The 72,089-nt window shown below is 40.0% G+C and overlaps 2 protein-coding genes across 3 annotated transcripts in view; both read left to right on the top strand.

Moving 5' to 3' along the window:
- The first annotated feature begins 16,972 nt into the window (after positions 1–16,972).
- Positions 16,973–45,587, top strand: sema3ab (sema domain, immunoglobulin domain (Ig), short basic domain, secreted, (semaphorin) 3Ab). Its single transcript, XM_069711215.1, is given in 18 exon segments — positions 16,973–17,765; positions 28,654–28,814; positions 29,240–29,302; positions 32,315–32,434; positions 34,117–34,207; positions 34,985–35,104; positions 35,875–36,017; positions 37,733–37,847; positions 37,954–38,023; positions 38,111–38,255; positions 38,380–38,599; positions 38,713–38,804; positions 38,886–38,927; positions 39,630–39,787; positions 41,328–41,395; positions 42,484–42,629; positions 42,886–43,293; positions 43,295–45,587. Coding segments are annotated over 18 exon segments (2,406 nt in total). The 5' UTR covers positions 16,973–17,647; the 3' UTR covers positions 43,421–45,587.
- A 13,140-nt stretch (positions 45,588–58,727) lies between these two features.
- Positions 58,728–72,089, top strand: part of sema3e (sema domain, immunoglobulin domain (Ig), short basic domain, secreted, (semaphorin) 3E) — a 20,117-nt gene continuing 6,755 nt past the window's right edge. The window contains exons 1-6 of one of the 2 annotated variants that reach the window (XM_069711217.1): positions 58,728–59,616; positions 67,996–68,156; positions 68,465–68,524; positions 68,924–69,043; positions 71,060–71,153; positions 71,422–71,538. In XM_069711217.1, coding sequence (XP_069567318.1) covers positions 59,496–59,616; positions 67,996–68,156; positions 68,465–68,524; positions 68,924–69,043; positions 71,060–71,153; positions 71,422–71,538 — 673 coding nt within the window. In that variant the 5' untranslated portion in view covers positions 58,728–59,495. The remainder of the gene's footprint in view (positions 59,617–67,995; positions 68,157–68,464; positions 68,525–68,923; positions 69,044–71,059; positions 71,154–71,421; positions 71,539–72,089) is intronic. The other variant, XM_069711216.1, reaches the window with a different exon arrangement.

Here is a 72,089-nt window from a genome sequence, read left to right as displayed (position 1 = left end):
TAGCACAAGTTGTCTGCTGGTGTTCAACCAGATCCCATAAAATTTGAATGGTTTCTAGAAAAAAGGAGCTGAATGTATTAGTATGATTTGTGTAAAAACACAACTGTGGCCAGGGTTACAACTTATTTGGGATCGACCGATTATCTGCGCCGCTATTTAGCATTTTTACGATTATCGGTATCAGTATTTGTTTTATTCAATCGCCGATAAAATTAATGAATTAAAAATGCGCTGCTTTGGCTCCGATGCAGCGTTTTTAACAGTCTGTAGTCACCACTCTGTGGTGTTGAGCAATGTCGAGCCCACAACTTTACTCGATTGTTTACACCTCATGAGTAATAGCTAATCAACGCTGAGAACTTCTCTGCAATAGAAGAAACTTGCTCCGGTTCAGTAGCAGAGAAGTCATCAGCAGCTTAGGAGCTGGGTTTCAAAGGTAAGATAGGAGACACGGCAGAAGTTAAAAACACCACAATCATGTCATATTTACTGTAAGGACACGCGCCGTGTTTCTTAAAAGTTCGTCTCACACCGTAGCGACTCATCTGTGTTTCTTCTACCAATTGTCTGGGGACAGCAGCCCTGAAACGGGACCTCCTGCCCTGCCATAACCAAACAAGATATAATGTTATTTACCGAGTCCCTGTGCTGCCGCTTCATTTCAGCTCATTGTGAGTCGCTGATGCATGTTTCTGTCACTGAAAGTCGCGTTAATTTCTGTGCTGCTGCTCTTCTGTTCGCTCTCTGTGTATCATGAAGGGCGGTGTGTCACTCGGAGAGACAGAGCAGCAGAGCAGGCGGTGGACGAAGGTGAACGTTACTCCAGTTTATAACAACATCATTTGTTACGTGACAGTAATAAAAGCACAATAAAAGCCCAAAGTAAAGCTATCAATGAACAAACCCCAAACACATTTTAACATCATGTATCAAACATTCTGCTGGTGCTTCAATAAAGGATTTCTTTGTTTTCACAAGAAATGCCCCACATTGAAATACACCTTCATAATAAGATAACGACATAACGGCAGCATTTGCATATTTAAAGTTATTTGAAATAAGTTTTGTGTTAGAATTTGTTATTGAAAATTGTGAGACAATGATTTTTATTTTTACTGCTAATGTATATCTGTTCCAAATATCAGTTTATCGGTCTCCTTGATTACCAATAATCGGTATCGGCCCTGAAAAAGCAATATTGGTCGATCCCTACAACTTATCATGTGCTTTGCGAGTTATATCAATACAAAGACTGACTGCAGCAGCACCTTAGTTGACATCACACAGCTTGGCAGAAAGCATGGAGTCATTTATGCTATTTCCTCTCATTACACCCTTTTCAGACACAGTGTTAGGGTCAGCGAGCACAGGGCTAATTGAGCCTTAAGATAGCGCAAATGAAATGTGCTACTAGTTTACCCCCACCACAGCCTGACTGGCAGGAATACCAAATCCTAAGTGGCTGTTATGGTTTCATTATGAAACAGAGATTCCGGTTGAATGTTTGTTGGCAGCTAAACAATTCTTGCAACAGAGACTCTTTTGTCCCCCTCCACTAGAAAAAATTGTTTTGGTCTTTGTTACTTCTTTTGAATGTTAGACCTTCAATATACAGAATAATGGAATAGTTGTTTTGAACTCACCTAAAGTCTGGATTTCAGGTGTTCACCTGCGAGCAGGATTTGGCAAATTACAGTGTGATGGGGTAACTTGAAGCTGGTATTGCGCACACATTAAGGATGGGATTTTGCCGATTTAGAAGACATCTCGCTCCATTTGTTTAACTTTACAAATAAAAAATGTCCATATATTCCCAGATTCTCTGTTTTTCCAACGATGGAGGATTTTAAATCTATTTTTATCAGGTAGTTTAACTTTATTATGGAAGCAAAAACAGAGTATCTCTACATACTGTATCATTAAACATGCATGCAGGGGCTCTTTGAGGATCTAAATATAATCGGTCCTCTGTGAATAGTCTGCTGGATAATTTCTAAAAGATGTAAACTGGAATTCCCAAACAATGCTTTGGGGTGTTCATATACTGTACATACGCTACGTTTAGATCAGAACCTTTAATGTTTTTTTGTTTTGTTTCTTAACATGAATAGCTTTTCCTTTATTAATTACCAAAGATTGGAAAACTTCCCAAATGTAAATACATTCTACCAGGGCAATAAAACGTTTCTGTATTGTGGATTAATTATAGCCTGTCAAGTAATAATATCGAGAAGAGGATGAACAAAGAAATATAAGAATATGGCAATGCACATTTAAAGGGGGGCATATTCTGAGGAATTCTTCACTGATGGAAATTTGTAAGTCATTTAGACACCTTCATCAACAATGGGGAAAAAAATAAAAATAAGACAGATCTGGATAATGGTGCGATCTGGGAATTTCCAAAAGCGTAATTTTTGAGTAAAATGTCCAATGTTGACTTTCGAGTAACAAGCCCTTTGTTAGGCATAATAACCATAACACAATGCAAAGGAAGAGGAAAGGTGGTGTTGTTACAGGGTGACAAAGGAGTAAGTTGGGGTGGAATAATGGGTCCCCCATTTCAAACAAGACTGCCATTATAGCTATTCTTTAAATCCAGTGTTTAATATGGTGACAGTGATGAAGTTCCCCTAACCTTAAAAAATAATTATAAATTCAAAGCTATAACGTTTCCATAACTTTATCAAAATACCTATTCCTCAAAAACTAGGATCTTTCTCCAAATCTTTCCAACAATTTAACAAGGATTTACATTTGGAACAGTTTTGGGTGCCGCAGACAACTGATATCATCCTGCCGATAAAGACATCAGATCAGAACATGTTTCTATAAGTCGTTCTAGGTGACTGATAATTGTTCTTGAAACATTATCCTCCTTTTAGCTAATATAATTGTGAAAATGTATCTTAACTGTTTTTAGGTCTGTGACCCCCTGTCAGTTAATATCTCCAAGGTTATCCTAAAAAAACTCCTCAAACCCACACCAGCTCAGATTTCCTTTAAGACCCTCCTCAACTAATGGATCTCCCTCAAACTGAGGGCAACATAGTAATTCTCTTTTATAGCAGCCTTTCATCTTGAAAACAACAGAGGGTTGATTTAGTAAAAACACATGCTTTTGCTATCTAGTAATGTCTTCTTGCATTTTTTTTTTAAAACCGGTTTGCAGTTCCTGTTGTGTTTTTCTTTTATGTTTCTCCTCTATGTCTCCCATCTATCAATTTCATCTCTCCCTTGTACCATTATTTGCTCCAGGTTTTTAGCTGAACACTTTTACATTTCTTCATCCTCTCTAAATGTTAGGTTCCAACACTCCCCTCTTTTCATGTTAAGCACAAACCATTACCCAACCCTAAATCCACCTGGTGCTGACACAGATGGGTGATCTGCTAGTTCGCGCTTGCTGACCCATTAGATGAACTCCTCTGGCCCACCGGACGCTTCTGTTTGCAAACTGTGACAAAGCATCAGCTTCACCCTTTTTATGTGGGTGCAGGCAGCATGGAGTAACATGGAATCTAGGCATGTTGATGTGCATATTACCTGTCACCCCTCACCCCACAGTGCACATGTTTACTGAGACATGTAGACAAGTCTGTGCATGTTCTCTCACACACACACACACACACACACACACACACACACACACACACACACACACACACACACACACACACACACACACACACACACACACACACACACACACACACACACACACAAAGCATTCAAGGAAAATCCAGTGAGTGAAATCCTTTGTGTTTGGACTGCTATTCTGAATAAAAGTCAGCCTGTGACATTGAAGGACAAAGCCTTAATACATTGACGTAAGTGATTACTTAGGATTTGCTTAAGTTGCTCCAAGGCACAGAATTATAAAATGCAGCCTGTTTCAGTCACAGATATCCTAATTAGCTCAACAAGTCATTAATTTAAGTGGAGTGTTATTAAGATAAAGTTAATGAAGGTAAGACTAATTAAGACATGATGAATTGACATGTCAGTTACACCCATTAACACACTATCTACTGCTTCTGTCTTATCTGCTTTCACACATAATGCTGCCTGGAAATTTGACATTAAAAAGTGACATCCAGCTACTTTATCTTTGAGATTGACATTAGCAGGAAGTTTGAAAGAAGTTAATTTTCTTTGGCTGAGCTCAGTACTTTTGCAAATCATCATCATTATTTTCTGAAACAGTGTAACAATGTTGTACAGGCCTGCAGAAATAGTAGTGTGTGGCTTGTTGCTTGTCACCAGCTACAATAACGCAGCTAAAAAAAGACATGAAGTGTCGCTCGGAACTGCTGAAAGGTCCAATCCTCTTGGAATTCCCACTCAACGCAGTTATTCGTGAACAATGAGGTGATCAATACACTGGCTTAATCATGTTTGCCAATTTAGAGCAACTAATCTCACTGTAATTGACCGACAGAAATATAAATTGTTATAGACATTTAGATAGAAAGATTGACTGCTTTATGGGTACGTTTAGGTTGTTAAAGATAGTTGGGTTAAGTTAAGAGTTTGATGCAGCCAAATGGCAACCCACCAGTGGTTTGGGAACTGTCGCTTTGAAGTCTCAAGTCTCTGACATTTTGGCCGTTGCCACCTTGGCTTTTTGGAGGCCAAAGTGACCATATTTGAATGAGCTACGGAAGAGTACCTGACCTTGCACAAGTTGATTGTTTGTTAAAAGAATCTGCTGTTTTGTTTACCCTTAATTTTGCTTTTATTTACCTTTCACAAGATCAGAGAGCAATCAGATTATTTTTAGCTTTACCCGCGCATACTCTTTCTCTAACAAGAGACAAGACAGATTTATCAAATCATGGGTTATCTTTAACACAAACTACACATTTTCTCAAAAGTACATGCTTATCAATTAGGGCCAAGAAGATAGTATTCAAATAATTCCACACCGAGTCAACATTCGCCATTTCACAAAAAAGGTTCGACTCATTAATAGGCAAGATATATTTGGGTTTAGTGTTTGGTAGTTTGCAGGTTCTAACAGGCAATTCTACAAGAATCACTGACATCATTAATGGATATTCCAACTGCTTCGTATTTATGTGGAAAATTTGTAAGAGTACTGTCAAGTAACAGACTTGTCAGGTAGTAGAGTTTAATTAACTGCCAGTTTTACAATACACAAAGTGCCAAATTAATGCAGAATAACACTGCAAGGGTCAACTGACTCAATCTCTGCCAAATGTCTCACAAACTAACACTATGCATGCTATGCTAATATACCAACTTAGAAACCACCAATAACAAAGTCTTGGCAACACAGTGAGAGTGTGCAGTATCTCACTGGGGTTATCAAGTGGGCAGCTCCCTTCGTCTGTGTTTTGTCAAGTTAGGCCCACGACACCTCGGGAAGGCTCAACAACAGTCCTGGCATCCCAGGACTACTCCCCTCAATACTCACCTCCCCTCAATACTCACACCCACCACCCCTACTCTACCTGTTTAACATTTAGAATGACTTGTGCCTCCAGACTTTGGCAGCATTATCTTTGCTCAAAGCCGCAAGATCAGACTTGTGCCTACATGATTTACCTACATACAGATTAAGATCGTCAGAGATAGTCTTAAAGGTTGTCGTTAACCAGTCCCACTTCAGGTCTCCCAAAAAAACATACTCATTGTCTGATAACTTGTGCGAGAGATCTGAAAGGAGTCTTACAGCTTCATATGACACCGATGTTGACTGATAACATCCTACTACTGTACGATCAGCACCATTGGAAGGATATAACTTAATTACAAACAATTTAAATCATTTTGGTCTACTGACCGATTTGACACAAGAGCAGTTCAATGTTGCTTTAGCATTTGATCACAACTCCCTCTCCCAAACCTTTAGCCAACACTATTCATCAACATGCACCATCTTGATTGTAATGTAATGTAACAGTTTCAATCAATATAAAGTCAAAGTCAACTTTGCCCAAAGACAAATTGTGGCAGTTCTGTTTATAAAACCATGCACATTTATCAGCAACAGGGGATGACAACACAAGGCTTCCCAACAAGATAGAGCAGTCCGGATGACGCCATTGTCAGTTCAAGTTGTTTTTTTGTTGTCGTTACTTTTGTTGTCAGATAATCAACTGCCATTTGACAAAAGTAGTCATCTGATCATGATAAAGACAATTGCCGAAACAAAGCTATAAAACACACCAAAATAACAAGGACAACAATGACAAGTGGACAAGGCTGTAACACCTAAACCACCATCTAGATGTCACATTAATATAGTAGTATTAGAAACAGCAGTGAAATCAACGGATGGCAACTAGCGAGTAAATACGGCACAGTCAAATTAACTTGAGTGACAGTTTAAGGGTGCCTTAAGTTAACATTGTAGATAACAGAGCCTGAGGGGTTTCTTGTTTAGGAAAGGAAATTGCCAGACTTTGAAGAGCAGAGTGTTATAATGACCCTAATGTCCTGAGGTGAGATTCACTTTGTTTTGAGAACACTCAAAAAGTGTGCCATTAATTTTCTCTCCTCCCCCTTATATTGTTCACCTTTTTTCCGCCCATGGAGGGCAGGGTGAAGAGATGGGGGGATATTACAGTAAGCGTGTCTGTGCAGGTGTGAGTGACAGCAGTCAAAAGTCCACTTTTGCCTCAGGGAGCTTAAATAATACCCCAGCTTCCAGGGAAATTAAAGAGTAGGGTACAGTTGGTTAGCAAAATAAAAAAACAGCAACATGAATAGAACCCTCACGTGATCATAAAGACATATTACAAACCAGAACTATAAATCCTAAGTCATATATACTGTGTTTGTTCATAACATTATTATTGCTCTGTTGAGTAATATGGTCATGTGCATCCCACGAGCTGTACTTTTGAGATTCTCATTTACTTCTAACTCCAACACAACACAATATGTTATGCAGCGGCATGGCACACCACATACCAGAGAGAAGATGAGCCAAGGATGATAACACACTGCTGTGTGTTTGGTTATTTACTCAATTTAAAAATGCAGCTGACGTTGTGTTCTCAATTATGCTTTGTTGCATATTCAGAGGGATGACGCTTTGTGTGTCCTTTTTCCACTCAATTTGGTTGTTTCAAACAAACAAGGCAACATATTTAGTGGTGGTAGGAAGAGGTTTGGCACTGGGCTGGTTTTTAATGCACCTCCAGAAGAAAACATATCAGTCACGCTGGAGAGACTGGTGACAAGGAGTGGTTATCCACACACAAATGGTTGTATAGCTTCTAGCTAGTTGAAACTTGAAACAACAAATGACGTTCAGAACTCCAATAGAAAACCAAGCCCTCATTAACAATCATTTCAACCCATGTTAGCAACACTCCAGGTCGTCTGATTTAATCAATCCACTCTAATGATAAAAACAACATGATGCATTTATTCAATATTTCCCAATTGAATGGACACATGAAAGATGCAGAACAAAGTGGTATGATTGGAGATGGCAGGTTGTCTAACCCTGTGTGATCATGAGCAGTGAGGCAGAGCCACTGGACATAGAGGCCAAAGGGGCAGAGGCAAAATTAGAATAACTGTGCATGTTGGGATGGTTTGCTGAGTTTCTTTGTGTTTGTATGCAATCAGCAGCATGACCAGAAAGTGTCCGCTCACTATAACAGTGGTTTCCTTCAACTTTATTCATCTATGGGTCACTTAAGACTATACATCTGTGGGACCCATGATGAGGCAACCAAGCAGAACAACATGAGGCTTGAGAGAGGATGAGATAAAGAGATTAGGGGAATAAAGGGTGGATAAATGAGATTTTAGTCTTGGAGAGTTGTCGCTATGTTGTGTTTGATGCCTTGGCAGAGACGGGTGCCTGACTAATGCGGCGTGATACACTGGGTACTGAGAGCAGGGCCAAGGGTTCCTTCCTGGGCATGAGTTTCTGGGTTGGAGCTTAATTGGACAGCTGGACCCTTTTTCTTGCATATTTTCACAAAAGAGGATGCTGTAAGGCTCTTTTTTTTTCTGCTCCTCTCTTCTCCTCCCTAATGACTACTGAATGCCTTTTTACTCTTCTCCCAGTATTGACTTTTCTTCAGTGTAGAGAGAGTGCTTGCTATCAGCACTGTAATCAGAGATTGAGAGATGGATATGTGTTGTTCTTCTGTTCCCTCCAGGTAACAGCCTTTCTCACTCAACTGGGACAAGCTCAGCAGTTACTGATACTTTACCAAAGGGGGTCATACAATAATACCCCCTTCATTTTGTGCATGTTGTAGGGGTTCTCCCTACCTAATCTGGAGAATAAACTCTTGGTAGTCAGTGAGTGCACTATATTAACTTACAGGAATGCAGGCTTCCTACATAGAAGTGAAACTAAACACACTACCCTTTCATGATGACTTATTTGTGTCTTCAGGGCACTCATTTTGATAAATGCTTTTCATTTGACGTGAAATCTGATCTGTTAAAAACATGTTTGTATCATGTTTATATCATAGAAATACAAAGTTAACTGCAAGTCTCTTATAGGTGAAGCATTATACATATGAAACGTTCATTCTAAATGCTACTTGCCAAATCATTTATGAGCATTATTTATGAGCAGGAAGTTAAAACTAGTTCAAATGATATAGGGGCACCTGGTTGACTGCAGCAGAAGTCAAAATACGTGTGTCTAACAGCATACCTGTGCATGAAGGTAAATACAGGAGGACCGAGATAGTGTAAGACTTGCATGGAAAAAGTGCAGAATGTGTTTTGCGAAAGTAACATTTGTATTTAATCATAAAGCATACATAACGATGATGGGATTGTACCATTACAAATTTCGAGTCAACACCTGGACTGACCGGGCAGGATGAAAGTCACCCAGCAATAAGCCAAAATGAGGTGTAATTTCCTCTTGACTAATTAGTGTGGAATTAGTGCTGTTTCATCATTTTCCCTGAGGCCTCAGTGATGTGAGTTTCTGGTTGGAGTTAAAGAATGCTGGAAGTTGTCTCGATGAGACAGACATTGAGAAGACACAGGCAGAGAAATTTGAACAAGAAAAGGGAGGAGTGACAGAAGACATCAGCCAGAGGATATGTCGGCTGGTTTTGTGCAGGATAATGTGACCCGAGGGAAGAACTCCTTCTTTCCTCTCATTGCTGTCAAAGCAGTGACTCATAATGACCTGAGAAAGATACTTCTTGCTTCAGGTAATTCTACAAGCCAATGGTGAATCCTTGAAGCCATGCAGCAAGCCTGTGATGAGATATGTTTTGTACAGTGAACTCAATACCGATTCATGTTCACTTAACACAGATTATTCTCCTTCTTCAGAAACTTCCAAGTTTGCACTGTCCTCTAACTTCAACTAAACTGTGTGGTCTTGGATCAACTTTTTTTCTCTCGTTTAAAATGTTTTGATTATTCTTTCTCTTCAGTTTAGTTACTGTCCATGTTTTGTCTTTTTCAACATGACTCTCTCTTCCTTCACCTTTTGTCACCCTCAGTGATTTAAGGTAGGTAGATTATACTCAGTAAGGGCAGAACAGTCCAAAGCTGAATGAGGATTATTGGGTTTACGTCAGAGCCAAGGTACTGATGGAAGGTATAAATCTGGGATGAAGGATAGAGGTTTATGGATCCATTCTGTTTGACCTCAGCTCAACACTAGAAGCCCCATTATAAGAGATGCCTCAGATGGATCTATCAAGGCCCTTCTTCCCCCAGACTTCCCTTGCTACTGACAAGGTCAGTTAACCCACCGTTAAATGTCAGAACCCACGATGTTTATGGGCTCAATTGACACAGCTGATGTGCACATTCAGGGTTCAACTGTGGCAAACAAAGTGACTTTATCAAACTGCGCGAGGAATCGTCACATAGACATTCAATATATCCACGAAACAAGGTAAACATTAAAAGCATAAAATGTCTACATAATGATTGAGTTTGCACTAATGTTGTTTTCATCAAAGCTTTTTTGGTATTAAACAAATCACACTTTGACATGCGAGGCCACAGTTATGGTTGCCTAAACTTAAGCAAAGAAATGGCTGACATGAGGTCATTTTTCAACACGTGAACATTGGTAGGAATTATTGGACAGGTCTAGCATAATCATATTAGTGAGTAGAGTCTTTTTTAGAAACGGTCTTAAATTTTGGACTTCCGTAATGAGAGATGGGTGTTTTAGACTACTTGAGCTACAGACTGAGAAGCTGGGCTTAACCCAGAGTGACACAGGCTCTTAGTTGACCCCCTTCTTTTCTGATCAAAGACTCAGCAGGGGTCGAATCCTACGTCTTCAGTATTGTTTTTTAATGAAGTCTAACCTTTGACCCCCCCCGTAGGCCTCGGCATACCATCACAACAGTAACTGAGTGGCGACCGAGTTTGACCGTCATGTTTGCTCTTGTGTAAAAGTACATTCTGAGACAAAGTAACTCAAACAGTCCCATTTTTGTTCCTTGTCGGGCAAAATCATTAGAAAATATTGAATGTTGATTATTGTTTCTAGGCTGTGTAAGTTGGCAGAGTTGACTATGCGGGGAAAGATGCCCCTATCCTAAGAATAGTGTATCAGCAGGTTGGAACTTTTTGAAACTGGAGAAACAGTGGCTTCTGTGTGTTTCGCGAACCACACTGCCATTCGCACAACCAGCAACGAGAGGGGAAAAGTGGTTTGAGGCGGTCACATGTTTGCCTAGAAGAAGTTATTGTTATGTCTACTTCCAGAAGGTATACCATTACATGCTGGGCTATGGTTTGGTGCTACATGGTTCTTTCTCTCCTTCCCAACCTTTTCCTTTTCACACCTCAAGAGACATAGGGCTCGGTTTGTTAAATACCAGGAGTGTGACAGAGATCAAAAGTGAAGTGTATGTTCATGTCCGTTCAGTTTGTTATAGCATGAAGGATTTGAGCTGTGTGATGTCTCGACTGCTGTCACTCGGAGCAGAGTCAATAAGCAGTGTCAGTGATGAGTATCAGCTTGTCTGTCTCCACCATACCATACAAACATGCACATAAACACACATTGTAATTCACTCTCCTGCCCCCTCTCTTTCTCCCTTTCCTACTCGCTGAAGGAAAATGGAAAGCGAGAATCGATTTTGACATATAAACTTTGCAAAGGTAGGTGTTATATTCTCAAGTGATTTATTACTTCTGTACAGTAAATCTGCAAAACTGCAGAACTTTTTCAAACCTCATAAAATATACAATTTATATGACAGATGTTAGATTTAATGGACTAAAATAGCCTAAACAATATGAGTTACTGAAATATCAGTTCCAGAAAATGCAGACTATGTTTCATGTTTACTAATATGGGTCTCAGTGTTTAAGTGTTTCAAGCTATTACCCTGCCCTTCCACAAATTGAAACGGAATACTGGGCTTGATTTGGCCTGGTAACATTGAGTTTGTGAATATTTTAAGAAAGAACCACAAAGCCATTTATGTCTGAAATGTATCTGTATGCATTTTTCTTAAAATGGCAGCATTTTTGTGTCAAGATCAGTGCTGATAATCATCAGTGAGCTACTCAGTAAGAAGAACGGTTTACAGTTTCCAAGCAAAGTTTATGAAAGGATATTTGTAAAAGCAATATTGGATCAAAAGAGTAAAACGTTTTTCCCCAAGGAAGCAGTGCCACTTATGTTATTCTCCTGTTAATGCATTAATACACAGAGAAGGTAGAAATATCTTTTGATACTAATGTACCTGAGAATAGTTGGAAACTGTGCAATAAATTTGCTTTGAGATGATATCCTGCAATGAGTGTACTGCAGCTGACCCATCACTCTACCCTCCTAAAAGGTGGGTAAAAAAAAGAAGTATCACATGACATTAACACTGTTGCTTTGAGGCTTTTCAAGAAGTCATCAAAACTTGAGCTCAGAAGTGTCACAAAGATCACTATTATTCAGACATCTCCCAATCCACTGTTTATATTGTGCACCACGCGCCATTTAACAGTGTGGTGAAAAGATCATGGGATGAAAAGATGTCTAATTATATAAAACATGGTGACTTTATTGACAAGAAATTATCAGCTGATTATTTTTAATAATGTATGACTATATTTCTAAGGGTGTTTGACCCAATAACTGCATCGGTTTTAAGGGTACAAGCACTGTCACAGCCCCTGTCCCCTGTCCCCTGTCCCCTGTACCCTGCCCTTGTTTGTGTAATGGTTGGGTAGTTACATGTGAGTCAGAGAGAGGCTGTGTTTTTGGGTTTCCCTATGGACTTGAGATGCAGGTAGCCTGCAGGCTGAAATATTGATGGATGATGATAAATTCATGTTGCTGGTGAACTAGTGAAGCACGACCAAATAGACACTGTATATTCTGATCCTGGTGTTAATGCCCATCTGGCAAACTGGTCATGTCCACTGGAGAATATATTTAGTGAATGAATTGGAGTTTGTATTCTTATTAATATGTAGTGGAATTTGAAAATATAAAACTATGATTTTGTACTTTTAAAAATCGGTTTATTCACTGCATTGTATGAATTGCCACACTTGTAGTTCTGCCATTGGGCCCTCTGGTTGCCACAATAAGGGTGTGGTTGCTTCAGTGTTGAAGACGATACACTGTTCCCAGTAATTTATTCATAGCTCTGAGGCTTTTTGCTCTATTTTTCATCTATTTTTCATTAAGAAAGAGTAAATCACCAACAGCATGTGGCTTATTCAGTCATGAATAGTGTATTGCATACTCTGTCTATTTATGCCATACTCTCATGAGTCTGCTTACATGAAAGAATCCGAGTGGAAAAGAGTTTTTCCACACTTTGTGTGATGACAAGTGCTCAAGTATGAATGTACTCTGTCTCAACTAGTGTTCTAAAGGGTACTACTAGTGTTCATCAGTGGTCAGATTGGATGTGCTTTTCTTGTATATTATCTACTGGAAGCCCCTTGGGTAAATAGGTGATCCCAGTAGCTTCCACGGAACTGGGATCAGCCTTTTCCTTGATACCAAGCCCTATTGCCTCACACAGCTGGCTTCCATCACTGTATGTTTGAGTGTGTGTTTTATACCTATAATAACAACCACAATGCCAATACATCAGGCATGTCATAGGCAGCAACCCAATATCCATGGCAGTAGGGCAAACTCTGTCTCTGCATCATCTCATCTGGGGCGTGGGAACATATGTAAAATATCATACAGTGCATTTTAATTATCTTATGGTTAATTTATTTTACTCAGAGGAACTGGAGGCAGATGGAATATGAATGTCTTGACAAATAATTTGCGAGAGTCATAGTTAATCTTGTAAAATTACCTTTGACAGTTTTATTGCTTTATACCGGATGCAATTCTTGTTTTTGTTTTGTTCTTTTTTTCCCCATGCTGCTGACTCCTATCAGCCTGTTGTGATGCTATTCTTAAATACAACTGGGTGGGTGGATCCAGGGGTGAACTATGCAGACCAGTATTGTAAAGGGTAGGTGGGTGGCAAATGTGGTTAATTTGCTTATTTTGGACTTGTGGTTCATTCTGCTGAGCCAAATCCTCTCAGTTAAGGGTTTGCATTCTCAGGTTTGCAGAGAGTAGGTGGAGGTCAGAAAGAATTAAACAGAAAAGAAGGACTGGAGCAAGGACTGATGAAAGTGATGGAGAGAGGGGTTTTTTTGGTGGGTGTGGTGGTGCAGAGGGATGGGAGGCATGGAAGCAGATGGGGGTTAATGTATGTAGTGGTGTAGAGTGGGGGAGGTCCTGCTCAGAGAGAGGTAGAAGAGGAGAGAAGTTTGTATGTGGAGAGGTCTAAGGGTTGGGGGAGCACTTTGTAGGCAGGAGGTGTGGTGAGGTGGGGAGAGTATTATTTGAGGAGGGTTAAGTGAACTCTGATGGGGGGCGGGGGGGGACTCAAGCATTCAAAGGGGTATCAACTCGACAGATTCTCTACTGCTGTCCCTACTTCACAGGCCTCATCAGCTCCACTTCCAAACATACCATGCCTCTCCACAAGTTAAAGCAGTCCCCCACCCATTCTGTACTTACACATATGAGTTGATGAACTCTGAGATGGTCAGAGTACTCTGGGCCCTCTTCCTTACTGAATAGAAGAGTTTAGACCATACTGAATTGATGCTTGAGAAAGGGACATTCTCCTCGAAACACACCTCTCCTCTGGGCTCTATAGAAAAACCCATGCATAGTCAAGGACGTGTCCTTCTTTTTATGGTCCTAGCATTATTTAGTATTTTTCTGAACTATAGCTAGATGGCGGGGTTTAAAAGAAAAGGAGGATACGACTCAACAATTTTACAAGACTGAAGCTGAAGACGAATTTCATCTGTGAGGTTACACACATGCAATATTTGTTGTCAGGCTATTCAGAAATTACTACAATTGTGAGGGTTAATAAGAACATGGTTAAATGAAGAAAATCAAGTAAAAATGTTAGGGAGACTCCATAGAATGGATGAGTTCAGAGAAGATTCGAATTGAGTAGAAAGTTTTCTTTTTGAGGCACAAGACTTTAACAGTATGCATTTGCTTTTGCTAATAAGAAATAAGCAGAATACTGTTACTTAGAGTACTTCAACTAAGAGCTTAAATGACATTGCTGATGTAACAAAGTATAAGAAAGTTATAGTTACTGGGCCTCTTTAGGATTTGTTGTGATTGTTGCGATCAAAAATGCCACATTTTGTAGCGGCCTTTCTCAAAAATTGGGATACAATTCAGACTTTTATGTATGACATTTTGTTCCGGTAAAATTGGCAAAACTTTCAAGTCGACAAGAACAAACAAAAGTGGTATCTAATATTCAAAGAGTCATATTTAATCAGTTGTTGTGATAATAAACAGTCATTATCACAGAAATAGCTGGAAATATTTTAGTTCTCTTTTTTCCATTTTATGAACTTAAAGAACCATGGGCATGAAATTACAAACAAATTCCTGACTCCTTTTATTGTAGAAAAATCACATTCATTTTGCAACATTTGAAGCTCCTGGGACTAGTTGCTGTTGTCCATTTAACACTTGAACATCAAATGCAACAAAAGCACCTCACAGTTATCAACATGCAAGAAGTATGGCCAGTAGAGGTGTAGAGTAACATTCTTAAGAGGGGCCAGTCACGACTACTTCACTTTATGGCAGACTGGGTTACATGATCCTTGGAATAATGAACTAGTACGTCAACACTGCCAATCCCACACAGCAAAGAAAGGGATCTGCCTGTTCCAGCCCCTAATCCCGTCTGTTTGAGAAGCACAGACTTTGGCGTGACACTTGTTCACCATAGACTCTTGTATTCTCACTGGAACCTCAGAGCGCCAGCTACATTAGCATATCGGTGAGGCCCATCCCTTCACTACAGGATTAGTTCAGCTCTCCTCCCACTGTCTGATGGCTCTTTACCCAGATGGATACAGCCTGTTAGAGGTCTTAACCACACCATTGCCACTAAAGTCATTATCATTCACCACGAATAGGAATCAGCTCACTGAGGACCTGCTGTTAAGAGAGAGACTGACATCTCATTTGGGATGGTTAAAAAGAAATGAAACTCCCCTTTAGACGATGATGGAGTAACCAATTAATGCCCAATCAATCCATCTGTGTGCTGAATGACTGTCTTATTTTGTTAATCTGCACTTGTGAAATTTTTTGAAACACTATTTATACATGTATTGACTTTTGCGGGACACATACCCATTTTAAGTTGTTGGTAGAGGGATTTATTTGTTGTTAACAAATATATATAATGGTGTTTGTTTTTTTACACTTGCTACATACTTGGTGCACCTACTGTATCTTAGCCTGGAATTGATGTTCATTGCTTATCACTGTACAACTTTGTTTTTCCACAGAATGAAATTTGTCACACTTTAAACCATAAAACAGTCAGTTCAGCTTGAAATTAAATTACGATAACTTCATTCTAGGAACTTCTATGTCACCCATGAGACTGTTGAAACTTGAGTGGCGCCATCACCAGACAGATAGTCCTGACAAGATGTATCTGTCTGTTTGACCAGATCGTTCCATATAAACCAAGAGATACAACACTGTAATGTCATGTTCAACACTACTACATCAGGTAAGCTAAACTGCTTATGCTTTACATTATAAAGGAGCCAGTTAAATAACATGCAATTGGTGCAGTCTTTCTGCAGTCTGACTTAACCTAGAAAATACATACCTAATTTTGTAATGGATTCACTAATATTCTTTCCTGACTCATTTAAAAAAAAAAAAAACAGTTAATTTAAAGTAGTTAATTTATTATACAATTGGTCCTCTGTGAAAAGCTAAATATCAACAAATTTGAAACAGAGCATTGCAAAATAAAACCAAGACCGGGATTCATTTGATTTAAAAAAAAAAAAAAAAATCTATCACACATGCATAATGATTAAAGATATAATAAAATATGTGACACTGTATACAAAATAGTAATGGAAAAAATGGTGGCAAGGACTATCTTTAAGCAAAGTCTGGGTATGGATAATGAAATATTCAGTCAAGAATGCAGTAGCTAAATTTGATAAATTCTGTGCTCACCTGTAATAAAAGGATTTTCTGTGTTAATGTACCTGTTTAAATTAGATTTGTGTGTCATATTTTGCTGTTAGTTGTTTGTGAAAGTGATATATAATTAAAAAAACATTTGTCTTAAGTCTCATCAGTAAAAAACAACAACAACAAAACAGGCAACAACAACAACAACAAAAATCTAAAATGACTCGCTAAGAATGAGTTTCCTCAAAATGCTCGACTTTCACATATTTGGCTGTTTTCCTGTTTTCACACTCGTCCTAACCTTTGCCTTGCCCTCACCTTTTCTCTCCTATACAACTCAGTTTTCTTTTCTCTCATGCTTTCTACACTCTCTTGCACTCTTCCTCCCGCCTACACTGCACTCCCCCTATTTCTCAATCTCAATCTCTCTCTCTCTCTCTCTCTCTCTCTCCCTCTCTCAGCTTCTCTCTCTCACTCTGACTGTGCTGTCTGCCTCAGCTGTTCTCACTTGCACTGTGTGCCTTGTGCTGTGGGGACAGGGCAGAGCTGCGCTGAGTGGGGCTGAACTAGTTCAGAGGAGTGTTAAGTAGGGACAGATAGAAACAGAGTGAAAGAGGGGGACAGAGAGCTAGTGAAGATTCTGACTACCAAGCACATGGGATTATCAGCTGAAACAAACTGGATCTGTTTTCCTTTCTGTAAACTCAAGGTAGCTACTGAGTGATGACATAGATGGCTGTTTACACAGAGCTACATGCTTACCAGGACAGAAATCTATGGCAGTCATACCCAGACCTATTTACTCTACCTAGCATTTAGAGTATGGTGAGGAACTCTCATTTGTGCCTCGTTTAGTAAAGGTTACCACTGACTTACTGGTGTGGGAGGCTCACTTGCAGTGACATTGACCCATCACCCCCCAACTCTGCTTTACAGGTTCCGTCTTCCTTGAGTTGGACTCTTATTTTGGCTTTTGACCCCTGGAACAGGACAGAGCTTTTGATCTGGCATGGGACGAGACCTGCTGTGAACCAGCCTGGACTGACCCACTAGCATTTTTTTCATAGTCTCTGGACAACAGGAACATTTCTTCTAAAAGCCCTTTTCCTACTGAACCAGATCTGAGACTTTCCGCACTGGAGTCGTATATTTAAAAAGGACCTCTCTGGCCTCTATTGCCCCAGGACCATGGGCTTTCTCTGGGGCAGCATTATGCTGCTGTGTGGGGTGGCTATGCTCTGGACGGAGGGCAGCGGAGACCAACAGACCAAGAAAAACGTCCCCCGGCTAAAACTCTCCTATAAAGGTGCGTTTCTGAGTTTGTATTGCCCTTCAAATGATAAGACTACAAGTGATTCAGTTCTTCACTATTTTATCTGAGGTAGAGCTTATGCCCTAGAGTGTTACTTCTTGCTAATGTAGTTTTATATCCCTAAATCACATATGGTATGCTGATCAAGTGACTGCTGGTAACGCACTGTCTCTAGAAGTTATAGTGACTGCGAGATCCTAGACGTCTCTGTGAGGCAGAGAGGCTTTAGCTGTGATTAACTGTAAAAATACAGATAATGTAAACTGAGTTGCAACAAGTAAATCAATTCTTTACAAGGTTGTTCAACTTTATGGTTTATCAGGCTCATGCTCTATTTGTGTGACAGTGATGAATCTCTGTACTACACGATTCAGGTCAGGTTGATTTGCATTTCTGAACATGAAATATCTTTTATACAATATTATTCTTACAGACCACTGTTATTGACACTACTTAAAATAGTATTTATGAGCAATTACATTCAATGTACCAGTGAAAAAACAAAACTGTGGACATATCAGGATAAACTTGTGGCAGTGTTGAAAATATTTCTTCTAAGTGTTCAGTAACCAGCTGGAACTAACAAATAGTAATTAATGGGAATAATTAATTAAGCATACTATTATCCCAAAAAGAGAATAGTTTAGTGTAAATTAATTAAGTGCGTAACTTGCTAGATAAAAAAAAAGGAGCTGTCTGATGTATCTTTATGGTACAACTGAACTGTTTGTTACAGAAGTCTGTCTCTGGTGCCTTTCCTCGTCCTGTCTTTCTGTCCCAGTTTTGATCAACTGCTGTTGTCAGTTTTGCAATGAAAAGTGGTGGCAGATATGGACTCCCTGGCAGTTGAGCGTCATTTATCCCTCTCTTTTTTTTTCTTTTTTCCTGGATGTCATTTTTCCGCTCCGTTCTCTCCTGCATGGTAATTATACTCAGGATGAATGGTGCAGGTCTGTTTCAGCAGATGGCTCACCCAAAGAGAAATGTTTCTCGCTCAGCACTGGGGGATCCATAATTATACACACACACACACACACACACACACACACACACACACACACACACACACACACACACACACACACACACACACACACACACACACACACACAAATACACACAAATACATGGCCATCTGTAGATAGCAAATGATACCTGTGAGGGTATCAGTCATTTAAAACCACATGCTGTCAGTTTGGTGAAACACGCCCATACGGTGATATCTCTATTAGAAGTTAAGCTTTCAGGTAGCAATCTGGACAGCTTGGTTATTTGGCGGCCATCTCCAGCCTCAATATTTCCATTAGTCCTCATTTGGATTTTGGCTGGTGGGCACAATATTTGGCACAATCCCTGACTGAGGAGTTACATCCAGAGGATACTGAGCAGGTATAATTATCATGCCTGCAAATGTAGTGGAAATATTATTCATACAATACTGTGGAATTTCAAACATTATCCACTCTAGGTCCCATTAGGCAAGTGACATGGGATTATTGCATTATGAATCATTTATATCATCATATAAATTATGTATTACCCTTGTGATAGGTGAAGTAGATTTACTCATGGAGAAAATCAGATGATTCACTGTGGTGAATTACAGAACAGTATCTGCCTAAACAGCCTTAAGAAGTTGTCCAGTCCTCAGGAAGCAGTGTCTGATCAGTGACACATGGGATTGTGAGGTGAGGGAACTCTGACCCCTACAGGTCACCGGGGGAAATCTGTTGTGTCCAAATGAATGTGTCTGCATGGGCAGGCCTCCTCACACTTGCACATGTTTTTGACTTTACTGGTATGAACACAGCAGGGAAGTGTTTATCTCAAAAACGTGAACCTGTGCAGCAGCTTGCTCCCCGACAATATGAGTCCCCCTCAGTAGACTCAGTTTCACACTCTGAGGCATACATACCAACTTCCTTGGCCAAAGACCTCCACCACACACACACACACACACACACACACACACACACACACACACACACACACACACACACACACACACACACACACACACACACACACACACACACACACACACACACACACACACACACACACACAAACCTCCCTGCTGAACCTTTGGAGTTTCCAACATATCTTTGAAAGTGAGAGTCGAGGGGCAGGAGGGCAATGGAGTAGGGGAAAGATAACAATGGTACCCCATGGCTACATAAACACGAGCTCAGATCCAACTGTATCAACAGCTAAGTGACTGGCTGATGATTAGGAAGTAGGAGGCCGTGGACTTAACAGTGTACAGCAGCACTATAAAGCACGATAAATGTTTCACATATGTTAGACTTAAGCAAAAATGTATACAACATTGATTCACACCCTCTGGGTAAATGGGTCTTCCGGGGAGTAAACAAGGATCCATATGGTTTTCCAGTTTATGGGTCACAAGAGGCAGAGCATATGATGTGTACTGTCCAGGGGAGGAAAGAGAAAGTACTCGAGTTTTATAGGATGTGGGTGTACTGCCAAAAGTAGTCTTTCTCTGACTTGTCCACCCCTTTTCTTAGCAGAGCCAAGCGCTTCGCACAAAAGCACATACACATATCCACCGACACACATAGGGGCTGATACATTCATTCAAAGAAGCACAACTGAAGTCCTTCTGTTGAATACCAAGAGGCAAAAAGAGCAAGGGCATGACGAATAAAACAAAATTATAAACCATTTAGTCTCACTGGCCCTAGGATTTCTGTTTAGCAGTCATAAGCCTAGCTGTTTTTTGTTGGTGTTATTCTCGTTTTCACTGTGCTGTGAAATGACTTTTAATCAGAGTTGGAAAATGGAAACCTTTAATCCATAAGCACGATAAGAATCTTCGGAGCGGAGTTGGGTTTCAGGGTATGTGTACAGTACAAACTCAGAATGGCCCTGAATGGTCATGGGAAAGTAACCTACACACTCGGAGCGCTGGATGTTTTAAGGCTTTCTCGGGTTATGAACAGCCTGATCTAACTGGAGGCATGTTTAGGATTTGTTACCTAGTGTTCAGCTTTTAGTCTGCGTGTTTGTTCAGGAGCCTTCAAAAGAATCTTTGTATCAGTTAACATTATCCTGCAAAGTGAGAAGATAAGTTCACTTTAAGTACTTCTGCTTATATAATCTCCGACGCCCATAGCAATGGGCTCACAAAATGACATAGTGGGATACAGAGCTGGGAAATAAGGTTGAAATCAATATCATGGTCTTGATAAGAACATTGTCGATGTCGATAAAAACTACAATGCAAATGTTTGAAAAAAATTAATTTTGAATTATCAAACTAAAATGACGTTACCTTTGTTCCACTATGATATATCATGTCATACGAACACATACTTTTGAAGGAGTCTGACCACAAAGAGCATGGGTTCATTTCTTTTAACTACAAGCTTATGTAAAATGTTAACAGACTAGGACCATGTCATCATCATATGACATTATAAAATTGAATTACTGTCCCGCCTTGGATATGCAACTCAAAAATCACTTTATCGCCAGAAACATCTTGAGTGTAACCTTTCATTTGTAACAACAGCAATCACATCAGGCCGATTTGCAATCTGTAAGAAAAATTGAGGAGGTGTTTGCCTGCATTTCTGCTTGACACTGAACAAATTACTTGACTGAGGCTTTGTGGTGTTTTCCCTCAGGCACGAGTGAATCAATGACTGTACACACTCCAAGTGATGCAGTGATATGCTGTGTTTTGTCAGAGTGCAATCTCAGCCATGTGAACGATGAACGTCAGTGAATCTACTGAGCCAGGGCCAAACAGCAGCATCCACAAATACAGTACTGGCAGGCGTGGGTTATTATTAAGAAGTGTATCTGCTTTTTTCTTAGGAAGCACTTAGATAACACTCCCTGTGCCCTCCAGTTGAGAAGGAGAAAGACTTAGAAAATGTAGGGTAAAAGAGTTTATTTTTATCAATCTCACATGGGACTGTTGATTCTTTGCATCCATTCCATCACCCTCCCCCCCTCCCCTGCCTCCTTCTCTCTCTGTCTCTCTCTGTCTCTCTCTGTCCGCCTGGCTCTTTGTCTCTTGCTTTCACTTTCTCCCTCTCACTCATGTGCTCTCCCGGCCTCTAACTCAGCAGAGAATAGTTGGTAAATCTGTTTTATTTTTTATACTGAAACCACGCAAAGGTATGCAAAGGATGTGAGGAGAGACTGAAAGGGATTGTGGGCAAAAACTGCTGCTGAAACAAGACATTTGCCAGGATTTCACAGGTCTAACTACGATACGGCAGGGCAGCAGCTGACACCTGTTACAAGCCACATATTTCCCCATCCACCTGTCTGTCTGCTGTTAGTTTGTCAAGATGAAACTGTCGAACTGTTGAACAACAAATTCAGCCAAACATGTTTCGTGCAGCACGACACGTTAAACTTGATTATTACTGCAAAAAACTACCAGGGAGCTCAGTCTGTCAAAACCCTTTTGCAGCAAAACTTTGGGTTTTTGGTTTAAAGTTGCAGGTTAAATATGAGCAATATAAGTGTTATTCTATATTTTAATACACACCTGTTCGGTTTTTACCAGAGGGGACACCAGTTCAGACATGTGTAGGCTACAACCTCTGGAAGGGTTTGGAAACATCCTGTTTCTTTCCAATAACACACAACGCAGCACGCGCCATAAACACACACACACACACACACACACACACACACACACACACACACACACACACACACACACACACACACACACACACACACACACACACACACACACACACACACACACACACAATACCCATGGAGTATCTGTCTCTCGATGATTAGCTTTTAATAACTTAGCTGTAGTCTCTGTTGAATGGTCTGTTGCCATGGACACTACTCCCATAGACTATTTTCACAAACCAGAGATGTGTGCATGTGTGTGGTGGGTGGATATGCTGATGCTATTCAACTTTCTGTAAAACAGGGATGTGGTTTAAGGAGAAATGAAGTGCAGTCATCGTGTCTGTGCAGTTTCCCTACCTCTTCTTAGCACATCGTTTGTAAAGAAAGGGTATAATTATGTGGGGAATTATTAGTTTCCTTTAGATAAACAAATTATATAAAAATTACACAGGCACACTTTTTGTGTTTGCAGAATATTTTGAGGATGAGAAGAAATCTTTTCTTTTAGCTTTTTTAAGGTTACTCATCACTGCGTATCAGTAAGTATATGAGTAGTATTGCCTTGCTGGATATGATATCGTACAAAAGAATTAACCATGATATCCTTTCCTTTTTATATGGAGTAAAACTAAAATGATTAGTGGTGAACCCTGGTTTCACTCGCTCTTCATTGTCGTCTCCCACACACCAATGCAGACTTGATACAGGTGAAAAAGGTCGCAAGAGGATGTTATTGTGCTGTCAGTGTAGGACGTACACTTGACCCACTAATTACCAATCACCATGGCTACAGCGCAAGCTAAGCTATACTTTTACGGCAACTTTTTAGGACTTTGAGCTTTTTGCCCTGCGTAGGATAGTGGATGTGTTATTTGAAGAAATGTAATTACTGATTTTGCAAGTAAATTCACAATAAAAAAAATAAATTAAGAGTAATGCGGAATAGCTTTACCCAAATGAAGTCCAACTTTGTACAGGATTTACAGACACTTGATACAAACTGAAACTGTAAATATCTGGAATCACTTATTTAATCATGATTTAAACTGTGTAAAGGTATTCATGGATAAAAATCCCTTTGTCTTGCATTACTACTGTACGTCTAAACCAGCTGTTTGGTAAGGAACCAGTACCATTATGTATCTGTACTTAATTTAAAGGGGATTTCCGTAAAGTAATGATTGACAATTACTACTGGATGTGTTTTGTAGAGATAAGTGTGATCCTGTTTTAGGTTATTACCATATATTACGGTTTTATATATATACATATATTGTAAGAGTATGTCTCCTGGAGCTGTATAGGTCTCGATCTCGGTCTCGTTTATTTTTAGACTCATATTTAACTCCTTGTTTGTCAAACAACCAGATACAGTATGAAAGTATGACGTCAGAGCCTGGTGGTAATAAAGATACATCTCAATGTTAGCACAGTGTCTGGTGTGACAGACAACCTCACCTGGCACAAACAATCTTACCTTATCTGGCGTGGTGAGATAAGGACGAGGAGCTTTGAGGTCCTGAGCTGCTGGACAGTGTTGGTTAGCTGCAGTTCAACGGTGGTAGGAGCTGTATGTCGGCATTGACACCATCAGCAGCAGACAACTCTAAAAAAAAAAATAACAGAACAGTGCTTTAAAATTAAAAAATAAAATAAAATAAAATAAAATGTCCCCACTATACTTAAAAACAATGTTAGCCTTTTGTGCAAATAAATGTTCCTTAACTTTAGTAGGTGAGTCAATGGTAATAGAAAAAGTAGCATGCTAACACTGTCTATAATCATCATATGCCAGCTGGCTAACTATCTGTTCGGTCAGCTAACATTACCCAAATATACATAGCTACAAGGCCTAATGAAACAATGATGTGAGAAATTAGTGGCTCTCTACACAGCTTAGAAATGCATAAGCGGCTGACAAGGAGGCAAAATAATTGAAAAATAAAACTCGGTAACATTAGCGGACAACAGCGGATCGTTCCCCATCATCTCAGGCTGTTGACAGGTTCAAGGCCTGAGTTGGTTTGATGCCGAGTGCCGAGTCCGGTACATTGAAATGAGAACTTCTCTGTGGCTGAACAACGCTGCGTCGCCCGCAGTCCTTCTCTTAGTCCTTGCAGTCCTTTTTCAATTTATTTTGTTTGCCGTTTATTCATTTGACATTTCTATGGAAACCAACAGTGCCCATTTTGCGCTGGATCTGTTCAAATACCGATTTGGTTCTTGAAGCTCCCTTGAGTATATTTTAATTTCTGTCAAGGAGATGTGCGTACAGCAGAGCGTTTGTCTCCTCTACAGACCACTGTTGTCTTTACTAGATTTAACATCCATGGTAAAATTCTGTGTTGTTAAAACTGGCGCTCACAAAGTTTTAGTTGGTGTTGGTTGGTCAAAATAATCCCACCCCCGACCCCTGACATAAGCGTTTTTTGGTTGCAGACTAGCCAAGTCTTGGTGGCGCTCTGGAACCAGCTCACTTGGCCAAAAGCCGGTTGTTTTACTGTCAAATACAAAGACCTGGTATGAGATTAGGCACAGGCTCCAAAGCCCTTCAACTGCCTTGCTGAAAAAAGGCAAATGAGTGGCCACAGACTAGATCTGTTCTTTACGATTTAAAGAATACTTTCAGATCCTTAAGGGCTTATTACATCAATTTTAAATGTTAAGTTCTCAGAAGACTTTGGAGCAGGGAGTCAGGGAGCCGCAGGGCTGGCTCGCACAGCAATGCGCATTTATATTTAGGAGGCTGTCTAAATCTTTCCCAATCAGCAGTAAGGCACAGGAAACCAGCTAAATGACCAGGACAATACTAATAACGACTGGGTGTCCTATTGTATATTACCACCCTGCCTGTACAGTCATGTGCATTTGTGTCCATGCAAATCAGGCACATGTATGTCCACAAAAACGGTCGGTTTTGGACTGGATACCCAAACTCCACGAGGATGAGGAAGTTTGTAACTTGGTCACATTTTTTCCCCCTCTCTCTTCTCAAACTGTGTTTCCTCACCTTTTAACATCCAACTTAGGTTTTTCATTTATATTGCCACCCTTTATTTTGCCCCTCAAATAAAAAACAACTGACCTATGTTGTAACACAAAACATTGACTTGATTTACATGGAGGCAAAAACTTTGTTTTAAGAGTTGAATGCAATAATCATGCAAACAACACTGGTGAATTTGGTTTAATTTTCCTATAAATAGTAAAACAAAGCAACTTAAATCACATTAACATGGATATTAAAATAAAAAGTTTGGCCATTTAAACCACAGAAAATTGCCCTTAATCTCTTTAATAGGCCTTCAAAGAACTGTGGTTTGAGCATCTGTTTTGGTGTCGGGTTTTTCCCACTGTTTTTAAGTAACTTCCAAATCAAGGTCTGATGACCGTAATAGAGAACTGATGAAAGTCAGCTTTGTTTGAGTTCAGATCAGACAGAGTTCTCAGATGTCAGTGTACACTCTCTAAGTGTATGTGTTTGAGCTGGTACCTGTCCAAGAGACTGGCATGATCCCGCCAAGAAGCAGAGAGTTCATCCGGTTATATCTGTGGCAATGTGAGTTCTGGGTTCCTGGAGAACAAGTTGGGAGGCTCCCCATCTAGGGGAATCATTGGATGTTCATCGCTGGATTGTTTCACTTGGATGAAACAGGTTATAGTCACTGTTCTGCTTTATATTATATTTGATCTCATTTCTCTTATTTTTCTTTTATGTTGTAAAACACAATACAAAATCACGACAATAAAATATTCATTTACTCACTTCCAACTCTTAAAAAAGTATTTGATAGTTTAAACTTCAACTTCTAAATTGCCAATTGATTAGGATCATTTTATTCTAATAAAATATGCTAAGTGACAAAATACAAATATCAGAGATATCAGAAATATAATTAAAAACCAGCTGAAACCAGCTTACCATATTAGAGTAAGCAATTAAACACATATATCGTGCACATTAAAAGGTAAACATACAAACCTTTCCCCTTGAAATGAGAATTTAATTTTCTGTAGAAACACAGCACCTGTTTCACCAACTAACACAATAGTGAATTTGAATACTTTTTGAAGGAACAGGAAAATAAATTAGATTTTCAACCGCGAGAGCTGCTCACTTCCTACAAGCATCTACGTCACCAACAGGTAACGCACGGAGTCACCTTTCTTAAAGGGGAAGGCTCAGCGGGTAACACATGAAGTGCACTAATTAGGATAAAACCAGCGCATCTGGCGATGTCCTATCTTCTACAGAGAAATTGTTTCACTGTTACCTGACAACTGCTCGACTTCAGTAACAGTTTTGACTTAGTTTTCAAAAGTTCATCAACTGTGCACCTCAACGCTGCGACTAGGCTACGTCACTCAGTATGAGGAGACACCGTGTATCAAGGTTTTTTTTTCTGCTCGTGAACTGCTCTGTAAAACTTTAATTGTAACCTTCACTGTAAAACCTCCTGTTAATTTTAGAACGTGTTAGAAGTGGGTGAAACCAAAAAAACTTGACAAGGGTATTACCAGTGTTGGGAATAACTAATGCATTACTCTGTCCACTATTTTTGGTGTGACAAATCACTAAAATTATATTGCACAATCGCATTTATCCTACTAAAATTCCGATGGGCTTGTTACTAATTAGGTAACTTTTATTTTCTGTAAGGCCATTTAAAAGTAATGCAAATGTAAAAGAAACAAATACACTTTTGTATGCAATAATTCGTAAAGTAATTAAATTGTACTCGTAAGAAGTAGTAATGGTAACTAACAACACGTGTTGACACAACTGTACAAATAGAGACATACAAAATTTAAAAAAATGAACCTGAAATTGAGGTTAGTATTTAAACATTTCTATTTTGACCCTTTTTGACTTGCTTAATTTTTGCTTTAGTAGATACAGCCATGATGTTTTATGATGATGCTTTTATAGCAGGTGAATGGTAGTTAATAGTAAAAATGATCCACCACCCTTATCTTTCTTAGATACTACAACCCGAATTGTTCTTTTTTTCTACCAACTGCAACTCTTGTGGAACTTTTATACGGACAAAATATGAATGAAATGTAATGTAACAAAAGCTTTTCAATTTTTTCATGAAACACATTGAAATGTTTACACTTTATCAGTTAACAGCTACCAAAGTTTTATTGCACAACATTCATTACTTCGTTTTAACCTGGAAATTGTTATTGAAATGAAGGAGTCTATGAATGAGTAAAAGCAGTTTGATGCCTTGTCTTCTCCTTCATTGTCTTCTCTTAAACCAATTTTCCTTTAGCTTATGTCTTCTCACTCTCTCGGGTTCTGACACACTTCAGAGAGGGGGCATTTCTTCCTGCTAAAACATTCATGAGCGTTTTTGTTTTTTTTCTTCCCTGAGAAGGATAAAGAGAGAGAGAGAGAGAGAGAGAGAGCACCAAAGGAACCATTTCTCCTCTGTTCCATAACTCTCCACCCTTTTGTGTGGGTGGTCAATGGGAGGGGGTCATGGTGTGGTTAGACTTTGTTGGTGAGAACAAAATGTGAGAAGGAGAGAGAATGTGTATGCATGTTTTTGTGCGTGTCTACACACGTTACACAAAAGGTGTTATAATATCATAGCCATAGTGCCACCTTTAGAGGTCGTCACGGTAATTAGATCCTCAATGTCTGTGTCAAGTCTGGCTTTCTGCTGGGAAAGCAAATGTCACTACATTGCTAGACTTGGCAGACCATTGCACTAAGTTTCCCAACGTGAGCTGTAGCCCTTAGTAATGTGTCGTAATAGTTGATGTGGTTTCGAGTAATCCTGCTGTTTGGGCTATGAAATATTAGCAGAGTAATTTGACATTATAGCCTATATTCCTCACTGTTTTCCACTGTGAGTATACCAAGTTCTGCTTGGCCGCTCTGGTGAAGGTCACTTCCCCTTGCAGACAGTCTGATTATTGGCTCCCAATGCTGGCTTTACCTGCCGAGTCCAATTTGGCTTGGCAGTGGAACTCTCTGTCAGCTTGGCCAAAAAGAGCAGTCTCTAGTTGTGGGGATAATTTGTAACTGAAAAGGAAGCAAAGGCATTTATGTAAAAATATAGCAAAATTGAGAAGAAGAGGGATGGAAAGGTGAATTTGTGGTCACACAAACAGCCCCTGAATAATTTAATAGAATAACTGCCATAAAAATGATTTGACTTTCATGCAACCCACAAATCCTGCTATTTTGATTTTATATTATGCTGATGACCACTTTTCTTTCCATGTTTCTCTGCAGACATGTTGGAGTCTAACAACCTTGTGACATTTGAAGGCCTGGCCAACAGTTCGGCTTACCACACCTTCCTGTTGGATGAGGAGAAAGGAAGACTGGTGGTGGGAGCCAAGGACCACATCTTCTCTTTCAACCTCCTCAATATCAGCAAAGACTATGCACAGGTAAAACCCCTGACTTGCAATCCAATGGTTTCATCCAACCATGGCCATAAGTCTGTCTACAATTCTGCCTGATTATTACCTGCCTTCTGTCTGTACATCTTCATCCAGAGAGCCAGGCAGGGGCACAGGTATCTCGGGACTTTCTTTTCTGTTTCTACAGAAAAGTGCCTCATGAATATTTCAGACCAGGGCTGTCGCACATGATCACACGCTGTGCCAGGCATGTTAGCTGCTCTCTGCACACCTGGATGAATAATGGAGTAAACTGAAACAAAGTGGATAACAAATCGCATTGTGACCCCTTCAACTCTCATATATACACATCCATGCACACAAGCTGTAGCTCCATCGACCGACTCTGTAAAATTGATTCGAGTGGGGGTGATTCTTTTCTAACATGCACAGGAACTCTGTTTGTGTTGCAGATCCCTTGGCCAGCTTCTTCCACCAGAAGAGATGAATGCAAGTGGGCAGGAAAAGATCTCTCGGTAAGAGCCAAAACCAGCCATCTTTCAAGTGGGAGTCAGCATTTTGCCCCTCTACTCCCACAGATGTTTTAAAATGTCTTTGTTCTTTTATACTATATACAACGTGTAACTCTGCGGGTTTCAGAGAAAATCTCTCTGTTGCATCAGGATTACATTTTCTCATCTGTGTATGGTATTTTCATCGACAATATAAGATTATTTGCCTTTTCTGTTTGTTTATAGCAGTGTGTTGAATCTGTCATGTGGACCACACACTGCCCAGCTCGCCATAGGTCTGATCATAATCTCGGAGCCACGACTGAGACCATCATTTAACCTTAATCACTTATCAAGCCTCTGGGTACTCTATTTAATAGATTTAAGCCTGGAAAATCATCGTGTTTTCTGACAGACTTACTAATATAACACTACTCTATGAATAATAACCCCTGCCACATATTCAGGGATCACAGGCATTAGTGTTCCCATGTTATGACAGTAATTTGTTCATGTTGTAAGATTTGGAATTTCTTTGTGGTCATCCTTGTTTAAGGTATTTTCAGACTGACCTCGGGACACATCAAAAGTGGACTTACAAGACTTGATTGGCTCATTATAAAAGTGATCCTTTCTGGCAGACTTTGAAGTGGAAAAACAAATTCACCTCATTTAAATTAGACAAACTGGTGTCACCCAATCCTAGTGCAATATTGTGGCTGGCATTACTATCAGGACTGTACTTTTCAAACACGTTCATGTTCACTAATTAAGTTAAACATGTACCTAAACATCATTAGAAACTACACAATGAAGAGCATTATTCAAATCTTGATTTCCAACAGTAATATATTTGAGAATTAAATACAAACACATCATCATATGGGATTTCTAAATCTAAATATTTTAATGGATCAATGGGCTTAAGTAAAAGCTGGACCTGAGGCAACTAATAAGTTATTGTAGCATTAAGATTTGGAGCTTTTTCAGACTCCTTACCTCACTCAACCCTTGCATGACAAGCCAAGCATCACATCTCTCTGTATCTAGCCAAGTGCAGTTTTAGAGCAGCTTGTGTGGTGTGTTGAAACTCTGTGTAAACATGCTGAGAGGTTGTCTCTGCTGCCTGAAAGCTGTGTTATGAATTCTATCTTCAATAAGGCCTGCGGCCCTGTAAAATCATTGCAATACTGTTTGTGGCTCTGTTCACTGGGCAGAACAGGGCAAGCTCCGGTGGCCTTTAACCCTTCTGTGTAGTGGATTTGAAGTGCCGTGAAGTTTTTTGTGTGTTTTCTGTAAACATTATGGCATGGATGAATAAGGTACCCTGAGGGGTGGTCTCTCTGTTACCACTCCGAGTCAGAGGAGAGTGAGAATTAAAGGGGAAAAGAGGAAGAGAGTGATTCCACTGATACATTCAAAGCAAACACTTCAGGGATGAAGCAGAGAGGAAAGAATGAGGTTGATGGGTGTGAGAGGTGACAGTGCACCACCAACATAAACAGGAAAGATGTAGTGATTGTGTAGTCTAACAAATGTCCATTAAGTAAGTATCAAACATAACAAATTTAATGATTGTTTCGGTGTTTTTAATTTGTGCTTCCTGCGGCACATTTTGATCAATATGACTAAGGCTCTCTCTGCTTTCTTTTCATATGAAAAAAAATAAAAATGTTATGTCTGAATGACATTTGTGGATTCATGATTGTGAATATTATTTTAAAGTATGTGTCTCCATACTAATGATGATGCTGTAAAAAATATATTGTTTCTTAAACCCCACTAAAATCAGGAATGACGCGCTGCAAACCACTGTATCATTTGGGTCTTCTAGTCAGCGTCATAATACTAATTATGAAGATATATGACAGGTATTACAGTGCAAAGAGATCAGGCTGTCGTGTGTTATTGCTTGTAACAATGATGTTCCTCACTCAGATAAACTAACCCACATATGAATCCAAGAAGGAACAGCTGCTTAAATGACAACACAAGCTTGCATAAACAGGGGCTGCTGTCTGATGCTGACCTAGTAAAGCCAGATGAACTTAGTCATGCATAATTTGTGGTACTATTCTTTTTTCTCTGTTGTGAATATGTGATGACACATTCAGTTTTATTTGAGGTCAGGCCTGCTCAGCCACGTGCTGCCAGAACACGGGGAAATGTGCCATATGGCATCGGAGCAATACAGATTACACATAGAGATGACTGTTGTGACAAACACACACACACACACACACACACACACACACACACACACACACACACACACACACACACACACACACACACACACACACACACACACACACACACACACACACACACACACACACACACACACACAGAGTAATAAGTAAATACGTGCCGTTAATGTCCTGAAAGATAAATACAAGTGTGGATTCTTCCTAACAGAATTATAACACCAGGACATGAGAGGCCAATAGAAGACAGAATCAACACCACTGTGTTTTTTTGCACTGGCAGACTGATTATAAACCCATGTAGGCCCGCATTATTTGAGTATTATGATTGAGTTTTTGCTGTTATTCTACGGTCTAATTCCCCACTGTATGGATTTCACAACCATTCCCTGGAAAATTGCACTGCTCATGTCCATAAAATTGTCTGAAGTCAGGAGTGAAAGATGGTACAAAGTTTAGAGAGAAAGACTGAAGCGTGCATGTGTGTTAGGGTGGAGATGGAGAGGGAGGAGGGTTACTCTATAAGCTCAAAATAAAAACATTATTTTCAGAATTATTACTCAGCACACTGCTTGGGCTTGAGGGCCGTTCTCCGGGGAATAACAGTAGATTACATGAAGCTTTGCTCTGTTATCATCACAGGTCTCTTTATTTAAGTGTTGGATTTTTCTCTGTGACCTCAGCTCTTATAGAAGGCTGACATTTTTACTTTCCCAGCAATTTCACCATTTTCTTTTTTACTCATCCGACTGTCCTGGGTGCAGTTGCAACAAGCTTTGATATTTATTATTCATCCTGCTTTATGTGTTCTTTGTCTTTGCTGCTTCAGAGAGAGTGCTCAAATTTCATAAAGGTGTTGCAGCCTTTCAACCAGACCCATATCTATGTGTGTGGGACAGGAGCCTTCCACCCTGTGTGTTCCTACCTGGAGGTGGGCAAGAAGCCAGAGGTACAGACATGCTTCATTTTGATTACTGTCTCCACTTGCTGTCATACAGAGTAATGCATGTAAGCCATAGGCTATAACAGCTGAACTGAGTTTTATGTCAAGTATTTAAAGTTCTGCACGAGAGTGTATATATAGACAAATGTGAATGAATAAATTGTTTGATAAGTACATAAAATGGTTTCACTCCGCAAAATGAGGTGCAGAATTCAACACAAGGTTTCAAAGTCTGTGGGTTTTCCAATTCATCACTCTAATGTGAAACTGCTGTGTGCATGCATGAGTGTGTTTGGTTGTGTGTGTGTGTGTGTGTGTGTGTGTGTGTGTGTGTGTGTGTGTGTGTGTGTGTGTGTGTGTGTGTGTGTGTGTGTGTGTGTGTGTGTGTGTGTAGTGTGTTTGGTGTTAATTTGAGTGCAAGAGAAGAAAATTGTTAAGAATGTTACTGAGTCAGAATCATAAATGTGAGTTTCCTATTCATTGGGCAGCTATTTACAGTCAATTAGAGGCAGGAAGTATCTCCTAGAAAATCCATCTACTGTGTATCAATCATAACATAGAGATGTAATTAGTTTGATGAGTTTTCTATGAGTTGTAAAGTCACAGAGTCACAGAGTGATGAGATTTATTGTTCACTTTTTTTTATCTACCATTACAGTATATACTGGTGGAAACGTGATTTAACCTTCACCCACCTTATACACTCACTAACATTTCAGTTTGTATAAATGGTTTCAGAAACATATTTTCTGCAGTGAGTAGCAATGCATTTCTTATTTGTTTATTCAAAGAAGTAATTGTCAAAAACTCACTTTTTCGTCTTCAGACCGTCCTCCCCCTAAAACGGCTGAAGGTTGTGTGTGCAGGCGGCTTTAATACAACCCATATTTACATTTATTGTGACCTCTAGTGGCTGTTGTTGTTATGAGCTAAGGAGGAAGTGAAGGTGAAGGAGTACAAAGAGTGACAAGGTCCATTTTGGGGGAGGTTGGGCTGATTGGTTCAAACACAGGACTTTCACCCTGGAGACCGCCGTGTGCTGTGTAAAAACAAAAGTCAACGTTGATTATATTAATTCACACATGTAAATTGTATTTAACTCATATGTGTAGCATAACTTACATCATGTGATGTAACTTACGTAACTAATGTACTTATTTTCACCCTAATCATTGTCTTTTCCAAAACTTACCAGGTAGTTTTGGTGCCTAAACGTAACCAAACTGCAACCGTGTCACAGTGTTTATTAATGTTACCATGATAACGGAACTCTGGTATGCCTCTCAGTGGTTCTCTCTAATGATATAATATACTGTATATTGTTTTGAAACATGACTGTTTTGCTGAAAATAGTCTTATATGTCATTTTGGGAGTCACTGCAAATAGAACTATTCAGTGGTTCAGGGGACATGTTGTTTGTACGACGTGTCTCTGGGATTCATTGTGAAAAATTTGGCAACATCACAATTTGGGATGAAATTTTAAAATACCATTCTGAGGGCCGTAACATGCTCATTTTCATAAAATACTGCAGTCCTGTCATAAAGTGTTGACAGCAAAATGGGTTCCCATGAGAAAACTCCAATCTGAAGCAATTTTTTTTCCTGTGTAATTCTCTATGCCAGAAAATAATGTAAACTTCAATATTTGATAGTAAACTAGAGCTTCTGTCTCTCTCCATGTACAGGACAGTGTGTTCAGACTGGAGCCCCATGTAGAAAATGGCCGAGGGAAGAGTCCCTATGATCCCAAGTTGCTCACTGCATCCATGCTAATTGGTGAGTTTAAGACTGGATACACTCTGCTGTTCTTCTGTGTGTATGAGCAAGGTCATATAAATCCATGTGAGTCCAGAAACACCCTCTGCCTTGCTCTGTCATTGCCGCAGATATATAGGGTGTAAAGTCAAAGTGAATAACAGGACAGGGGCATTCCTGACAGTCATTACAAATGGACCTGCTTTGTATTTACATGCCTAGAACCCCTCATTGGAAGGACTGTAAACTCTATTTCAATCTGACTTTACTTCATTTAAGTGGTGGGTGTGAAAGGTCGATGACACTTTATTGAGTTTCCCAATTTTTCCCAAATAAAGTAGGGCGATGTGAGAATGCCTTTTCTCTCTACCCCCAATTATTGCCAGTCACATCGTGTTATATTCCAGCGTTTAACCCAGCAGATGGCCATTTTCCAGCCCATCACCCCTCATCTCTTCTCCCTTTTCTCTCTCCTTTCTCACCAGCATTATTATGTACTCCCCCTGTCTCACACCTCTGTCCTGTCCCTCCTCATCTGACCCACCATCCGTTCATCCTTCCCTCGCCTCCCTTCTCGGCCCTGCCTACTGCGTTAATGTCAATTTCACACTCCTGATGTTAATCTCGTCTGTCACTGTTTGTGTTCTCTCAGGACTCCAAGTCTACCTGTACTGCAAAGCCCCTGAACAATTCCTCAGACTTTTACACCTGCATCACTGGAGGAAAAAAAAATCTCTGAAGACTGATTTCTCATTTGGCGTCACTATGCTAATGCAATTTTATTCCTCCTCCTCTCAGATGGGGAACTGTATGCTGGAACATCAGCTGACTTCATGGGGCGGGACTTTGCCATTTTTCGCACTCTCGGCAAGCATCACCCAATCAGAACAGAGCAACACGACTCCCGCTGGCTAAATGGTAAGAGAAAAGAGGAAAATCACTTTGTCTTTAATTTTGTATGCTGTAAAGACACTGATCTGAGCAACAACTCTGAAGGTCTGATTGGGTTTTATGATAGATGGTGGTTCAACATGGAAAATAACAATACAATGATTTGTGTGTTATTCGTTAAAGCAGATTGTGTTCATAATTTGTAACTTAAATCGTAATTTAGGTGACTCTCTGACCATAATTATAGACAAATGTATACATCAATGCAGATGATCCCCAAGGGTTAATTAACTTTTTGTTGCCAATGCATATTACAAAAAATAATTATATCCCTCATTCAGCCAAGGAACTGTAGCTTGTCTGTACATGGCTCAAAATATTGCAGTCCAAACAAAGTGCAATATGCACATTATTAATTTGTTGGAGTCTCTCTCTCTCTCTCTTGCTCTCTCTTGGAAGTTTAGAATTCAATATAAAACTTTTGCTCTCCACAGTGAAGCTCCTGAGTATGTCTGAAATGTTGTCATTACTCTGTGTAGTATCTTAAAGTCTTTAAGTCTGCCTAACCAGTATCTACAGGAAGTTTCCAGTACTTGGCTTTGAATACAGGGATACAGAACATTTGCTATCTTTGTTTTACCATCCTATCTGTTGAATATTTGGTACTGGATGAAGTTTTTGTCAAACAATTTAAAAACAATTTTTTTTTTAAGTAGTAAATAGACAAATATTTACATGGCTAACTTGATTTCATTGATGTCAAATGTGTGTGTCTCTAACATGTGTGTGTCTTGCAGATCCCAGGTTTTTGGGTGTTCATTTGATTCCAGAGAGCGACAACACAGAAGATGACAAAATCTACCTGTTCTTCAGAGAGAATGCCATGGATGGAGAACATGCTGGAAAGGCCACACATGCTCGCATCGGACAGCTCTGCAAAGTACGCACACACGGACACGCAGGCTGGCCCTCACAAAGGCAAATTCAGACATACACAATGGGAGAGAGACAAAGACACACACGCTCTCACACTGACATTATGTGAAATAGCTTCTGTATCTGGAAAAACACTTGACGGGTGTCTGAGTGCCTTCCATAATGGCGGCTTTCAGGAGCTGTTATCTGTGATTATTTTTAGCCTGGAGAAGAGTGGGCTTTGTTGTGTGTGGTACAATTGCCCCCGAAGACAGAAACCTGAGAGAAATGTTAAATGTCTCCAGAACCTGAGAGGCAAATACACCATCAATGGCAGCTCTGTTATCCTAATGCCAGGCTTTGGCACACATTGGGTCCGCTTCACCCTTCAGCTCTGGGGGAAGGTTATGTTAAATCACTGGCTTTGTATCAGATTTCAAGTTCCAAATCCTATTCTTATACAGTGAGCAGGAATTCAGTAAGCTGACTACAGATCAGTGTGTGATGTCCAGCCTCAGCCTCCCGTTTAGCTGCATATTGTGCCTAGTTTGTAACAGCCTGATTACCCAGAATGTCAGGAATCTGCTATCATCAACACAAGACAAGCCATCCATTATGCAAGATGCGGTATTAATTTGAGGCCATGCATATTTTTGCACATTCTAATTTTACTGTCGTAAATCAACGCTGAGCAGAATACATTTTTATGAGCCAGCACTTTTTGCATCTGTGTTTGTGTGCTGCCTTGTGGAAAACACAAATAATTAGCATGTGACTGGAACACACAGTCCAGCATGATGATCTTCTTTCTGCATAACATCTAAAAATCCATTATTGAAGCGATTTTGGACTAAGAGAGACAAATGTGGATGTGTGGCTAATTTAAAGACCTGTCTGATAAATATACAAACATTAAATTATACGGCAATGACATTTCCATATCATCACTAATGAATGTGTTTTAAATGCATTTCTGGAGTGTATTTTACACAGGGAGCATTCAGTGTCCCAAGTTAATGTGCAACTGCTTAGTGTAAAGAAAAAACATTAAAGACAGTTCAGTTTCTAATTTAAATCCAATGTCACAAAGCCAACGATTACAAAAATCATTTACGATAGTATGTATATGCATTATCGTGGAGATATTATTTTATGATCTGATAGCTACATCTACTGTAGATTTGTAAAGAGCGTGTGTGCTTTCATAACGTTTACTCTGGAGGTATGTTAAAGTTCCTCTACAAGCCTTGTCTGTACATACAAGTTCTGAGATGTATGTATTACCAGTTCTCCTCCATCACCACACTTTGAAGGGCTTTGTAATACGAATGACACAAGTGTATCTGTAGTGTGCTTTAAAGGGTGTAAGAGGGGGGAAATGACAGTATCCGTTAAGGTAGGCAGTGTTCATGCTCACCTCACTCAACTTGAAGGTAATGAGCCTTGTTCTGTATTCTCAGCTCAGTAGTAGAGTACAGAATTCAGCATTGCAAGTCCTGCATTAACATGGAGCTAATAATTTTTTTCACACGAGATAAAAGTACAATACAAATACAAAAAAATACCAACGTTTTTTTTTTTGTATGTTTCTTTTTTTTTTAATTCCATGATATTTTGGTGTATTCTAAAAAAGGAAAGTAACTGTGGAAAACAAAGCAGTAGTTATCTCAGTATATATGTTAATTTTCAAAGAAATCAACATCCTTGATACTGAACTTCTACATGTGATCTGTCCAACAGAATGACCTTGGAGGTCACAGGAGTCTGGTAAATAAGTGGACAACCTTCTTGAAAGCACGACTTGTTTGTTCTGTCCCTGGCAGTAATGGAATAGATACACACTTTGATGAACTACGTAAGTGACTGCTCCTGCACCTTCATGCATTATTTCCTGAAAATGAAATGTTACATTTTCATTGGAGAATATCTGTCCTACATGCTGTCTTCTCTTTGGCTTTCAGAGGATGTTTTTCTCATGAGCACAAAGGATCCCAAGAGCCCAATCATCTATGCAGTGTTTACCACTTCCAGGTACTGTGGCTGATATTGGAATAGCCATGTCCATAGCTGATGATTGCATTATTTGTGTCTTATTGTCTCATTCTTTCCTCCCATTAGCAACATCTTCAAAGGTTCAGCTGTGTGTATGTACAGCATGACAGACATCAGGAGAGTGTTTCTGGGTCCATATGCTCACAGAGATGGACCCAACTATCAGTGGGTGCCCTTCCAGGGTCGTGTTCCCTACCCACGGCCTGGCACCGTGAGTACAGTAGTCTTTACAGAAGCATGAGCTGAGAGCTTAATGCGTGTGTTGTGAACTGAGCTCGGAGGTTTTTGCTCTTTTATGTCTTAAAATGACAATAACCATTTTTTTTTCTCCTCAGTGCCCAAGCAAGACATTTGGTGGATTTGATACAACCAAGGACCTCCCTGATGAAGTCGTAACCTTTGCCAGAAGCCATCCAGCCATGTTCAACCCTGTTCACCCCATTAACAACCGACCAATCATAGTCAAAACAGATGTGGACTACCAGTTTACGCAAATAGTGGTGGATAAAGTAGAAGCAGAAGATGGCCAGTATGATGTCATGTTCATAGGCACAGGTGCACACTTTTATAAATCTAAACACAGGGATTGACAGCTTTAAAGAGATAGTGAGTGATTTGACACTATAGATTAGTATTAACTCTAAATGTGTGCTTTCATTGTATCGTAGACATGGGAACGATTCTGAAAGTGGTCACCATCCCAAGAGGCTCCTGGCATGACTTAGAGGAGGTCCTACTAGAAGAAATGACTGTCTTCAGAGTAAGTTATTCCCCCATCACCTGTACCACCTGTGAGATCCGCAAGAATCTTTTGTCTAACTATGATTATCTTTTTTTCCAGGAGCCAACAGCCATCACAGCCATGGAACTATCAACAAAACAAGTAAATATTAAAGCACTCGTTATGATAGTAGAGCAAAATACTGCAGTCAAAGTAATGACACCAAACATATTGGAAAAAAAAGATTACTTTATGAGTGCCATGAAGGTTGAAGATAAGCTTACTGGATTTTAGTGCAGAGAAATGTGGAGACATTTTTATTTAATGCAAAATGTTGCAAGTGGATTATGTTTGAGCGTGTGTGTGTGTGTGTGTGTGTGTGTGTGTGTGTGTGTGTGTGTGTGTGTGTGTGTGTGTGTGTGTGTGTGTGTGTGTGTGTGTGTCTGAAAAACCTGCTTGAGAAAGGTTTTTGTCATACAGTGGGTGACATACCTTGCTTAAGGGCAGAAAGAGAGAACAAAGGCACATTTGTCTGCCTATTTAATCACTTTGAGATGAACCAACATGTTATAACACAATGATCTCAATTGTTGGCTTTTCAGCGACAGTTAGCTTGTCAACTTAAATACTAGGGAGAAACAAATTGAGCGAGCTAATTGACAGGTAGGAGGGCTCTGAGCACCTGTTGTAAAATAGTCTGTGAATATTTTTGACTTGTATCTTTGCTCCACTGACAAACAAAATATGAGTCAAACATGGTGGTGTTGCTTAAAGCACACCACCCACCCAGACTTAAAACCACAATTGTACCTCCTAATATATTAAATATCTGATATTTGATACCATGTATTTTTCTTTTCACAGCAACAACTTTACCTGGGGTCAGACATTGGTGTATCTCAGATGCCTCTGCACCGCTGTGAGGTTTATGGGAAGGCTTGTGCTGAATGCTGCCTGGCGAGGGACCCTTACTGTGCATGGGATGGCGCAGAATGCTCCAGATACTTTCCCATGGCTAAGAGGTAACGAATGCATATTCCACATTCATACTTGTCATGTTGCCATCCTGTCATTGTGCTTTACGAGCTGCTTAACACGTTGTACAACCAGCTAATCACAGCTTTAAAACGCGGCCTCCAACGCACACAGAATGATAACTCCAACAGCTAATGTTTTAGCACATCAGACCAGGTCTTGAGGTGAAACACACTGCAAGTACAACACTTAGGATGTGTGATACACACACACACACACACACACACACACACACACACACACACACACACACACACACACACACACACACACACACACACACACACACACACACACACACACACACACACACACACCAAGCTGCCTGCTTTGGATTTAAACAGACCAAGTGTAGAAAGCATGACTGGATTATGCTTATTTAAGAATTATGTTTGTTTAACATATACTATACTTCAGTGAGGTAAAACCTGTTTATATGAAAAGGTTTTTCAGATACAGATTGAGGACATATGCCGTCAGGCAGCAACTCACCACTGGAGCCAGGGCATACTTATAGTGGAGGCTTTGTGTATTTGCCAAAAAGCCCTAAAGATATAGGGTCAAGTTTCTACCAGAAAGCTAGAAATATAACCTGCCTCGTGTGTTTACTGTAAATGAGAGCCGATGTCAGTGATGTCTGGAGGCTGCCTGGGTGAACCAGGGGTGAGGTAGGTGTTGGAGGTTCAGTGCTAGTGTGGTTATAGTAGTGGACTGATTTACTGTTTGTGTGTGTGTGTGTGTGTGTGTGTGTGTGTGTGTGTGTGTGTGTGTGTGTGTGTGTGTGTGTGTGTGTGTGTGTGTGTGTGTGTGTGTGTGTGTGTGTGTGTTTTGTGTGCAGCCTCCCACTCATAGCTTCATGATGTTTATTGATTTAAATGCTAGCTGCACAGTATCTTGTTCTCACTGTTAGTTGGCCTCTTGAGTCCTGCATTCAACAATAAGCCAGCCAGTTCATACTTTTACCTCCAATTACCAACACACAAGCTGTGGGTCAGAACAATGGGACGAGGAGGGGGAGAAATTACCAGTTTGCTGTGGTATCTCCATAGTTGCTTCAAGTATTGTTTGCAGAAAATATCCTCAAGGTAATGTTTGACACTAAACATGAAACTCCATCTCTTTTGCATCTGCAGCATAGAGAGATGACAGGCTTTAGTGATTGATTCATTTTGAATTCCTCTGTCATACACACCCTATAATTAAAGCTTTTCTACTACCAACTGCTGGCTGTTTATCTGTTTATGTTGGCCTCCACTATTGTTGCACATCTTAACCCCTTCCAAATACACTCCTACCTAGACCCACATACAAACTCCCTGCGCGTCTACACCCCCTAACACCCCCCAATCCCACCCTCTCTCTCTCTCTCTCTCTCTCACACACACACACACACACACACACACACACACACACACACACACACACACACACACACACACACACACACACACACACACACACACACACACACATAAAAGCTGGTGTCTCTGCTGACTCATGAAGGTGTTTATATTTGTGTTTCTGCAGGAGAACAAGGAGGCAAGACATCAGGAACGGAGACCCACTCACACAGTGCTCAGATCTGCAACACCACGGTACTTCAAACAAAAATGTGTTTTACAAACTGTGATATAATCCAGGCAATGTGTAATAAAATCTACTCATGTTAATTGTAATTTCAATGTGATTCTGAAGCAGACTGAAATTCAAAATGGTTATGCTGAAGCATTTTACAATTGCAGCACATCAGCAGCTGCTGGCCTCTCTTGACATGATTAAAAGAGTAGAGAAGCCAGCTGAATGTCTGTGGTGTTGTATCTGCGTGTTTTATATTTTTTCTAGTGGTGTGAAGATTAGGGACAGTCCATGTGAAGCTTATAATTAACATGGTCAAAATTCCTCCAAGCCTCCTCTCTGTCGCCAAGCCCTCCAGTCTGTTAGTGGCCTTAGTCCAAAAACAAGACTCTGAATGGGGTTTAATATAGTCAATCACATATTATACTAATACATAATATACTTAATCACATATTCCTTTATTTAACTGAAAGAGACAAAAAGACTAAATAAATATATCAAAAGCTGCCAATTTGAAAAGTTCAGACTCATACAAAGATAATGTTACCTGTTGCTGCCGATGCAGTAAAAGCAGCAAATCTTTTATTTGTAAATAATAAAAAACAAAATCCAATATAAAAGACTAAATATCAGTGTTTTGAGATAATTATTATATTATTGTATGAGTATTTGGCAAAATTCACTGGAGTCTGAATTGTTAAGCTTTAAGAGAATCATCAGAACAAAGCTTAGCACATTCTCGGCTGTATGTAAAACCCAAATTTTAGTCACAGGCAATGTTTTGTAGTTACTCCCACTGTTGGTGCGAGCTGTCTATTCAGCACATGATTGAGTGGGATAAGAAAAGAAACAGGACATTGTGATAAAATAATGTAAAAAAGCAGTACCCTAACACTGGCAGTAATTGGAGAACAAAGTATTTTCGTCACAGAGAAAAGCACAAAAGCAGAGAGGGTTTTGAAAGTCACAAAAGCTGACTTTAAAGTGCTGTTTCTACATTTTTGCTTGTAAATCATGTAACATTCGGTCAAACTGGAATACTTGCAACAAAACATAGAAAACATTCACTTTAAAACTTGTGAGTAAATTGGATTTTCTTTTTTTCTAGACGAACTAAGCGGACAGGCAACCCTCCTGGATAAGACTGTGTATGGTGTGGAGAACAGCAGCACTTTCCTTGAGTGTAGTCCCAAGTCCCAGCGAGCCATGACATACTGGCAGTATCAACACTCCACTGATGACCGCAAACAAGAGGTTGGCAGCTCTTCAGCACATACTTATTTTGTTTTCGTGAAATAGACTCGGATACATCTGATGTCAGAGTTAACTGAAATAAAGTGAAATAAATTGTATGTAATTAAAACAGCAATGAGCAGCGCAGCTGGTTAGATTTTTGGGCAGCATGACATCATGATAGCGTATTTTGATTTGCTGACTCTCATTTTTTTCTTTCATCTTAATCTCTTTGTCCTTCACTGTTTCTATCCTCCTCACAATTTTCTCACTCTAGATAAAATCAGAAGAAGGTTTTATCCGCACAGACCAGGGCCTCCTGATTCGCACACTGAACAAGAAGGATTCAGGCATCTATCTGTGCCAGGCAGTGGAGCATGGCTTCATGCAGACAGTGCTAAAGGTTAACTTAGAGGTCATCGACACCGATCGGCTGGAGGATCTTCTGCATCGGGATGAAGAGGCCCCAGCCAGTGTACCCGCCCATGACTTTTCCTCACCCAGAGAAACTCCCAATCAAAAGCTTTGGTACAGAGACTTCCTGTCTTTGGTCAATCACCCGACGCTGAATACTGTGGACGAGTTCTGTGAGCAGGTTTGGAAGAGGGAGAGGAAGCACAGGAAGCAGAAAGCTCACCTGGTGCAGCAAGTACAAACACACCAACAGCAGCAGCAGCAAAAAGGCTGTGGTGAACCCTCACAACCACATGCACGCTCAAGGGCTGCCAGCCAAGTGGAAACACCTGCAGGAGAGGCAGAAGGGGCGCAACCGCAGGACCCATGAACTGGAGAGGGCCCCCCGCAGTGTCTGACCTTTAAACCTAGACTTTTAGCACTAAGACTAGAAACCACACCCAGTTTTCATTCTGTAAACCTGATTAACTTATCACGTTTTTCTCCTTCATTCTGAGAAACAGACTTCTTCCACAACGACTGAATAGAAAAGTTAGACCCCAAAAAATAAATACCACCCTGGTCTGCCAGCTGGTGTGTTTTGTGCGTGGGCAGCGATGTTTACAGTATAACGGACTGCAGGAAACAGGATGTTGTGTCACGCCAGACCATTGGAGCATATTATCTCAGCTGGCCTCTGTGGCCTGGACTCTACAGAGGGACATCAAACAGCACAAGAACTGGATGCATATACCCACCCTATAGGCATCACTGACTCTTTGTGGAGATGGCTGTGGCAATGGCATTGTGTCATGGTACGCTAGTTAGGTGTCTTCGTCAGTGTGCAAATAAATAGAGACCTAAAAATAATCTCTTTTCTACTACACATATGAAAGAAGAGAAGGTGATTGTATTAAAAAAAAAAAAAAAAAAACAGTCTGGAGTATAAATGGACTTGCAGTGGAATCACAACAATAAAATAACAATAGGGCTTTCGCACCATTTGGTGCTCGGGACCTAATAAGTGAAGCTCATGAAGAGGATGATATGGAATATTTGGTATTTCTTGGTATTATTAATCAGTCAACATGAGAAAGAATTAATCCCCGAGCACTGCAAGAAACTAGCAGGAAAAAAAAAAAAATCACCATTTGTTCGGAAAATCTAATAATGTAACTAAGATGTGTAAATATTGTATTCTATAATGTCTCCTCATACTAAAGGGAATGGCTTGCAGTTGTCTAGTTGGTTCATGTTGGTTTCCCAGATAGAAATTTATTTAAGAAAAACTGTCAAATGCAGTTGTAAACAGGGAGATTTTTGTACTAGTCTGTGTGTCAATGCCCTAGATAAGCTTTCCAAACAAAGACAGGTTTTATTATTGTGTTTACTTTCTCATTTTTCTAATAATCAGATTACTTCTAGTTTCAATATTTTTTTAAATTTAGTGTCACTTTATATGTATGTTTGCCAACTGCATCATCTCAGTGCACAAAATATCACACTGAGATCTTCCATGTTTATTTAATTATACTTTGTATACGCTTTGTTTCCACCACCTGTGTATTTATTGATATACAAATCTGTACATTGTGAACATATTTTTTAATGTGTGGGCTTGTTCTTTTCTTTTCTTACAATTTATCCTTTGGTTTGATTAATTTGATTTACAGGACCAATCTCGTAAAAGAAATTCTGTATTATCACAAATACTGTTGTACGACTGGAAGTTATTTATCAGTTTTGGTTAATATCACATGCATCACATATCAAATGCACTGAGCAATAAGCCAGGATCAATACTGTATTTTTCTTCCACATTTAATGACTCATATTCATATTCTTCACAGGCAGCGCAGTGTACGAGCTTCATTTCACTGCATGTAACATGAAAAAAACTCTTTTCAGAATATATCAATCTTTAACTAAACAATTCATACAAACACAAACTGGAATGTAGCTGTGAACATCATGTAAATATATATACTATTGTCTATGTTTGACAAATATGACACTATGTACTAGTGCATGTGAATACTATTGTAGTGTTCCTGTTTTGCTATGGCGATGATATACTAGTCTGATGTTGTCACCGTTAAATTGTCGTTTCCTTATACAGTACACAATAGTAACTATTTCAAAGATGTACATATTATTTCTGTTAGGACTCTAAACTGTGTACTTGATTAAAAAAAGAAGAACTAAACACGATCTCTCTATGGACTGCAGTGTCCACAGACCATTTAACAACAATGAACAGTTGAGCTTTGCAACACAAAGTATGTCACATAACCTTGTGTAATGGGTGTTTGCGAGCTTTAACTGCTTTTTGGAAGCCATGACAGAGGACGATGAGAAACAGCTGGAGCCAGCCTCGAGAGATTTTAATCTAACAAAATAAGATGATCATCAGAGTTGTGGATGTGCTTATGATAAGATCATTATTACAAAGAGAAAGTGTAGGGGACCTGTCTTGGACATACAGTGGAAGTGAGGAAATGAAGTGCTGCTGTTGCTGCTTTTTGGCATGATGATGATGATGATGATGGTGATGTATTCTACTGATCTAATAAATGTCTCTTCATAAACTTCTGGTTTCATTAAATATTTTTAATATACCATGTCCTGCTGCTATCATGATATATGTTGAATTCCTGCAGCGTAGATTATCAGATTAGGTTTTGGAGTTGCTTGCACATCTCCATATTAAATGAAGAAAACTATTATTCACTTATTGTTAGGATTCATTTAGTGCTGTACTTTTCTTCTCTCTAACCAGACAAGAACTGTCCACTGACAGAAAATTAACGAATTAATTATTTATTTAGCTGAAGTAATGAACATAGCTGGTTATATATTAAAAAACAACATGGTTTTAAAAGACAGCGTGATCGTCTCCTGTACTGTGTATTGAAAAGTGAAGCTGTGTACTATGGTGTGCCTCAGGCAGTAGAGGAATAACTGTAAGTTAATATCAAGACCTCGATTGGTGATGTGATGTGAATAATACATGAGATCCCTACAGTCTCTAACTGAAGCCTAGCTGATTTATTTGCATACTGACATTAGCTGTTATTATGCAGTTGAATTTTGGCTTTCAGTGTCTTTATGTCAAACAGAGCCAGAACAAAAAAAGGGACCAAAATCTTGCAATAAAAAAAAGTCCTTTCGGGACTGACAGAACTTTCTCTCTCTATATCCTGCAACAATTATGAACCGTGCTGTACTTGTGCCCTCTGGTGGTTATAATAAAAAAAACACATCCATTCATAAATGAAAAAAATTTGATTTTATATTTTCCATCTAATTGTATGGCATATGCCGAAATAGATGTGAACTTGGGCTGTCCTGAAGCTGCAGTTTAAAACACAACAGATGTATTTTATCACAGTACAGCTTCTGTTGACACCTTTGGTCCAAGGTCAAAGGTCAGTCAGTCTACGTCTCACCTGGGCAATGCCCTTGACCTCTGCAGTCAATGCAACTGCTGCTGTGGGACCTCATAAGTTTCAGTCCAAACAGCCTCAGACACTTCAAAGAAACATTACTGAGAGTTTCTAGACTTTCATCTGAAAAAAGATGTATGCTTTCAGAGACTGCGCACCAAGGGAGGTGTGTATCAATAGCAGTGTGATAGATATATGAGCATGAAAAGATCAGTATATGTCTGGATATGTTTTCATTTTAAATGAGCCACTGTGCCACTTTTGTTATTAAAACACACTGCTGAAATTTGTAAAAGCATACCATATCATAGTATGAAAGTGTATTTCGGTAAAGGATTCGTATTGATTAAAGAAACAGATACAATGTTGGCTCCAACAGCCCTCAAAACCACAAAGAGAGATAGAAATCAGCAAAATTCTAACATACAATGCTCAATTTTGGTCATGTTTATCGCAGGGTCTCAGCAAAGTCATCATGCAATGCTTTCACAAAAGCACAAAGTTCCTTGATCGGACTGTTTTTCAGTCACACCTGTAACACAGTGCATGACTGCCCTCTGGTGGCTAGCGGGACCTCTTTAAAAACCTTTCAGCTCCAACATTCCACTCAGGCTGATGGAAAATAGCAACTCCCTTTGACTACTAGCCAAGGTCATGGATGAGTGAGAAGGTACCGCCCTGACACTCACACAAGGACCAATACACTCAATGGAAAAACGAACACATAAGTGACAGAGTGGGAGAGCGAGAATACAGAGATTTGAGAGAAGTTAACAACTGTCATGCTGACATTTTTCACTGAAAATGCTCTTGTACTTTGAGAGTGTTTGTGGAGACAATTAGTCTTATATTCAAGGAGAGAAAAGAGATTATGATTATTCACCTTGTCTGTTGCATCATGTGAAACTCATTTTTCCTACAAAAGATGCAGATCAGAAGTCATCTGGCATGCAGCCGAGTTGTGAGAGCACGTTTGCATTCCTACTCAAACTAAACTCTTTCCCTCAGTCGTCATCATTACAGCTGCTGCTGCTTCATTTACTACAGCTGAGGGGAAGAAGCACAGGTGTATTATTTTTTTGTCTGGAGGCTTGGGGAAATTGAAATGGAGTGGAGATAATCATTTATTTTACACGGGTGACAATGCACTGGGTGGATGCTTCACTAGGTCGAGTAGGGTTCTGCCGGAGAGACGAACACACATGCAGGAATCACAGGTGCGTTCCCGCTGGTCTGTTTTGGTTCACTCTGAGACACAACGCACTGGTTTAGCTGAAGATTTATGACATTTACAAAATATAATGTCTAAAAATTATCATTTTGCTATTTTTTTTATGTAGTTTTAGTACTATTTTAAGTAAAACAAAGAATGCAATTAAAGATAATATGAAATATATTGCATATATTTCATATAATATTACACATAGTAAATATGAAACTAAAAATAAGAAATATTCAATAAATATATGCAAAAATTCGAAAAAAATAAGGTTATACTAAAAGATAGAAATAAAAACTAAATAAAAGTAAAACTAAGAGTAAAAGTGAAATTAAGAATAGCAATAAGGATACAACTACAAATTTGAAATAAATATAAGAATAAATAAAGGAATAAAAGCACAAAAAAAATATTTAAAAAGAAAGACATCTGAATTGAAATAAAAAAATTTAACTAGGAAAAAAAAATATGAAGAGATCCACATAATTACACAAAAACAACTCATCATTCATAGCAAAGTATAACCCATCAACAATCTAATTTTGATGCCTGCTGAAAGGAAGACTTCAACACTGTGATTATTTTATTTCTTGGAGAGACTTAGATGAGAGGGTTGCTGTCCTATTTGACTGTTTACATAATAATGTCAGGAGCCAGCTGGCTTAGTTTTGCATAAAAACAAGCTGGACTATTTTTACTGTAACCGGGAAATAGTCCAGTACGTAAACCCTCTTAAACAACAAATTCGAATTTTCACATTTGTTGCATTTTTCACAGCTTTTTTGTGAATCAAACAAACATGCTTTAATCTGTTAATAAGTGAGTCTCCGAGATGATGTCTGTCTGATTTTCTTACTTTCAGACTGGCAGCCGTCTCCCTGTTTCTATTCATTGTGTCCCACTGTGGCATTTTTCTCTGTACCTTAAAGAGATAGTTTGGATGTTTTGAAGTGGGGTTGTATACCTATACTGCAGTAAATGAGTTCAATACATCCTAGGTTTGAAAAGCAGGCAGCTGCATTGGCACAGTATAGCATTTTACTGCTGTAAACGGGGTTAGCAACAAAATGTATTTTAGCCACTTAAAATAATCCATATCAGGTTAGGTGTATGCTATATTTAGAATGGTTTCACTACTTCTTGCCATCAGACAGCCCATTCAGGGAACTGAAGGTATTATACCGTTCTCTTCAAAGCCTCAATGTGACTCTTTTGACAAAAACAGTAATTTTACCTCACAGAAGGTGGGATCTGATCTTCCGCTGCCTCCAATGTTTAGCTTGTTTATGTTATTGTGTGATTTTGGTGCTGTTTTAACATGTTCGTTCAGATCCAAGCGAACACAAACTGTACCGTGCCGGTACAGCTGCCTGTTTCTCAGGCAGTTACTCGGTCAGCAACTGGGGTTACCAGGTCATCGATGGATAATGCTCTGAAACTTGATCAGGTTTGTTTGTGTCTGTGTGTTCCGCTCTCGATCAGACTTTGGTAGTGTGTTTACTTGGTGTCAGCATGTGCTGCAAGGGCACATCCCTTGCCTGGTGTAAAATAAAGGACACAGTGTGGCGGTTTGCCAACATTGGTGCTGGTGGTGTGCTGCACAATTGGCAGGAACCTCGAGGGCCTCTGCTCTGACTGGCAGCATGGCACAAGAGGTTTAGACTGGAGGTATGACAAGACCTTTAGCTCATTTCCTTTGTGGAAAATACCTGCTCCAATGTTATTTTTATGACTGTCACATACTCCTATGGTCTACTTATATGGAACATTTATAAAACAAACATTTATTGATATAATGGACTCCATACTGTATATTTGACCAAAAATGCCAATATATAGTAACTTAGATGATGAAATAGAGGCACCTGTTCTCTCGGGTTCAGATACTGTATTTGACATCGAACATGAAATATGGGATTGCCTTGTAATCCTTTTTTTTTTGTGTAGATTTCCTTACAACCTAATTAGACTGTGGGAATCTAAACTGCTGCCCTCACAATTTTAACAGTAGTTAAACACAAGTATAAAACTCAAGTTTTAGTCAGACAATCAGTCATCTGTTTCCTCAGACAACACGTGACATAGAGTATACAAAGAGTGTGAAGTCTGTTTCCTTCTTTACCACTCATACTTTTCAAACCTACAATTACATTTGAATAAATGTTACCATGAATGGTAAATCATACTAAGTCTGTTTGTAAACTCTTTGAATTGTTTATCCAGTGGCAATGATGTACAAGCCCAGTAAATCAGTGTGTGTGTACTGTTACAGTACTGTGTAATGCAATTGTCTAGACAGCTAGACAGTCCAGTGTTATTACTGGCAAAAACGTGAGTCTGCATGAATCTAAAAGGGAATATGATCAAAGGCAATGTGGATAAGACAGAGTTTACACTGAACACATTACAGGACAAGAATAAATCCAGTTTTCAGTTCTAGTTTGCACATGTTTTTGGCAAAAAAAAAATCTGTCAGTGGACTATGTGTTAGGGAAAAAAACGGAATCCAAAAAGAAGAAGACAAGATAATGATGCAGATTATCTACCAGGCCTTAAAGGGGGTAATGAAAACAATAGTGTGACAACTGCTGAAAGGAGCTGATGAGATAGGATCAGACAAGGGATGAATGAGGCCTCCTGCTTGACCTCAGCTGACCCCGAGACAGGTCAAAGGTGCACCAAAGAACTGAGGTCAATTCATCCAGGGGAACATATCTAGGTAGCCTGCCATGTGTCTAAATGTTGCCTGGCTGCTCCCTTCCACACTTCTAATCTGTAACTGATTGAGGTCTGCTCAAGCGAGGTTTAACTGGAGGTCCTGGAACACATCACCTAGTGGAGGGCTTAGCGCCGTGTCATTCCAGGTGGAAACCAGGCGCGCTTAGTGAATATTACAAGGATAAAAAGATCACTGACGCAGCATCTGAAAGCAACACAGTCTGAAAGAAATTTATTAGAAAGGTCTGTGTCTCTGTTATGTGTGTAAATTTAACCACGAGCAAAGTATTTTTCAAATCGCAGCCACGTTTTTCAAATTGCCAAAACTTTGCTTGTATTTGGAAGAATACACAAATAAATCCTCCTCTTCTCCTTCGTTTCAGTAACCTGTCGCTAGGTTGCACACATTCACACGTGCATGTAAAAAATGTATTTATGATCAATTAGACACATATTAGCATAAACACAAATTTTAATCTTGTCAACAATAAATTTCAGCCATATGTTAGAAAATCTGTGCATGTAAGTATTAATCATTTATGTGACAATTTATGTTTATGCTCAGTGTAAATGTGATCAAAACCTTTAATGGCAAAAAATATATTTGTTGATACATTTGAAATCAGTACTTTATTTATTTACAAAGCTGCACTAACTAGTGAATATAAGACATGCACATTCATGATTATTTTTTCTATGATTACACCTATGCACTGTTGATAGCCAAGGCTGGAGGCATTATGTTTTTGTGCTGGCCATCTGTCCGTCCATCCTCTGATGTAAACGTAATATTTTAGGACTGCCTTGATGGAATTTTCTTCAACTTTGACAGAAACATTCACTTGATCCTGAGGATGAACTGGCTGGGATTTAGTCATCAAAGGTCAAGGCTACCGAGGCCTGACAGTCACCTGTGAACGCAAGAATCCATATCGTCTCTTATCACGGCTAGAGCTTTGTGTCCCACCAGATTGAACTAATGCAGCATGTGAACACATAAGGATTTCTTTGAAGTCTTCACTACATATTTTATGAATCTGGACAGATATGGATGTAAACTGCAACTTGACTGTTTAGAAAAGTCATAACAACCACAAGGCATAATTCTAGTCTCTTCTGGCTTCAGTTTTCTTTTAAGATAGAAAATGAAGAAAAAACAATGTACACGAGTCCATACAAAACTATGTCATTCCTTATTCCTGAGAAAATATTTCGCAGGACACAAAATACACAGTACACAGTACTGTAACAGTACACACAAAATATTTCCCTTTATTTCGTGCAAAGTGCTTTGCATGAAATAAAGGGAAATATTTTCTCAGGAATAAAGGAGTGGAACAGTTTTGTCTGGACTCGTGTACATTGTTTGTGTTCTTGTTCTTGTACAGCCTAGTTGTTACTGATATGTTCACCAGTAAAAAAAAAATCCATCATAGTCACAAAGCTTTTCAATCTTGCGTAACAAAAAACAGAAACAAACGTGCACATCCCCTACTTACACAGTGGTACCAGTGGGGACTTGTACATATGCTATTTACAGGAAATAAAATGATGTGGGTTTTTTTTTTTATAAATCCCAATGGGAAATTATGTTATTACAGCAGTCAAACTTATGTAAGGCACAAAGTACAGTAAAATAAAAAATAGGCTGATGGTTAAATTGCAGGTGTGAACGGCTTGAACAACAATCCAGAAACTGGGTTGTTCTTCTGATTCGTTTAATGTTTTTATTGCTGTCAGGATTTGAAGGCAAATTTGCTTTAAAGATGGAGCTTTAATTGCAGGTGTGAGCTCTGAGGTGTTGTCCTGTCTAAATTTAACCATTAGCTAACCTTTTTAATGTCGTGAACACGGGAAAATAGCACATCTGTTTTGTGCTGTTGCCACATTATCCAATTAGTGGTCGAGGAACCAAATTCTTTCGGCCACCACATACTTGTCAGAGTTCAAACTGGTTGTGTGAGACTGTGCTGATGAGTATACTCTGGTGTCTTAAACTATGAGGCCCAAAACAAGTGTGTTTTGTTCCAGGAAAAAAGTCTGTCAGTTGACATGAAGTGTTGATTTTATTGAGTTTGAAAACCCCGGTGTTTACGTCCTCTTCTCGTCACAGGGTCAAAGCGGATCTTCGCTGGTTTTTGTGGAATTGTAAGTCCAGTAATTATGGACACATAAAGTGACAAAGTTAAAGGGGTATGAAACAGACAGCCAGGCAAACACAACTCTTACTGGCATGACATTGGCGTCAGTCTGAAACTGTAAGTTATTAATGGATTTATAGCATAGAGGAATTCGTTTTTTTATTCGTAAGACTTCCTTGATGCGTAACTTTATTGGACTACTAAAACTACACGCTTTAGTTAGAAAGGTGTGTATTGGATTTTAAAGGAACAGTGTAACGTTTTTTAAACTATACATCACAAAATCCCTGTAAAAATGTGTTATGTTCACGCTTCAGTTTTTGTACGGATGAAACAAACAACATGTAATGTGTATTGGTGAGCTTTAGGAGAAGATTTTGTTAGATATGGACAGAGCTAAGATAGCGCTTCCCACTGTTTTCTGTATCTGTGCTAAGCTAAGATAACCAGCTGTTAGTGGCACTGTGTATTTTCTCTTCAGATCTTCCCATCTAACTCGAGAAGAAAGCCAATAAGCTTATTTCCCAGTTATATTTGTCCCAGCAGGTGAAAAAGGGATATGTTAATTCTTCTTTTACAAGGTTATAAAACTGCAGATGCCATTCTTGTGTATATGTGCATGAAGGTAAACGTGCATACGATATCAGCTTGCTTATGTTTACAAATCTCTGGAACGTGTCTCATCCTGAGGTAAATGAGGTTATTAATCAGCATTGAGGAGAACTGTAAACTTAGTGACATCTACAAATGGATTAACAGGAGACTTTGACACAAGTCACTGATAGTGTCATTTAAAGCAGTCACAGTGATGTAGTGTAGGTGAACAGGTTAACTGATGAACAACACATCTGGAAAAAAAACACGCTAGTCCAATACTGTTCACCAAACTCTCATCTTCATACTCACATTCTTACTGATGTTTGACGATGACAAACACATACTGCTTGTCAGTGTGTGCACAATAACTGAAGCAAAGAGAAACTTGTTAGTATTTAGGGGTCGCCTAACATCTCTGCCCCTCTGATAAGCAAGGCCTGGATTAAGACAAGGACGAGGTGTTGATTTGAAGAGTGGCTGGTATTTGAAGGTGGCAAAAATGCAGGAAACAAAGTAGACAGTAATTTACTATGACAGAAATGCCATCTTAAATATACTCCCACAGTATGAGTCATACTCTTAATTCACAAATGTGGATGAACTGTTTTTTCAAGCATTTGGTCTCAATTAAACTCATTTGATTTTCAGTTTCTGTCTTTCTACATCAAATAGTGGTCTGTTTTTAATATGGCTAGATGTTTACTTATCAGATTAGTTGAGCAATCAATGCCAGGGTTTAAACATGGCAGCGGCCCTTTATTGGTCGCAGATGAGCCCTCCGTATGGGATATTAAGGAACTCTTTCTAAGCCATTTCAAAGAGGACTGTCAAATGGAAACAGATAGTAAGTGCCACATCATTTTCCTTGCAGCAGCAGCGCATGGTGGTCCTGCCCGGGAGCAGGAAGGAAGCGCTGATTCAATTTATGTGCTTCTATTCATATTTCGTAAACACAGGGGTGCATCAACATATGCACAGTGTCTTGCGCACACAGACATCATGCTCTCACCCATACACAAAGGGGAACTGTGCACCTACAGAGGTTTCCCTTCATCATAAACTAAAATATTGTCTGTTTTGGTGCAATGCACGACACTGTGTTGGAGCTTTGTGATTCAACCTGTGCTGCTTTTTCATGTATCCACCCTGGTGTTTAAGTTTTGGTGCTGAATGAAATGCGTCTTACATTTCTGTGTGATCATAAATTAGTAACCAGTAAGGTAGGAAAAACAGCCATAAGTATGTTGAAGGCAGATGTTTAGTCTATACTTCTCAACATTATTTATCTATCTCAATGTTGTCTGCCAACAGTAATCATAGCTAAGCGTGTTTAGGACAAATGGTCAAGGCAGTGACAAGACTGTATTACAGAAATCTTTTTAAGTGGCCTGTTTTTTCCATCTTAAACTGTTTGACATAAATACAGTCATGTCACAGTGCAAAGCATGAAAGATGACAATGCAAAGGAGGATAAATGGGTAGTTCAGTATGTGTTGTCTGACATCTTCAAACACTCGCCAACACTCACCTGTAAGCACATAAACACAGTCACACAATACACGAGCATTCACAAACATACACCCTCAACCACTAACCTGTGGATTATGTGACGTTACCATGATGATGGATGAGAATACACGAGGCTAGATGGCCACTTCCACATAGCACTCCAGAGGTGTAACCCATTCCTCCTCTTCACCATCTGTGACTGCAAAGCTCTGGTCAGGGCTGGGTTTCCCGTTACTAAACCTATAACTAAGAAATATGTCCTCAAAGCTGAATCACAGGAAGCAAGGAAAGCAAAAGCAGTGGCCACATAGCTTCTTTGATCGCTGCTCTGTGCCCAACTGAACTTGGATGACACATTGTGGTCTCTGGCATGATATTTAGCAGAGAGAGAAAGTATCCACCACGCTTTGGTGCTGTAGACACTCATGCGAGACGTGCACCTACTTATGGCCTCACCTGAGGGTGAGCAGCACTCAGTTGGAGACATGTTAGAAAATAATGGTCTGTAACCGAATGCATACAGAGCTATTCCCACTTATCTACAGACATATGTTAAAAGTGGTTACAAGCATAAATTCATATGTGTGAAGGTGTGCACTCAGCAGACAGCTAAACCAACCATAACATACCTGGATTCCCATTTAGAATAGACCGCCGCCGCCTTCCTTCTCAGCACATGACTCCCAGTGAATCCCTCTCCCGGCGCGATATCACACACATTGAAACATAAGCTCTCTGACAGAATCCTCAAACTACTGAAATATGATAAACATTTGTGTGTCTTGGTGAGTTTTTTTTTAAGTTTTTTTTTTTAACCTGCCCTTTCAAGTTATATAGTGTAATCACTGATGTATCACAGGTACTGCTACTGCCTGTCTGCAGATTCTGACTGATGTCTCTGCAGTGCGTGTGCGCACTTACTGGCCATATGATAGCCACCTGTGTAAACGGTTGGAGAATATCATGTCTCCGAAACACTGGATCCTCTGACTGCTGCTTCTGTTGCTGCGGGAGACCAGAGACGTGACCTCTCTTTAGCAGAGGGGAGCCCTGCAGGCGGTCAGTAGCAGACATACACTAACATAAACACAGTTTCATGCATAAATGCACGTATGCATACTCACTCGGTTAAGTCTATCTCGCTTTTAATCTCTTCATTTCCTTTTTCCTATCACACTCTTGCAATGTACCACTTTGCAATTCAATGCACATTGCTGCAGAACACTTGCATGGACATGAAAACAGAGGGCGTGTGTGTGAGTGTGTGGAGGAGGGTGCATGTCTGTCTTTGCAGGCCAAACAGGAGGTGAGAGAGGCTTCTGTTGAACAGGGTGAATATTGACAGAGCATTACCATGAATGAAAATATTTTCTGTGTTCACTGAGCATGAAAGGAACACCGCCAGACATTTGGACATGGCTTATTCAAACAAACGCCAGACATCAGCACTCAATCAAACACACATTCACTCACTCACGCTTCCTGAAACAGCAAATACAGGAAGAAATCATTTAGTGATGTGACAAGATGCCGGTGAAGATTTTGTGAATGTTACCGTCTTCGATGCTTTCAAAGAGGGCAGTATTGCAAAGCAAATATCTCTGCAGTGCACTACACACTGAATAAAAATCCCAGGTATTGGTGGAATCCCAGGGACGCGTGTAAGAGCACAGAATTTCAGTGGAGGCGGGAAGAAAGTGGGTGTGTAGCGGCTGTGGTTACTATGTGTAGGAGTGCTGCATGGGAGTGCACTTGGTACAAGCTGCTAGTACAAGCGGATTCCTACTAATGGAAACATCAAGGGTGGAAATTACATGCACAAATCAAGAAAAGGGGAAGGAAGCAGAGACATATTAAAGGTGGATTGTAAAAAAGGAGGGGAGAGATGGGCAATTGAGCTGTTATTGTTTCTGGACTAAGGCATATTTCTGACTGATTACTGCTGTTAGACAGGGTGAAGGAGTCGGAGACCCATTCAGTCACTGAGGGGCCAATGTGAACAGGAGAATGCAGTGCTCACTGGTCTGTGCATTAGCCTGTTTAAATGGCTATTCATCAGAGACAGTGGCTTAAGACATCGGAAATGAAAGTCTTCCGCAGGAGCTTTTATCAGGTTGCACAGCTAAAATATGTCCGGACATTAACGCCCGGGTTAAAACTGATGAAATTGTGTCACAGTCAGTCTGAGAGTGCCAGCTCCAGGGAGGATGAAGTTGAACAGTTGTCTCACTCGCAACAACAGATGAGAGTCTATAATTGCACCAGGCAATGGAATAACAGAGATAGTGTATGTTACGAGACCTCCACACACACAAAGTCCTTCTGTTCTGGCAGGGAACAGGTGCAACGTGGGAGTTGCAGCCATCAAATCCCAGGGTGGTGGAGGGGTGTTGGGGTGTGGGTACAGCTGCTACAGCCTAATGCAATCATTTCCAATTCCGTCTTACAGTACGTGTCTTAATTTAAATGCCTGCTATTTATTGACATGAACACATTCATACTATGTGTGTATCTCTCTTTTGTTCACTCTTACTATCGCCCCTTTAACTATTCATTCTGTTTATTCAGATACATTTGCTGGCTTTGTCTTTGGTGCAGTCTTTATTTGTGCTGTTAATGCAGACATGTCAATTATGAATGAAGATTTCCACCGGGAAATGTAGTCATTAAGTCCTTGTTTTGCACATTAAAACACTAATTATCCCGCAATGTGAACCACACGTAGATTTTGGAAAAACAAAATATGACTTTTTTTCTCTTTTCAGGCTGATTGAATGCTTCCATGTTCAACATGAATCAGGATGAGTCAGTGTTGGTGACAACACACTGCCATGAAAAGGACACAGACAGAGAAAAACAGATGTTCAGAGAGCTTTACGGGAGAAAGATGTCGCTCGGCTCCAGTAAATGGACATCTGTGGGGCTTTCTTGTGGAGTACGCACAAATTCCATTATAACTTGTCAATCTTGTTAATCTTTTTTTGTGTTTGAGTGAGTGTTTGTGTGTGTGTGTGTGTGTGTGTGTGTGTGTGTGTGTGTGTGTGTGTGTGTGTGTGTGTGTGTGTGTGTGTGTGTGTGTGTGTGTGTGTGTGTGTGTGTGTGTGTGTGTGCGTTTGCTAATCAGATTCAGAAAACTGGGGACCTTGAGACCAAACAAAAGACTGCAAGGGCACAATACAGAACTGCATGTCAATGAGTTTAACATTAATATTTTATGCAATGCTGACAATACTTGAATACTTGTACTTAGACACCAGTACATACAAAGATACTAACTCATTTAGACAGAATGTAACAGCAGACAAACTGAGAGGAAAAAAAGGAAAAGGGAAATGGCATGGTGTGATAAATCAAAGGAGAACATGTAAAACACACTGACAAACTAATAACTAGGTTTTCGAGAACTGATGTGTGTGAGAGATGGCTAGAAAAATAAACAGAAGGAGAGATTAAATGGGCGGTGAGAAGGCAAAATATCAATGAAAGAAACCTTGTACATGAAATTCCATGGTAACGGTAACAATGACTATCCACATGGAAACAAGCACAGAGAAGGAAATGATTGAAAATGAAAGAAATGCCAGTTAACCTTGGCTGAGGTCTATTTAATGCAGCAGGGGCAGGAGCAAAAAAGAAGGTATAGTGAAGGAGGAGAGTAAGGGTACAGGAGAAGCAGGGGGTGGTCTGTAGAGTGACAAGAGAGGCAGTATTTCTAAGAGAGGAGGGGAAAGTCTTGCAGAGTGTGCCTGGGAGACGCAGCACACTTAATCCAGCTGCCTGGGAGGAGGGACGAGATCTCAAGACAGTTTAGAGGAAGAAGCAGGCAATTTTCAGCCCTCCAATAACTGACACACACTCCACACATTTTCAACTACACACACACACACACACACACACACACACACACACACACACACACACACACACACACACACACACACACACACACACACACACACACACACACACAGCCTTTTCACGCTCTCATAACACACCATGGCAGGTGGCCCATGCCCAGATCAGTAGCTGTGGTAGAAACCATCTAAACTGACTGACAGAGGTTTGAGCTGAGTTTTAGATCCTCCCTGACTGGTCAAGCGTGAGCAGAGTTAGTGCTTCACTTTCTTCCCCAGTGCAGAGAGACTGCACGCCAGACACGAGGCTCCCTACTCCTCCCCTCTTCCACACTGCCTTTTCCTGGGCTCTCGTCCAGAGAATGACTGGCTCCAGTGGACCCAAGAGGAGGAACACACACTGAAGCTGAAGATACAGTGCAGCAGCTCCAGATCTGCCTGCCTGCCTGCCTGCCTGCCTGCCTGCCTGCTGGGACAGACTAATGCATTCAGGTTTTACAAATTAGCAGCAACACCACCTTTGTGGGATTCCTAGATCGGATTTTTTTTCTTTTTTTTTTCACTTTTTGCTTTCAACAGATCAGAAAGAGTGGATCTAAGCTGTGCATACAGACAGACAAACAAACAGACGGACTGACATATGGACACAGAGCAGTGAGCACTGCGGCGTGAATGTAGCAACTGGACTTCTCTTCTCCCTGGTTACTAAGACCAAACAAGGATAATAGCCAAAGCACTATCCTGTCCACCAAGGTGGTGGGTGGATGCAGCTTTCAGCAGACTGCTATAGGAGAAAGCAAGGACTGTATAGAGGCTGCAGAGATACATTTAGTTGATACACATTGTGGTGATCATTGGAAAATGGACTGTTACCTCCAAGTTGACTCTTGTTGGATATCAAAGACTTTCTCTGATTGAACACTGTTTGCAGGAAGTTACCGAGCAAAGACCTGCAGACTTTTTGTTTTTCATAGACTTTGCTGCTAACGCTGAGTGGACTTAAACACAGAATGGTGATGGCAGAGAGCGTAAGGACTGTGTTTCTGTCACTGATGGTGCTGTGTCTTGCTCTTCTGGGCATGGCTCACACAGCCCACAGCATTTACCCAAGGATACGGCTCTCCCACAAAGGTGAGACAATACCTGTTATATTTTTCTTTTAATGTACTTTGGCAGCAAATATTGACGTCGCACAAATTCAAATATACTGTTGTGCTGAATGAATAGAGAGTAGAACGCAGCCTAGTGATTAAATTGTCAAAAACAGTAAGTGCAGCTCCAATTGAAACTAGCTTCCTCTGCTCAGAGCATTTATTGCAGATTGAGAATGAGACAGGTGTAACAGACAATCATTTTCCACATTTTAATGGACCTCTCTTCTCAGTTAATATCAGTAGTCATTGCAGCATTGTTGTTGGCACCCCTAAAATTGAATAGTTAAAAATAGTTACTGTCACCAAACAACAATGATATGAGATTTTCTAGTTTATGACATATTAGATATGGAAGTGTGCAAATGAATACATCCCGCTTTAAAATGAAGTCAAATAAGCGGTATCATTACCATGTAATGAGTTGGTCATTGAAGATTTATGTTTCAGCCTGGGAGAAAAAGTCAAGGTTGGATCTAATAGGGGTGACTTCTGCTCCGACTTTGTCAAGTGCACACTTTTTTCACCCACTGTTGATACTCAAGGGGCCTCCTTGGAGTTTGTTTTGGTCCCTCGGCCATGGTGGTTGAGATTCCACAATGTAGCTTTCTCTCATGCCATACTGATGGAATATTGTTTTTGTTTTTTTCTTTAGCATGGGAATGTGCCTAACAGAGAGCGAGAAACATGTTTGTATGTGTGTGCCTGTTTACGTGTGCGTGGGAGTGTGTGATATGGATGCGCATGCACTGGTATGTGGAGCGATTGTTGTGTATCTTTAGGACAATAATGAGGGTTTTATCTTTGTAGATAAAAGTCTTGAGTAAACATTGCCTTTTTCTCACAGTTTCTTTGATCTCTATAGCAACAGAAGGTGATGATTCCACATAAGCGTGTTAGTCATGGTTGAAAATAGGTGTGGAATTTGGATGGTCAATAACTCATGACTATGTGCTTGGAGTCTGTTATGAGGGTTGTTACATCTATTTCATAGGAGGGTTTGCGGTTTTTTATTATTTGTACTGTATGCCTTATTTCTCCCCTTTTTGCATAGGGGAACTTGTCAATAACGCAATAATTCAATAAATACAGTAAAGCACAATTTTTCCCCAAAAAAGGGAGAAAACTTTTGAAAAACAAGAAATTGTGACTTTTGGCTACAGCGTACAAAATTCATACAGTACATTAACAAAAGTGAGCAGATCCCTGCTGATATGATTAGTCATAAGCATCAGTTTTGATTGTAACTTTCGTGTATCACCCAAATTCATTAACCGCCTGAGGTGAGAGCTGCTTCAGTGATTGACACCCCACCTCTCTCTCCCTCTCTCTCTGGCTCCTGATACATGTTCTGGCTAGCACAGAGCAGTGTGGGCTGAAGTTGGATCCTATCATTATGGAATGAAAAACATATAAGCCCTAATATATGCCTCATGGGCTTTGCCACGCACAACCTTAAGTCTACACAAACTCATACATACGGACACATGCACAGGCAGAATAGTGTGAATTCTTCACACGCCAATGACTTGGATGCAGTTCAGGGAGACGGAGATGGAGGTGGTTTTAACTTATCACCCTCAGGACTCTGAACATATTACCATAACATCTGGAATCAAAACAGGGTGGAAAAACTTTATTCTTCTCTTTGAGAGAAGGTTGACAGTGGGAAGCAAACGTTTATCATAACAATACTGAAATATTTTTAATCTACTTCTGGTCAAATGGGCAAATATAGAGTGAGATCAATAAGAAGCTCAATAATATATCAGATCAGCTTTCTCGTGGTTTCTGGCAGTGAATTCCTTTGGGTACATTATTATGTGTTCCAAGGATGGCTCTCCTATACTGCACAATAAGGATGTATGCATGCTTTGATGTTAGCCAGACTTCTCCACATCGTGAAATTCTAATTCACTTTTTCTTTTTAATTTATTCCTCATGTTCTTGTCTACTCTTCTGGGCCAGTGAAGGTTTATTCACGTGCATTTAACTTGCTTTCATTGCAGTCATCCTTTCAGTTGCTTACACACCCAGTTAACTCAGGGCTGTTACCTAAATCGCATGGAGTATTGAGTTACAAACACTGACTCTGTGCTGTCTTTAGAAAGAATTTACCCTAATCTTTGACTGTATAACATCTAAAGACTTTAAATATAGGCTAAATATGTTAATAAATGTCAATTGCTTGGACTTTTGGCCAATAAAACTCCCTAAATATGGGGTTATTACACATAGCAATGCCCCTGGAGGAAGATATGCTTCCTATAGAACAGGAATAAAAACGTACCATTTGCTTTGTAATATTTTTGTGCTTTTGGACACAGATCCATACAATTAGGATTTACATCATTCAAGGCTCTTGGTAGCAGCCTATTTCAGATCTCTCGGCCTGTGGAGTAAAATAAGCGATTCCTTTAGGACAACCATCAATTTTGCTGCTAATGAAGCTGTTGCACAGCGAGTATGCCGGCAGGTTGCAGGTAGGTGGCTAGGCTTAGATTTATTTTGCTGCCTCCACAAAACTGTCATCATGCTTGGCTGAAGCAGCAGACAGTGTGATACAGCAGTTTTCGTAACAGTGATGACCCAATCAGAACAAAGTCACTTACAAAAACTCCTTACTTCTACATAGTTTACTATGATTTAGTTAGCAGAAGTACTTTGTGTTTGAAGGTGAATTTATGCCTCACATTCATTTCCTGTTGATTTGGTCATGGCAGTTTTTTTTTGACAAATCGAGATCAGGCCTTCCTGGTTAAGTGAAGCATAAAAAAAAATAAAAAAAAAAAAAAATCCCATCAGCCACATTATGGAAACCTGTCCAGAACTGCCCCATCAGTATGTACTGTCAGACAGCATTATCTACAAAGAAAAAAAGGATCAAACTAAACCAAAACTAAATTCCTTACATATCTGAAAATCTGGATGCTGGTGCAGTGAAAAAAAGACCACAAAATAAAATAAAAATAAATATCTCGAAATTGAAATTTTTGTATTATTAAAACTGTTTGAGTTGAGTGAAAGTGTTCATGAGAACAGCTATGAAAAACACGTCTAAACACGACTAAAAACTCTAAAATAATTAAACTGACCAGGCATTCCCTCAGTAGTCTGCCAAGGACATTTTTCCCCAAAAGCTGTCATCATTTAGTAACATAAATATTTATCTTCAGCAGGTCTGTGAAGGTGAATAAAGTCATCCGGTGATGTGAAGCTGTTCTGGCAGGGTTAACATCATACTGTATATGTTCTCTTATATAAATAAACACATGCTTTCACTATTTTAGCACAGCATTTACCTCATGGAAAATTTAAACAAAAGTGTGTTGAAGCATTTGAGGGCTAAATGTACTCATGCTAAGAGTTTATATGTGTGAGGGAGTCATATATGCCTCTAAAACTGGATAAAAAAAAAAAGAGTATGGGGACAAAATATGTTTATCGAGAAATGTTTAAACTTCATTTCTTGTCTTCAGCACTTAAAACTGTGGGTTTTAAGCAGAAAGAGCTGATGTGCATGCATGTGTGAACACAGGGATTACTCAGGTAGCAATTACTGTATGAAACCCCCCCTTTGAACTGCAATTTTAGAACTTCCTCTCCAGACAAGAAAAAGCTCCCTCTATGTATTTTACAACCTCGAAATGAGGAGGCTGTAGGTGACTTTCTTCTGAGGGTAAGATGGGAAATACCAGTATACCAGTAAAAGTATATTACCTCAAGTTGTGTCTGACTGGGAAAAAAAATGAAGGGGGGAATTTTTATTTCTAATTTTTCATACTTAAAGCTAATATGTTAAGTGAGGAGTCCAATTCATTTTTTTCCGCCTACGTGTGAAGAGAACGATAATTAAGATTTTACCTGTGTGTCCATAGGGCAGTCAATCAAGCCATTGGCAAATGGAGGGCATGGCGGCACTTAGATAAATCACACCTTTTAGGTCAGCAAAGGAAAAATGGATCATTTCTCAACCTCCTGGCCTCCACACGCACCTTTCTCGCGTTCTCGTTTTGCCTGTGTACATCTCAGTGTCATATTCTCTCCCATTGTGTTATGTGTGTGCTCTCCAGTTCATTAATGAGATGTCCAGAGGGGAAGACAGCTGGTGAAACTCTAATATCTTTTCTGACCTTTTCCCAGAGACGGAACCAGGGAGTGGAGATGAGTTAAGTTTTTAACATGGGAAAAGAGAGGGGACAAAGATTGTTTGAGTCTTCAGAGACTAAGCTGCAATGATATTACAGGAGAAAAAAAAGAGGATGAAGGATGACAAGAGTGAGCATTTCAAGACAAAGAAGTGAATTTTTGTTCTTATTGTAGTTTGGTGTATAAAAGAGAGCCAATAAAGGAGGGAGTCTTCCTTCATATGTCTGCATATTATTGGGGACAGAGAAGAACCAGTGAGAAGAACTATTCTGTGTAATATGGCTGCACAAGTTGTTAGTTCAAGTTTGTTCAAGTTTGTTTACTTAAGCATGCATTTCCTATGCTGAAAAATTATGAAATATTTCATGCAAATAAAATTTCATAGGAAACCATACTTTGTGGGACTTTTACATAGCATAAGTGATTTTGGCTCCAAGGCCATATACATATATAGCTGAGGCAGTATCGTTTGCAACAGATGGGGATAGACTTTAATTAAATGTCAGTCAAATACAGTGGACTCATATATTCAGAAAGTATATTAGCAGATGTCACATGAACTGTATGTGAATAGCTGCATTCTTGGATAAATAACTGTCACTTTTCAGGTATTATCTTGATTTAATAAAGGTACACACTTACACCCCCGTCGTTATTACAGTGAAGAACAGTTTTTCTCTCTCATCCTCCTCGGACACTCCATGTGGCTTTCATTTTGCTGTGTGACATCACCCCCCCCCCCTCTCTCTCACACACACACACACACACACACACACACACACACACACACACACACACACACACACACACACACACACACACACACACACACACACACACACACACACACACACACACACACACACACAAGGGGATACGGTAACACAAGGCCGTATACCGATAATGGCATGACACCACAGATCTCCAGCTCCTGACCCCACCCCCAGGAGCCCCACAGTCTCACTCAGACATCAGGGGCAAAAGGAGAACAGACTCCCCTCTTATTTTTGTACCTTTTAAATCCAGCTCACCCTAATAATTCTCTCTTTTGTAATGTCTCTGTTTCTGCATGAGTCCCATTACTCAATGAGAAGCTTATTTCGCTGGAAATATGAGACTGCCTGCCACAAATTAAATTTCTCACATAAAAAGTGTGCTTAGTGCTGGCAATAGATCAAATGGTGATAGCAAAGTAAATTTGTGTTTTTAAGTTTCCTGTGTGTGTTTTATGATATTATGTGTGCATTTACTTTTTTATTTGACTAAACATCAAAGGCTTCCAAAGGACCTATAAAACCAAAATAGGCTGCTACTGTAGACACAAAGACACACACACACCACACACATTTTACTCCCTCGCGTAGCAAAACAGTGTGTCCATACATGGATAAAGAGGAGATCGCCAAGTTTATTTTGATTTCAATTCACCAAATCTTCTCAGGCATCTCTCAGCACTCCCCAGACAGCTGATGAAAGTGTCTGTCTTGAGGGAGTCCTTTTTCTCTGTGTTTTCCATTTGAAGTGGGATCACAGTCTGGCCATGTGTCTCCCTGGCTCAGTTGCTGAAGGAGAAACACCATCCTCCTCTTTCTAGCTCTGTAACTGTTGGCTAAGGAGCCCTCACTGGATGCAGATGGTGAGAGAGAAAGAAAGGTATGGGGAAATGTGGAAATCCCCTCTTTGTCTTATTCAGCCTGGGCAGAGGTTGGCATATTTAATGACAGAGGATAAAACCTTTAAAATACTGCTCTGAAGCGTCTCTCGGTGTGTCAGTGTAATCAGGAGATCGACTGTAGTGCTTTCGTACCTTTAATTACCTATGATCATTATAATCAACTCTTCTTTCTTTTTTTTTTTTACATAAATGTGACTGGAGTTTATCACTTGTATGTGGGGGGCCTACATTTTTCTTTCCTTCTTTTTTTGACAGCGTTTCCTCCGTTTGTCTAACCCTTGTGTTGTCCTCGGGTCAAAATGACCCGCAGCTGTGTTCAAACAGGTTCTATTTTATTTCTATATTTTTTAAATATTTTTTGGGATCATTGGTCATCATTCTTTAAAGAAACCCTCACAGCCTCCTTGTCACCAATGATCCCCAAAAAATATGAAAATAAAATAGAACTTGGTTGAACACAGCTGCGGGTCATTTTGACCCGAGGACAACACGAGGGTTAATCCAATGAGCATTACATGGAAATATCCCAATTCAGAGTTGACCGCCACATTTAAAATATTATATTTACAAATCTACTTTTGTAAATAAAATGTATCTGTATTTGTGCTTGTCTGTGAGAGTGAGAAAGCTCCTGGAGGTCTATGTGTCTTGTTATGTGCATGTGTCCATATGAATCAGCTGCCACTCATCTTTATTGACAAAGACAAGTGAAAAGTAGAAGGAAAAATGGGTTTGACTTACGCAGTGTTTACTCCATCACTTTAAATAGCAATCTAAGTCTGTCATCTCAGTAAGGGGTTGCAAATTTGACTTCACATGAAGAAGGAGCTGATTGTTTGAGAGCCAGTGTTAAAGGACTGTCCTTGAAGGTCAGCTCGACTCAGAAAGAACTAGAATATAGAGAAATCTGTGTGTGAGAGACACAGAACTCAAAAGCGCTAAAAGTATGTGCGTGTGCGTGTGTGTGGGTGCCTGTGCGTGTGTGGATTAGATAATTACAGGAAGCATGTCTGAGCCCTGACAGAACACCACTGCCACATCCCCTCCGTCTCTGCCACCTCACCAGCCGAGATATAATGCTACTCAAACAAATAGTCACTTGTCTCCAATGCAGACATCTTAATAGCAACAAAATATACACTGATACCCACTCCTCTGTGGATACCTAATCCCATTTTAAACAAATAAAACTTTGCACAGAGTGGAGTGCGGTTGCTATGAGTGATCTACAAAAACAGGATAAATACTCTCTCCTTCTTGATCTTGGAGATCAAGTAACACTGAAAATACACAGATGCTAGAAAAACAAATTGTGCTATTACCCCCTGCAGCCCTAACATGTAGAGACACCGCAGCGTTATTTGGGGTAGTTGAAAGGTCGGGATAGTAAAATAGATGTGTGTGTAGTTAATGGCTCAAAAGAAGTATGTCCTACCATGCTCATGAAAGTAAGACAAATTTAAGCTGTGCAATACTACGCTATGGATTTGATCAGAAACACTCGCTTGTCTGCCTGAATCTGCCTGAGCTTGGTCTCAAAATCACTTCTAACACACACCAGACCCCCCTTCCTTCCATGACAAGGACACCCAGTCCAGCCCGATCATGTGTTAATGAAAGGATTTTCAGGCCAGTGCAACCCAGAGGAAGTGCACTCCTCTGGAGGTTTGGGACTTTGCTCAAATCCTTCACCCTCAACCTCTAAAGAGGCTTACAGAGAGCAGGTACTGAGGAATGGCCTGTCAAGTTCTATCAGGCACATAAAACTATGTGCGTGTGCATGGGTGGTACAGTATGTGTCGATGCAAACTGTCTGTGTGTCTACTTGATCTGTGGTTATTCTGATGAGTTTGTGTTTACACTTAATGACATATCTGTCATGGCCCGCTGCTTCCTTTTTAAAGAGAGATTTCAAATCACATAAAGCAAGACTGACGGGGAGTGGCAGCTGATAAAGAGGCTGGTTCAGTTTCCTGTCTGATAAAACTGCTTCCTCTTGGTAAGAGAGACCACAAGCTGAAGACTGTGCACATCTAATGCTCCTCCCGTTAATCACAACATCTTTCCCAGAACCATCTCTGGTTTTGTGGGGTGTCCTTTCATGGTCGAGCTGTGACAAGGGTTTGTAGTCAGCCTTTCAGCAGTTTATTAATGCCTGTGTGGTTTGCCTTGAGCTCACTGTGTCCCTATTTATTTCATGTGGACTTTTACAATGATAAGCATAGTTGAATTGAGGCTTAGGTGCATGGAAGAGAGAGATGAGGTGGATAGATAACCCTGGTGTTGCTCTGACATTCTCTTGGGGAAGCTATGGATCAGAAACACATGTTGTGTTGTGCCCTTGGCCACTGGAGCAGTTGGAACTCATAGGTTACCAGAGCTGGTAGAAATCTCTTGAGGGAGGCGTTTTTTCAAATTAGATTTTTAGTACAGACAAGAAGCAAGATTGAATCCACATGTAAAATAGATTTATCTATCTACAGGTTTCTATAATTCCCTTTGTCTTATTCTGTCTGTATGTTGTCATCAATGCAGAGCTCTGGCAGCTGAACAGGACCTGGGTGTTCCAGGGACATGGAGCATCTCTTCAACCCCAGACCATGCTACTGGATGAAGGCCACGCAAGACTTTATGTTGGTGCCAAGAATAGCCTGTTCTCCCTTAGCCTGGACCAGGTTAACACACACCACAGAGAGGTAGGCCTGGTTTCATTGCTGCCTGCCTGTCAGGAAGCGAGACATTTGAACTCTGAGACCCATGGGACTCAGGGTTAGCCAAACTAAATGTGCATATGCGTGTCTTTATAGGTCGGCGTTTGTATAAAACAAAAGTTACTTAAAGAGGAATATTAGAGCAATGTAGCCAGTTCCATCAGATTTCAGACAATGATACCGCAGCGATACGTTTTTGGCCAAATGTTCTACTATGTTCAAATTATTTTACAATTTCTTTTCTATATGCAATAACGTTTTGTGACTAAAATGGCAACTGTGCTGTCTTTCAGATCCAGTGGGCCAGTACAGAATCTCAGCTAGAGGAGTGTATGATGAAGGGGAGGGAAAAGGTAAGCCCTCTGCTGTAAAATATTATTGAACATGTGGTTGTATACATTCTTACCTGGGATTTGGTAGCATGACTGAGGTTGAATATTAATGGTGAGGACAAATGCGGCTGATAACGTGTATTAACCTAAAATCTATATATAGTGTAATGAATTTATTCCATAGGTAGATGAATCTGTTAAAGTGCTATACACTGTCAGCATGTATGAATGGATTTACATATCTAACTGTGTTCCTTAACCTTTGTTTAACCTGAAGTATTGATGTTATTAACAATGTAATAAAACCCCTGGCATTTTTCCATTACACCGTTTTCACTGTGTGGCCTCAATCTAACCGTCTGAACCCTATGACGCTCCCACCCCACTTCATCCACTTTATCCCCGTATCTCTTCCAACAGCCGGAGTGTGCAAACTACATTAAGGTCTTGCAGCAGTACAACGAGACCCATTTGCTGGTCTGTGGAACCGGAGCCTTTAACCCCGTCTGTGTCCTGGTCGGAGTGGGACACACAGGGCAGGTGAGTCTCGAGGACGGAAATAGAGTTTGGTTTAACAATTCAAAGGGTTCATTTCAAAAGTGTGAGCTTTTGGTCCATTAAGCTGTTCTGGATTTTTCTAATTATGCCATTTTTGCTGGACTTAAGACAAAGGACTGACAGAAAATCAGACAGTGAGTCTGTTGAAAGTGTTGCAGGTCGGCCAAATTTCACATGGTATTCTACTCTTCTCTGCCCTTCTCTCTTAAGATGGACATAGCCAGAACCTTCCTCACTCTGTTTTGACAATGTTTAAGTGAGGAGTACTGTTAGTACAGCTTGGACCAACAGCTGTTAAACTCTGCACGTGCGACTTGTAGATGGATATATTCGCCTAACAACAATGAGTGATGTGAAGTGGATATGGAAAAGGCATTGAGTAAGAGAAGGCGGAGTTTGGTTTTGTTCTGACAGAGAGTACTATTTGACACAAGGTTCTAATTTACATCATAAAGAAATTGGCACCACGAGTGTCCAGGTAAACATGGAGTTGCTGCTTTTTGTAAGAGGAAGGAGGCTTGAGGCCAAGAAAGACTAATGTGCTGTCTCACTGAGGGGTCAATTCAAACCAGTGTGTGTGAGAGTGTACGTGTTTGTTTGTGTGTGTGTGTGTGTGTGTGTGTGTGTGTGTGTGTGTGTGTGTGTGTGTGTGTGTGTGTGTGTGTGTGTGTGTGTGTGTGTGTGTGTGTGTATCAGCTGTGGGATTTGGGTGCACAGGAGTATCTTCCATGTAAAACGGTACGCAAGCAAAATTGCCTGCATATATCAGTGTGAGCATGTTTGGATACAGTATGACGCATATCTCCCATATGTCAAACATAGGGCAGTAGGTGTGTGTGTGTGTGTGTGTGTGTGTGTGTGTGTGTGTGTGTGTGTGTGTGTGTGTGTGTGTGTGTGTGTGTGTGTGTGTGTGTGTGTGTGTGTGTGTGTGTGTCTCTGGAGTGTATTTAGAGAGAGAGGAGGGTAGAAAGGTTTCCACCATGCATTCCAACACCGGCCGAGCAGGTCAACCAGGCCAGTCACAGCTTCCAAACAGGAGCAACCCGCAGCCATCCCTCATGAGGTGTTCAAAGCAGAGCAATACTGGATCAGATATGGTTCATATATGGAAGAGTAGGCAGCCTCTCTACCAAATTGCCTCACACAAATCATAAACGTGATCTATGAGTCTATGAGATTACACTTAGCCAACAGTTACCAGTAAGTCTGAGCTGAATAGTATTTACATTCAGATAAATTATGATACAAGATACTATTGACATTCATCAGACCAGCCACTGACTAATGAATCAAGTATTAATGCACGAGTGGCCCAGATGTTGCAATAAAAAACATCCCATATTTCAGAGTACTGCTAGTAAACTAATATTGATTCTGGCTGTTTTACCTCTTTTCCATTTGGTTTTGATTGATCTTTGTACATGATAAATGAGTTTAACCCAGAAACTGACTTCTATTACAGTCATACGTAGAGCGGTAGTCACAGAGCAGCAGGGTTCTGTGGCTCCTCATAAATCAATACAGTGCCTGACATCCTTTCTGAACTGCCAGGGACTATCTTGAGTGCTGCGGTGGCACACAACATGTGAGCTCTTATGGGAGTTCAGGTCTGTGTATTGAAGTGTGCGTGGGTCTGTGTGTTTGTGTATGGGTGCGTGTGTTTCAGCCTCCTGCTCTGCAGGGCAGCAACATCTGAGGAGTGGAAGTGGTGATCTTACTACGATATAAGAGCAGAACAAAGCTGGTTATACACATCCAGACAGGAGTCCTTCATTTGGTCATCCATCACTTCTTGTCTCATGCATCTTCTCTCTCGCCGTCTCATCCATCACTTTCTGATTCTTCCTCTCTCTAATTCATCTCCATCCCTTTCTCTACACATCACCTCCTGGGGTTTGTCTGGATGTTGTTAAAGGCCTTTGCACGTGCTGTGTTTGTGGCATTTATGTTCATGTGTATCTGGGTGTGAATAACTATGCCCGTACCTGTGTGTTTCAGGACAGACTGTTTCATCTTGAAGGAGACAGCGTTATGAGTGGCAGAGGACGTTGTCCATACGACCCCAACAGTCCCTGCACGTCTACACTGTCTAGTAAGGCACTGCTCAGTCTATCACTCATCACCTCACCATCAGCTGGTTAAAAGCACAGTTGTCAGACTGCTACGTATGTTTTCATTTTAGTTAGATGACACACTATGCAATTATACACTTTAAATTTGGAGGTTTGCTCATTCTGAAGACCTCTAAGCAGTCAATACTGCCATCTTGTGGCCTTTTTCTTATGCCATTTGTTTTCACAGTGCTGTTTTGATAATATTGTGTTTCTATTAATCTGTTTGTGTGTTCATGTGTATATTAGGAGGAGAGCTCTATATTGGCCTCTACACTGACTACTGGGAAAACGATGGCGCTTTGTGTCGGCTCAACAACCAGACCTACACACGCACTGAAAGGAACGACAGGCAGCAGCTCAATGGTTGGTGTACATGACATCAAAATTATAACATCTCCACATAAAAACAAGGAAGTGCTTACGGATACATGCCCAAATAGTGACAGTTCAGAAAATGTGATGCTACTCACATGAGACGTAATGATGTATTGGGTAAAATTTGATCAAATGTAGAACGTGACCAAATATGTTTATTAGACGTTAAATTAAATGTGACACTGGCTGAGATTTAAATAACGTAGGCCCTCCACATGATATCAATATACCTGTTTTCATCAGAAATGGCTCTATTTAAAGATTAATAAGCTTGTTGTTCTTCGCTAAACAATATCTTTACATGGGTATTTTACTCTGAAACGGTTTGACAAATATTTGAAGGACAGACATTTAAAGGAGCAGTGTGTAGGATTTAGTTGCATCTAGCAGAGATTGAAGATTAAAACCAACGTAATACCCTTCGCTTCACCGTCCCCGTCAGAGAATTTATGGCAGCTAAACTTATAGCATGCAACACAGCACACATAAACATAGCATTGCAACATGGCACGCTCTGTGGAAGAGGACCCGCTTCCTAT

Source organism: Brachyistius frenatus, unplaced genomic scaffold (genome assembly GCF_029030835.1).
Source record: "Brachyistius frenatus isolate BFR_SWC_R1_liver_20210118 unplaced genomic scaffold, ASM2903083v1 Contig_97, whole genome shotgun sequence".
In the NCBI taxonomy this organism is placed as follows: domain Eukaryota; kingdom Metazoa; phylum Chordata; class Actinopteri; family Embiotocidae; genus Brachyistius; species Brachyistius frenatus.
Note: the sequence above shows the minus strand (reverse complement) of the source record. Positions and strands in the feature narration are given on the sequence as shown.